Below are 72,089 nucleotides of genomic sequence, written 5' to 3' on the forward strand. Positions count from 1 at the left end.
AAGGTTTGGATTGTAGTCTTATATCTCTGCTTCTATGACCATGAGTAAGATGTTTAATCTCTCTGAGTCTCAGTTTACTCATTTGGAGCAAAAATGGAGATGCTGACACTTGCATGGGCCTCCCTCACAGGGTTTTCAAGAGGAAAGAGCTTTATAAATGGCAAATGGGTAAATACCCATGAGGCAGATGTTTATAGCCTTTGGGGTGCCTTTCTGCTCTGGGGTTCTAGAATTTGCAGAACGAGAGCTTATCATGCATGCCTGCACTGGGTGGATGTTTGAGTTTGCGTAAACGCATGAATCAGCATGGGTGTTCAAATTTGACTGCCATCTGACAGCTGCTTCAGCACCCAGGTTGTTAAGTACTGTGGGTTTGTGTGGGCATGTGTGGTCCAACAGAAAATGAAGTTAATTCACTCTTCAAAATCAGAGAGAGAGACAGAGAGATAAAAGCAAGGAAGGGAGAGAGGGAGGGAGAGAGGACAGAGAGAGAGAAAAGGAAGAAGGAAGGAAGGTAGGAAGAAAAAAGAGAGGGGGGATGGAGGAAGAGAGGAGAGGAGCGGAGAGGAGAGGAGAGGAGCAGAGAGGAGAGGAGAGGAGAGGAGAGAAGACAAGACGAGAGAAGACAAGAGGGAGAGAGAAATGCCGCCTTTCATTCATAACAGTCTCTTCAAAAACCAGAAGGAACTTACTTTAACTTGTTCCTGCCTTGGACCTCAAACTGTTTGTTTGGTTTTTTTTTAATATATGTATTTAACACTTTCCAGAGTCATGTGAAATAGCAAATTTTAAGTACTTCAGGCCTGATTGCCGAGAAATACCCTTCAGGTCTTACACAACCATCCTGTTGGGTCAGTAGCCGAGCTCCAGACAGCCAAGTTCACTGGAAATGCTTATCTAGGATCGCACATGTTCAGAGCCAGGAGCATCCAGACCTGACCTATGGGGAGCTGGGAGGAGACAGAGGAAGGAAGGAGGAGGAGCAGAAGAGATTACAAAGCTATCTGCTTTCTACTTCTTTTCTTTTTTCTGGATGGGAACAGGCAGAGTGAGCCGACACAGCTCATGTCTTCCTCCAATCGGTTGGCTCTCCCCGTGACCTGGCCACAAGGGTTTTGCTCTTGCATTCGAGTCTCGGGCCCTTTTGGTGTCCAATTCCCTCTTAAAAAGCACATGGGGACAGAATGGGTTTACCGGCTCTGAGCACCTTTCCAACATGCCATAATGAGCCGTAAGGGACTAGAGAAAGAATACTCAGAAGATGAACCGCCTGCCGTAAATAAAACCTGGCAGCAAAGGAGTTTCTGTGAAGGCGTGTGCTCAAGACCCTGGGTCAGAGGAGTTCCCAGGAAGGAATGCTCACTGCCCACGATGGGGCTTTTCATGTTAACCTTGGTGGCTGTGGGGAGACTTTTCACTGGGAGACATCTTGATGGTCTTGTGCTCTGTTATCTAATAGACACTGCCCTGAAAGTTGAAGTAGTTAAGAGGTCCAATGAATAGAGTGCTGTACTTGGAATGAAGAGGACCTGAATTCAAATCCTTCCTCAGACATTGTGACCCTGAACAAGTCACTCGACCTCTCTCAGCCTCAGTTTCCTCATCTGTCAAATGGTGATATTAATAGCACCTACTTCACAGGGTTGTTTTGAAGATCAAGAGAGATAAAATGTTTATGTTGGCATGTGTAGCCCAATGGAAAATGAAGTTATTTCACTTTTGAGAAAGAGAGAGTGAGATTTCAAATCTTAAAAGCAACATAAAAAGGCTAGCTAGCCATTACTCTCAGCTCCACTGAAGACTGGAGGCCAATCGGCCTTGCCCAAACTAGTTTGTTTCTCCTGGTTTTTAACCTATAAAATGAGATCTCCTCATCATTCTTTTCACTTCCTTAACCACCAAGGGGAGTGTGGAAGCCATTAAGAGAAGTTTTAGGGGATTGAAAGAGAGATTAGTCTACATCACCCCTTCTCTCATTGATGATTGCTGCCTCTTCTCCTGCCAGGCCTGGTGATGAGAGTACAAGTCAGGAACTATCCTCCAACACCCTAGGACTTTAGAAGAGTGAGCTGAATGATACAGAGAGAAGAGGACTAAATATGAACCCAAATGACATGGATTCAAATCCCAGCTTGGCCAGGAACAATCTGAGTGCCTTTGGACAAGCAACTATATTTCTATGGGCTTCAGTCCCTTGCCTAGGAGATAGGAAGGTTGGGCTAGATAAGCTCTAAGGTTTCTCCCAGGTCTAACTCTATGTTCCTACCAATGCTAAGGACCCAGGTTCTAATGCTGGTTGTAACGTGCCTATGTCACCTTAGGTAATTCATTTCATCTGTATAAGCTCCTTCCATGGGGGTGAGACTAGATGCTATCAAAGATCCGTCAGCAACTGCAAATTCCCAAATCCTTTACAAAGACACTCAGAAAAGTCTGAGCAGGATTCCAGACTGAGAGCTGGCACATTCCAACCAGGCAGAGCCAGGACTAAGGACAGGCAAAGCAGATAGATGCCTAATGGTCACCATGGAGGACAGGAAGTGGAGGGAAGGGAAGGGGGAACAAAGGGAGGGCACACAAGACAAAAGACAATTCTTACAATGATATTTTAATGGTAGAAAGGTCTGTTCTTCTTGACCCATAAGCCAAGGTTCAGAGCCTTCTGGGGCAGTAATTTCCCACTTCCCCCATGCTCCAAGGGGGTGCCATTTTCCCTCCTTTCTCAGGGCCCAGAAGTTCCTGTAGCTACTCAGTTCTGGTTGTGCTTCCTTTCCTGAAAGCTACGGTCCCAAAGTGGCTCTGCAGCCACATGCAGAGTGGCCACAGGGTTCCCTTTCCATCCTGTTCTTTGCACTTTGACAACTCAGCCTTCCCAGAGATAATGTTGAGTCCTTGAGCCATAGCGGCATATCAAGTCCCACAGCAGTGTTCTGGGTTCCCATGGTTTCCATTTCAGGGCACATGGGAAATATGAACAACATGCAAAGAAGGGTTCTGCCTGGGTTCATCACCCTGGCCTATCTAATCTTGTTAGCAATGCCCAAGGTGAGATAGAGATTCTGAAAGAGAATAATCTTTTAGGTTTTGTTTTGTTTTGTTTTGTTTTTTTGTGACCAAGAACTTGGTTTATCTGAACATCATTCCTCAACTATCTACTGACTCCTAATGACGTATACAACATTATTCCAGGCACTAAGCATATGTATATATACATATACATATGTACACACTTGCTTTTGTATGTGTGTATGGGATGCTCAGGAGGCCTGGCATCTCCAGTGTGAGGGCTTTCTGAGCCCATTTCAGGGCTGCTTATCCACCTTTTGGTGTCCATCTTTACCCAACTCTCATCTCTGGCTCCAAGAAGCTATAACATACACAGCAGCCACCCCCAGGTACACTATCTCAGCAGACGGGCAAAACCAGGTTGAGGGTAATCGACAGGCCTCAGACCTGTTGCTGAGTTAAGAGGATGTCTACCCCAAACATGTGAAGACTTCCCCTGGCAGAATGGGCAGGCGAAAACCATTTGTTCCAATGGCCATAAAGGCAGCTGAAGCAGGTGCTGTGGAGTGCTTAGAGCTTGGTCAGGCATCAAAGATGCCAAGTTCATTCACTGCATCCCAGGTTATCACCAGTCATCCTGACTTTAGTCTAGTCACTGGACTTAGATGTCTCTGGAACAGAGAGTGAGGCTGATGACCTTGTGCAACTTTGCCTCATATCCAATTCACACATAAGTCAAGACATCACCCCATGATGTCATTGGTCCTCTTTGAAAACAAAGAATAAACAACAGCAATATCTCAGCAAGCATTTATTAAACATTTACCATGTGCTAGTCACTGTGTTAAGTGCTGGGGACACACACACACAAAAAACCCCACAGTCTCCGCCTTCAAAGAGCTCACATTCTATAGGGAGAAATAACATAAAAGTAACTATTTTCATACAGGATATGTGCAGTGTAACTGGAAAGTTAGTCAATAAACATTTGGTAAATGTATGCCAGGCCTTTTGCATACTAAGGTTGGGAGAGGGAGGGTAAAGAAAAGGGAGAAGTAAATGTCCCATGCAGGAGAGATATGTGGGATGAAAGATAGATAGATAGATAGATAGATAGATAGATAGATAGAAAGACAGAAAGACATATATATGTGTGTATATATTGTGTATGTGTGTGTATATATATACATATATACATATATATACACACACTATATGCACACACACATAAATGTTGTTGTTCAGTTGTTTCTGTCATGTCTGACTCTCCATGACCCCCATTTTGGTGATTTCTTGACAGAGATACTAGAATGTCTTAGCCAGGACTCCAAGGATTTCTCAACTGGTGTATAGATATCTCACCCCCCCCACCACCACCACCAAAAATAATCAAAACTCTCTACAATAAAACCCCAATAAATGAACAGATTGGCAGAAAGCTTGTCCTTCTCTGTCAGTGATTCTGCTATATGCCTATTCATAAATGTTTATCACATGTGTGAATATGGATATATCTGGGTAGTCAGAGTGATTTGTGGTGATTTCAAAATTTTTGCTGGGGAGAGAACAGAATATTGGCAAACAGTGTTTATGACCTTTGTGGATGCTCCAGTATGTTGCTTCAGTTGCCAATAGTTGTGAATCAACACAACTGCTATTCATGGGAGAAATCTCCATGTATGGAAGTCCCAAAAGGCATACCTGGATATGGGGATTATAATTGGAGTGCAAACGTGAGAGAAGAAGGAAAGTAGAATTGCATAAGAAGGTCACTGGACTGAGAGAAGAGTGGAAAAGCAGAGAAGAATTAAATAATATGTGAAAAGCAGAAAGAAAAAAGAACTAACAAGTTCCAAAACTAGAAAGAAAAGTAACAGACAGAAGGGGAGGGACTTGATGGTGAGGAAAAGAGAGCCAGTGGAAACAGAGTTGCCTTAAAGTAAATTAAGCTAAAATGACTAGAGACAATGTATCATTTATAGAAGAAAAAGGCAAGAATCCTAATTCAGAAAAAATTATTAAAGAAAAATGGAAGAAAATATATACCTCTCATGACTAAATGTGAATGGATTAAACAACCCAATAAAATGAAAAAGGGTGAAAGATTGGTTAAGAAAACAACATTCCATAATCTGTTCCTTACCCTCCCCCAAAAAAATGCCTAAAAAGCAAAGACATACACAGAATAAAAATGTGAAGCTAGAAAAATATTTATTATGCATCAAGTGAATCTAAAAAATCAGGACCTACAATCATGCTATCAGAAAAACAGAAGCAAACTTTCACAACTTGAAAAGGAATAAGCAGATACTATATTATGCTGAAAGGAACCACAGACAAATAATTAATATCATTATTAAAATTCCAGGCTCTAAATGCCTGTAATCTAAAATCATAAAGGAAAATTTTAATGAACTACAAGATGACACAGACAGTAATATAATAGTTGTGGAAGATTTTAATATCCCTTCCTCGGTTTTGGATAAGTCTGACAGAAAGATAAACAAAAGGGAAAATATAGAGGTGAACAAATTGCTGGAGAAACTAGAGCTAAAAGACATGTTATCTTCTGAAGAAGACTGCTAAAGAATATACACATATCTTAGTACCATGTGAGACTTTTACAAAAATTGGTCATGTATTAAAGCACAGAAACATTGCAGGTAAATGTAAAAAAGCAAAATAGTAACCATATACTTTAGAGACCATAACATGATAAAAATAGAAATCAGTTGAGGGAGCCACAAACAAAAGACAAAGACCCAAAAGGAGACTTAACAATGAAATCTTAAATAATGAGGTCAATGAACAAATCATAGAAACAATTATGTGAAAGAAAATCCTAATAGTGAAACAGTAAAGTAAAACTTTTGGGATTCAGCTAAAATAGTTCTCAGGGGGGAAAATCATATCCCTACAAACATACATTAACAAAATAGAAAAAAAAGGATTAATGGACTAGATGTGAATTCTTGAAAATTATAATAAATAACAAATTAAAATAAGCACATAAGAAGACACTAAAATTAGAGGAAAAAATGAGAATTAGACAAGATATTGATGAATTGGAAGCCAAAAAACTCTACAGAAATGATAAATAAAACTAAAAGCTGGTTTTTTGAAAACATCAGTAAAATTGATAACCTTTGGTCAATTTGATTAAAAAGCCAGAAAAGCAAATCAACAAAATATAAACAAGGTAAAGTCATAACAAAACCAGAAGATAAGAATGTTCAGAACTTATTTTGCACCATTATATGCCAACAAAACTAAACACAAAAGAAATAGAATACCTCTAAAAATATAAAAATACCCAAAATAACAGAAGACCAAATAGAGATTTAAATAATAAAATATCAAGAAAGGAAATAGGACTAGCTGTAAAGTCACTACCAAAAATAAACTTCCTGGTCCTCACGAATTTATAAATTCTTTGGAACTTTTTTTTTGTTACATTTTAAGTTTCAAACTGTCCCCCTCCCTCCCTCCTCAACCCACACTAGAGAAGGCTACCATTTCTCTGTCTCTGTCTCTGTCTCTCTCTCTCTCTCTCTCTCTGTCTCTCTCTCACACACGCACACACACACGCACACACAACACCATATTATCAGTTCTTTCTTTGGAGGTGTACAGTATCTTCTTTCATGAGTCCTTTGTAGTTGATTTGAATATTTATAATCATCAGAATGATTTTGTTGTTTTTTGTAATATTGCTGTTGCTGTATACTATGTTCTCATGGTTCTGTTCATTTAACTTCATTATTTCATGCTAGTCTTTCCATATTTTTCTAAAATCAACCTGCTCATCATTTCTTATGGCACAGTAGTCTTCTATCACAATCATATACTTGTTTAATCATTCCCCAATTGACAGGCAAACCTTCAATTTCCAGTTCTTTGCCACCACAAAAAATAGATGCTATAAATATTTTAGAATATATAGGTCCTTTTCCTGTGGCATTTCTGAGTCAAAGGGTATAGACAGTTTTTAAAACTCTTTAGGCATAATTCCAGATTGTTCTCCAGAATGGTTGGATCAATTCACAGTTCCACCAACAGTGTATTAGTGTACCAATTTTTCTATATCTCCTCCAACATTTGTCATTTCCCCCTTCTATCATTTTAGCCAATCTCATAGGTGTGAAATAATACCTCAAAGTTGTTTTAATTTACATTTCTCTGATCTACAAGGATTTAGAACATTTTTCAAATGACTATATATAGCTTTTATTTCTTCATCAAAAAATGGCCTGTTCATATCCTTTAACCATTTATCAATTGGGAAATGACTCATACTCTTGTAAATTTGACCAAGTTTTCTATATATTTGAGATATGAGACCTTTACTGGAGAAACTATCTATAAAAAAAACTTGCCCAATTTTCTGCTTTCCTTCTAATCTTGGCTACATTGGTTTTATTTGTATGAAACCTTTTTAATTTAATGTAATCAAAATTATCCATTTTACATTTTGCAATGCTCTCTATCTCCTATCTATTCACAAATTCTTCTCCCATCCATAGATAATATGTTCCACGTTCTAATTTACTTATGATATTTCCCTTTATATCTAGGTCATGTATCTATTTTGACCTTATCTTGGTAAATGGTGTCAGATATTGGTCTATACACAATTTCCGCCAGACGGCTTTCCAGTTCTCTCAGCATCTTTACCAAATAATGAATTCTTATCCCAAAAGCTTATATATTTACATCTATCAAACACAAGGTTACTATACTTATTTAATACTGTGTATTGTATATCTATTCTGTTCCACCAATCCACCTTTCTATTTCTTTGCTAGTACCAGATAGTTTTGATTATTACTGCCTTATAATATACTTTAAGATCAGGTACTGCTAAATCTCCTTCCTTTATATTTTTTTCATTAATTCCTTTGATATCCTTGACCTTTTGTTCTTCCAAATGAATTGTGTTGTTTTTTCTAGCTCAATAGAATAATTTTTGGTAATTTAATAAGGATGGCATTGAATAAATACTTTAAATTCTGTCAGACTTTTAAAGAATAATCAGAACTATGTTTGCATAGTAATACTACATGAATTATTCTCAAAAACTGAGAAAGAAAGTACTCTACCAGATTCCTTTTATAGAATAAATAGAGCAAAAATGCTTATATCAAATTTTTCTGAGCAGGGTTTGGTATCCAAGATATATATTTATATCTATGTCTATCTATCTATCCACACATACAATTAACAGATATATATATATAACATATGTATATACACCTATACGTATATGTATGTATATATGCATATGACCAAAAGCCATTCCCCAATAGAGAAGTGGTCAAAGTATATGAAGGTTCTTAAAAGAATTGCAAATCATTAACCATATGAAATACTGCAAATCATTAATAATATGAGAAATGTAAATCAAAACAACCCTAAGGGTTCACCTCACAACCTGAAAAGTAACAAAAATGACAAAAGTTGGAGGGGCTGTGGGAAGATAGGGACAGTAGTATATGGTTGGTAGAGCTATAAATTAGGACAGGCACTTGGGAAAGCAACTTGGAATCATACAAATAAGATAACTAAAATGTCTACACGCTTTGACACAGAGATTTCAATACTAAGTTTGTATCCTAAGGAGGCCATTGACAAGAAGAAAATCCCCATGCAATACTGAAACTTTTGCAGCAGCATTTTTTGTGATAGCAGAACAGTGGGAACAAAGTAGAATCCCAATGACTGGGAAATGACTAAGCAAATTGTGGCACATGAATGTAATTAAATATTATTGTGCTGTAAGAAATGACAAGTGTTTTGAATGCAGTGTATCTATCTGCCTGAACTGATAAAGAATTAAGTAAGCCAAGAAAACAACATATACAGTGATTACAACAATGTAAACAAAAAGGACCACAAAAAAATCAAGAGTGAATATTGCAAAATTATAAAGTATCAACATGTCTTGAAAAGATATAAGAAGACACCCCACACACACACACTCATGCATTCTTTTGCAAAGGTAGGACCACAAGTGTTGTACATTGCACATATTTTCAGACTTTTTCAGTGTATTAATTATGCTTATTTTTCCTCTTTTATTTTTTTAAGATTATCTTAAAAATATTTGTATGTGGTTTGTCCTTTGTTCTTAAAGAGAACCATAACATCAGGAAGATGATGCCATGACTTGCAAGTGAACTGGATTTCAGTGAGTGAGGGCTGTGCAAAGTCATCAGCCTCTTCTCTTCTGGAGCCATCAGGACCACTGGAGATGACCAGTGAGAGACCTTGGCTTTTTTAAGCTAAGGTCTTTCAGGAATTCTCACTTTGACTAAGGCAACGCCCATTCAGTGATTAGTGCTCTTTAAGAATGAGCCAAGGAATGACCCCTTTAATTAAAAAAAAAAATCAAACTGGAAGGGGAAGACCCTCAGGGTTTCTGGCCAAAAGAAAAACAATTGCTATTGACATTCACTGAGCCATCTGGGCCCAAAAAATAATCATTAAGTGGTACTTGGGCAGGGACCGATTGTTGTCAATCAATGAGAGCCAGAATGAATTGGGTTTAAGGCATGTTCTTTAAGAAAGGAATGTAGGGACAGCTAGGTGGCACAGTAGATAGAGCTCAGGCCTTGGAGCAGGAGGACTCGAGTTCAAATCCAGCCTCAGTGACTTGACACTTACTAGCTGTGTGACCCTGGGCAAATCACTTAACCCCGATTGCCTCACCAAAAAAAAAAAAGAAAGAAAGAAAGGAATGTAACCAGTAAACCTCAAGATATCATGATAGATTTAAGCCATCAAGTAAGGGCATGATACCCCATATGGAGAGAGCAGAGGAGGGGAGAGGAGGAGCTGTGGTGAGTGACTAGAACTGGCTCGTTGGGTCCCCAGTGGGGCAGCTCAGACTACTCACAGGTTGTAGTTTGTCCTTCCTTCTGGAAGAGGACCATGACATTAGGAAGATGATGCCACAACTTGCAAGTGAATTGGATTTAAGTGAGGGAGGGTTGTGCAAAGTCACCAACCTCATTTTCTCCTCCAGTGGCCAGATATAGATCAGGATGACTGGAGATGGCCCCTTTAAAAATACTATTTGTTATATGAGTGGGCTCATTTTTTCATTTTATTGATTTTTAAAAATTATTTTTAAAATGTCATTTGTTATATGGGTGGGTTTTCTCTGGGAGGGAAGTAGGATACTAGGAGAAATTATGGTGGTGTAAAAAAAATCAATAAAAAGCTATTTTTTTAAAAATATGGCTGTAGCACCTGCAAAAAGAGTTTCAAAGCTGCATCTCCACAGGTGTTGCTTCTCAGGATGATGGCTTCAGGTAAGGGGCCAGAAGGACAGCTATTCCAAAGGCTCTTTGGGTTCAGGGTGCTGGGCTGTTCCCATCAGGTTCCAAAATGGTTGTCAAGGTGGTGGCAATGGCCCAACCTGCCTGGAACATGGTGCTTCTTATCTCTCCCTCAGGGTGCTCTGTAGCTTTAGACACTTAAGTGGTCTCAGTGAAGCTAATATAGATGGTTTAATGAAGTTTCAGCTGGGAATCTATAAAATACTGAACTTACTGGGAATCAGGAAGACATGGGTTCAAATCACATCTCTAATACTAGCTGTGTGACCACAGGCAAGTTACTTACCTTCTTTGAACCTCAGTTTCTCCATCCATAAAATGGGGACAAAAAAAAGACACCCTTAGTACTCACCTCATAGGATTTTTGTAAGATTCAAATAATTTCTAGCCTTCTTATACATTACTCTCCATCATGGATTTTATGGTCCAGACAAACTGGCCTTAAGGTTCTTCATACGTGGCATTCAATCTCCTATCTCCATTTGTTTGGACTAACTGTACTCTAGGCCTGTAAAGCACTGCCTCTTGAAATTACTCATTTCCTTCAAGATTCAGGTCAAGTGTGTACTTCAGGAAGCCTTTCCAATTTCCACCCCTCCCCCCCAGCTATTTGTAGACTCCCTCCCATAACTATCTTGTGTTTATTTTCTGAATACATACATATGTGGGATAGTGTCAGCCTGTGCAGCTATCTACATTCATGCTATATCCCCCATTAAAATGTAAGCTTCTTGAGGGCAGGGATTCTGTCACTTTTGTCTTTCTGTGCCTAGCATTTAGCACAATGCCTGTTACATAATGGTTAATAAATACTTGTTGATTTTTTGATAATTAATGTACACTGCAAATATCTTGGATGATGATGGGATGTATATGAATCCACACAGACCACTCTTTAGTTATCTATTTGTGCAATTCTTTGCTTAGAGTCAAGCTCCTGGAATTTCTGAGGAGCCCTATGAGCTAAGGGTATTATCTGGAAGGCCCTAAAATAGGAGCCCAGAGTCACAAGCTCAGCTACTAATCTCTATCAGCCTGGCTCACAGATGATTTTCAAATCTATCAGTCTTTCCTTCCCGAAATTTCTACAGAACCACTCTATTTCATTGGCACTTACTAGAGTCATACTACATGGGTTGAATGATGTCATATCAAGTGGGTCCACATCCTGAAGTACTACATATGACCTCTGGATCATTATTTTTGGTTTGTATTGAAAGTCACACCTGGCCACAGCTTGGTTTCTGCTGGAGGAACATGAGCCTCTGGAACTGGGATTATTTGCATGAGTATATTAGGCGAGATCTGAAAAACCATCAACTTTACTCTTCTCACTCCCCTCCCCCATCGAGTTTCCCTCTCTGTCAAACAAAGGATAATCTCCAGAGAAAGAGAACAATGATCCAGAGCCTGAGAAGGGCTAGAGATACCCTATGAACAGATCACTGCAAGGTTGGACTTTCCCTTTGGGTGCCTGTCCTGGATCCTATCAGAAGTATCCCAAACAAAGGGCTAAGGAAGCCAAGGTAGAGATGTTGAGCCCTGGCACAATCCAATTAGCTTCACAATGGAAAGAGCATAGGATTTGGAGTAAGAAAAATGTGGATTGTATTCTCAGTCCTACAACTTATTAGCAATGTGGTTTGGAGCAATTCACTTAATTTTCTTAGCCTTGGTTTCCTCATCTGTAAAATGATGATAACATGCCTATTACCTATAAAAGGATTGTAGTGAGGACTAAATGAGGAAAACATTTATGAGTACTAAACCATAAAGTCCTATGTAATATGTTATTAATGTTACTATTATTCATATAAAGAAAACCTCCACACCATGACCACAAACTGCAACCCTGAGCACAGTCAGGCCTATTACAAGTGTAGACTGTTGGTTACAAGGGGAGACTAGAAAGAATGTCTAGATCAGTGTATCCTCTTTAACAACAATGCTTAAAAAGCTCAGAGCAAGGGATGGGATCCTCTCTTCTTTCTCCTCTCTCAGCCTAGGGGGAATGAATGGTGACCATGTCAGCTAGAAGGCGCACAGAGTGGCAACAGGGCCAGTTAGTGGTAGTAAAAGGGGAAAAAGAAGAATAAAAAGAAGTGGTGACACCCCTTGAGAGGAAGAGAACTCTTCAGGTCCAGTGGGAAATGGCACTGGAAGAATGGGCAGACTTGTCTTTGCCTTCCCTGGCCTAACAAACCAGGTAGATAAGAGAGGCAGGCAAAGATATGAGAGACTGGAGGAGGAAGAGAGGAAGGGGGGAGAGAGGGAGAGAGAGAAGAAGAAGAAGAAGAAGAAGAAGAAGAAGAAGAAGAAGAAGGAGGAGGAGGAGGAGGAGGAGGAGGAGGAGGAGGAAGAAGAAGAGGAGGAGGAGGAGGAGGAGGAGGAGGAAGAGGAGGAGGAGAAGGAGGAGAGGAGGAAGAAGAAGAAGAAAGAGGGAGGAAAAGGAGGAAAGGAAAGAAGGAAGGAAAGAAGGAAGGAAGGAAGGAAGGAGAAGAGGAGAGGAGAGACAGAGCCGCCCATCTTCATCCCTCAATCCACAGAAAGCAGTGGGCAGAAAGAAAACTTGGTACTTCTCAGCCTATAAAGCCCTCATATTCCAGACTATAAATGACTCTGGGGAGATAGATAGATAGATAGATGATGGATGGATGGATAGATAGATATCTTCTTTATAACAACATTGGCTTCTCTAATATTGTAAACTGTATGCTTTCAAGCAGAGGGTCAGTTCTACCATAATGGAGGAGGGCAATGCCATGTCTAGATTCTCCCCAATTTCCTGGGTATGGGAGCTAAGAACCAAGAGAAGCAGAAAAATCCCAGAAAAATCCCAGACAGTGGCACTAACCATGTCATGTACAAAAGCCAACTCTTCATTGCTCTTCCCTTCATTCTTGTGTGCACACTAACTACTCTCAGGTCTATTACACAGGAGTGTGAACATCTAAAGCATGAAATGTGATTCTTCCAACTCCCACATGGAAGGGGATTAGGATGTTGGAAGTCAGTGGTGCACAACCAGAGGAAAATTGTTGCACTTCCCTGACAATCTCTAGCTCTACCCCACACCCTCATACACCAGCAAGGCAGCTCTGTACACAAGAATACCCTGCTCTATCCTCTATTTCCAAGGTAGGGGGGTATAGAGTTTGAGAAGTAAATGTGGTGTCCCCCCCTCCCCTAGCACTCCCTACCAGGAGCTACGTTAAACCAGCTAACAAACTACCAGACCCAACTTCTCTGCTGGCAGCTTCTGCCTGGCTGAAACCGGTCTGACATGAAACCACTCTGTTTGCACGTCATTGTCCCCTTACCCAGGGAACACCCAGAGCTGGCACTATGCCCTGTGAGAATCACAAGAGATATACACTGTGTGGTTTGGCTCCATCATCCCTCCCCTGGCTGTATCACTTTCAAAGTTTACATGTGCAAGTGGGCCACTGTGGTCATCTCTCTTCTACCCTCCAGTAAACCAAGGGACAATGCCTTGACCCCTGTTCCTTCCCTCCCAGAGCCACCTTCAGGTCCCTGGCTGTACTCCCAGAAGAGAGTGTTTCAATCAATAGGAGTTTGTTTTAATTCTGGATTTCTTCTTACTTCCTTGCTTGGTTACCCACGGTTTCCCAGCTTCTGCTCTCTCTTTTCCTGCCTGTCCCCAAGTAAGTGGGTTTCTTTCTAGCAACCTAGGAGTTGGGGCAGCTGACTTTGGCTCCAGAACAGTTTGGACCCTATTCCCCAATACTAGTTCTATAGCAAGCCAAAGGATTTGACCTTCCAAATCTGAAGTGGTTCCGGAACCAGTAAGAAATCTAGGCAGCACAGTGGATAGAGCACTGGCTCTGGAGTTGGGAAGACCTGAGTTCAAATCCGGCCTCAGACACTTGATCACTTGATCACTTGATACTTACTAGCTGTGTGACTCTGGGCAAGTCACTTAACTCCAACTGCCTCGCAAAAAAAAAAAAAAAAAATACAGAGGGCCAGGGATGGCATAGGGTTAGAGGATCTGAGAGTTGGAAGGGACCATAGGGGCTGATCTTGTCCAATTCTCAATTTTTATGGTTGAGGAAATTGATGCACAGAGATAAGATGAATTCTACCCGCTGACATGGCTAGTAAGCAGCTGAATTGGGATGTCAAATCAGTTCCTCTGACTTTAAATCTAGTGCTTTTTTTTTCAACTTCTAACATAAGTATCCACCGCAGGGCTCAGGGGGCTGGCACCTCTCCCTACTCCGCCCCCAGGCAAGTGCTTCACACTGGGTGGGGTGGGGGGGAACCTAGCCTAATTCCTTGAAAGGTCTCTTGTCTTGAACTTTTTAGCTTGGTGTGTCTCCTACCAATACACCCTGGGAAAAAATGCTACAGAGTAGGTTTTGCCTTATACTTAGGTCTCCCCAAAGAGGAGAACCAAAAGGTACTCAGTGTACAATATGAATCAGATATGGTGCAGATATTATTTCCCACACACAAAAGAAATGCTAATAAATTAAAAAGACTCACATGAGTCCTTAAAACAGGAGTTGGTAACAACGTATATCCATTACTAGCCTGTCTCAGGTGGTGGATGCTTAAACCTCACTGGGACATAAAGCAATCTGCAGGACTACTGAATAAGCATTTTACATTTCCCCTCTGCTCTGCACTGTTCAAACAACTCCTAGTCTATATCTTATAAAACGGGACAGGCTTGAGCCAATCTTGGTGGTTATCTTCTCCAAGAGCACTGGAGAGTTTAGGCACTCTCCCCTTGCTTACAATCAGCTCTGACTGGATCCAGGAACTCTGGGATCCTCAAACTCACAGGAACATCTCCAAGCCGGAGCGTATCCACCACAGGAATCACGTTCAATCACCTACTTGGGAAATGAAACACAAAGTGGTAAAGGCACACAAAGGGTCATTCACAAGCTTGGCTAGTCAAGTCCATCCTCCATTTGGAAAAGACAGTGAGTTGGAAAGTGGGGGAAGGAATGTAGCCCATTTCCCTCCCTAATTGTAAGGTACTCAGCATAGTACTTGACACCTAGAAAGTGCTATACAAATATTAGCTGTTGTTGTTGTTGTTTTTGGTATTGTTACTTCCCTCCCTGGGAGTCTAGAGACGAAACACACTATTTGTTCCATAAGAGACCCAAAGCAAGTGACTGAGCCAGATGAAGATCCACTGAGTGATCAATTCTTCTTCCCCAGAAGCAAACAAGAGCCTTACACCACCATTTCAAAGCACACATGTACTTCAGTGGTGAGCCACCTCATGGCTCTCAGCAGCCAAGGAGTTCCCATCTCCCAATGTAGCCAATCAGTAAAGCTAGCACAAGGGGTCACTAGAACCAGAAAGGGCAGCTCTGAGCATGCTCCCTAGGATGGCTCTTATCAATCATACTTTCCCTAAAATGGCTCTTATCAATTATATTTTCCCTAGAATGGCTCTTGTCAATCATTCTTTCCCTAGAATAGCTCTTATCAATATATAAGAATATAGAATATAAGTGGCATTATTTATATTCACTTGGAAAATGCAATAAAACCTCATCATAAAAAGAACTGGACTGAAAAAAAAACACCTGTTGTAATTCAAATACAGTATAATGATTCCAAGTAAAAAGATGTAAGTGAATAATAGTTGTGACTGTTGTTTATGGTGCATTGTGCAAAAGACTCATTGTGAAATGCCCTTTTTGCCTCATTTCTTATATTATTCATTAAAAAAAAATTTTTTGGTCCAAACCTTTAAATTCATTGGTCTAGGGGTTTTCCAGTGAAGAAATCCTCTCTCCCATGGAGAGCATTAACTGTCCTGCAACTTACTGTCTTTGAGTTCCTTGGGCAACTGAAATAATCTCTCTGTGACTTACTTGGAATCCCACAGAGGCACTGACAGAACCTGCTGGCACCAAGGAGGACTGTGTCATGTAAATCTTAATTAGAGTATGCATGACAACTTGAAAGTTATAAAACTACATTTATTTTAAAATATTCTCTAATTTGGACTATTCATTAAGCCAGACATAAATTCCCTCTACCTTTTAACTTCACAAAACCCATTTCACTTCCATTCCTTACAGCAGAATCTCAGAGAGAGGAACCTTGGAGACCACCTGGTCCAATTCTCACCCGGACAAGAATCTGCTCTCCCCCATCCCTAACACAAGTGATCACCCAGCCAAGGCTGGCTAAGCTTTGAGCCAAGCTCAAAGACCCACAGAGAAGGAGAGGGCACCATGCCCAGAGACAGCTCAAGATTGTGAGTGCCTTGAGAGCAGAGACTTGTCACTTGCCTTTCTTTGTATCCTCAGAACTTAGCATAGTGCCTGGAACACAGTAGGTGCTTAATAAATACTTAATAATAATAATAACTTAATAAATAACTGACCAGTCACTGAATTTCACCCTCTGTTTTACAGAAAAGGGATAAAGACAGAATGGAACAAGTACTATGTACCAGGAAGTGTGCTAAGCATTTTACAATTTTACAATATTTCATCTGATCCCTGCAACAACCCTGAAAATTAAGTGCTGTTATTATCCCCATTTTACAATTTAGGAAATTGAGGCAGAGAGTGGTTAAGTGACTTGCCCAGGGTCACACACATAGTAAGTGTCTGAGGCTGAATTTGAACCCAGGTTTTCCATACTCCAGGGCTAGGACTCTATCCATTATGCTCCCTAGCTGCCCAAATACTATCTCCTTTGATCCTTACAGTAACTCTGCAATATAGGTGCTATTATCATTCCCATTTTAAAGTTAAAGAAATATATCATGAGGTTTTTGTAAAGCTCCAGAACTCTAAGATGCTATAACTGTAATAAAGTTCTGATTTCAACTGAAAAAAATGGAGTTGAGGAAACTGAGGCAGGCAGTGGCTAAGTGACTGCCCAGGATCACACAATAAATATCTGTGGTAGAATTTGAACCAATGAATTTCTGACTCAATCATCAATCAGTGAGATTTATTATATGCAAGGCACTATGCTAAGCATTAGGGATACAAAGGAAAGGCAAAAACCACCCCTGCCTGTCCTCAAGCAGATTACATTCTGACAGGAGAGACAGCATATACAGCCAAGATTCCAAGTCTAGGATCTCATCCAACTATCCATTCCTTCAACTGAGTTTCGTCTGACCAGTCTCAAGGCTCTTCACCATCCCCATTGCCTTTCTTTGGATGCTCTGCAGCTTAGTTAAGTCCTTCCTATAACAGGCAGCATCCAGAGCTGAACATAATGCTTGACATGTGGTCTGGCCAGGTCACAGTACACCAAAACCATCACCTCCTTTGTTCTGGACACCCTGTCTTCTCAATGCAGGTTAAGTCACCTGAGATTGGGGTGGAAGGGGGCGCCTTTCAGATCTCATTTTTGGCTCATATTAAATTTGGTTCACCAACCCCTCCATCTCTTTCAGATAAACTATTGTCTTGTCATGCCTTCCCCAGCTCATATGTAAGAAGTTGAATTTATGAACCCAAACCTTTATACACTTGTCTCTATTAAATTGCATCTTAATAAATTAAGCCCACATGCTAACTTATTGAGATTTTTTTACATCTTCTCTCTGAGTCATCCAATGGATTAGCTACTCCCTCCTAAGTTTGTGTCATCTGGAAATCTGATAAGCATTCCATCTGTGTTTTTATCCAAATCATTAATAAAAATGTGAAACAACATAAGAGCAAGTACAGAGGTAGGGACTTCCAAGAAGTGGATTTGGTCAATGCCATCTTTGTGTCAAACTAGGCAAAGAATTTGGGGACCAGTTACAGACATGGCTCTTTTCCCTCTACCTCCTTTGCCCACTCACCTTGTCTACTGCAATAGCTTGCTAATTGGTCTCCCTGCCTCAATCTCTCCCTACTCCTATTTATCCCCTACCCCCAACACACCCACACACCTGCCATTTTCCCAAAAGGATAGGTCTGACCATGTCACTCCTCTGATCAATAAACTTCAGGCATTCCTTGTTACCTCAAGTGACTGTTTGGAATTTCAAGTCCTTCACCATCTGGACCCTACCTAGCTTTCCAGAATTATTATACATTACATCCCTTCATGTATTCTATTGTCCAGGCAAACTGGACTTCTTCATGTTGCTCACACATAGCATTCGATCTGTGGTACCTGTGCCTTTGCTGTGGCCATCCCTTGTGCCTGGAACACACTTCCTCACTTCCATCACTTAAGATCCTTAGAATCCCCTAGGATTTAACTTAAGTACTATCTTCTACATGAAGCAGCTAGTTAGCAAAGAGTGTTTAACCTGGAATTGGGAAAAACTGAGTTCAAATCCTGTCTCAGATTCTTACTAGCTTATGACCCTAGGTAAATCACTTAACCTCTCTCAGACTGTTTTCTCATCTATAAAATGGGAACAATAATAGTATCTACCTCATGGTGTTGTTAAGATCAAGTGAGAAAATAGGTAAAGCTCTTTGTAAACCTTAAAGCATTATATGAACACTAGCTATTATTTTGAACTCTTTCCTGAACCCTACAACTACTAGTGAAAAAGTAATGATGATAATAACTAATGATTATGTAGGGCTTTGAGTCCCTGGAGGTGATAGGGAGCCACTGGGGTTGATTGAGTAGGGGGATAACATAGACCTTACTCAATCAACTGTGGTAGCTCCTAGTGGAGTTGAAAATAGATTGTAGTGGAGACCCTTGAGGCAGGGAGACCAACACACAGGCTGTTCCAGTAGTCCAAGTATGAGGTGATGAGGGCCAACACCAGGGAAGTCGCCGTGTCACAGAAGAGAGAGAGAAGAAATATTGCTAAGGTAACTGGACAGACCTTGGTAATACATGATCTTTTTCTTGTGGAAGGCACCACTATTCTTCCGGTCACTGTTGGAATCATCCTCAGCTTTGTACATTCCCTCACTTCCATATCCAATCAATTACTTTCTCATCATTTCCACCTCCTCAATATCAGTCCCATTCCTCTTCACTTTTCTCCTCAAACAACTGCTCTAGTTAAAATCTGATCACTTTTTGTCTGGATCTGTGCAACAGCCTCCTAATTGATCTTCTTCTTCCTCTCTCCAGTCCCTTCTTTATTCAACTGCTGATCTGATTGTCCTAATGTGAGGGTCTGACTGGATCAGAAGCTTCAGAGTGTGTCCCCTTATGCCAAATGAGAATGAATCACATCTTGCCTCTCTGTCTGGTTGAGTTCTTATAGGGTCCCAAAGGGTGGGTTACCCACTTATCTGTGCTTCCAGAGATGAAGGAGAAACTGGCAGACTTAGCCGAAGGCTTCGTATAGCCTTATCACAAATACCAGGCCTTCTGCAAAAGTTCACTAATGTGATGGCAAGCCCAAATCTATTAGTTCCTTAGTCATGTTTGACCAATTTGGTTTACATATTCCTTATTTTTCTACAATTCTCCCAATGATCATAGGGTTCCAAATCTTAGGATGGCTCTATCTTTAAAAAAATATTCATTGTTATTGGGTCATTGCTCCAATTGACATCTTTGGGTCCTTGCTACATCCTATCCACCTCCTTTACAGGTACAAAGCTAAAATAAGACAAACTATATTCAAAAAATGTACAGTCTAATTGGGGGTTGGCTCATTCATCTGCAGGTTGGCCAAGAGGTGACTCATTATATTTGGTCATAGTAACTCCTCTGAGCCATCTCATCCACTAAACCATAGAGAGGTTGTAATCTATGTTGGTGGATAGGGTACTGACATACATCCTGGAAGTAGTAAGTATTTATAAGGAAAAAGGAAATACAATATATATGAAGGAAAGAAATACAAATATATGAAGAAGTCAGAGGATAAATCATCTTCCAGTGCTTTCTAGTGACATGGATATGTGAATAATGGCATAGAAGTAGAAATTATAAGCAAACAAACCAATGTCCTCAGTCTAGATTGGGTATTTGCCATCTACACTATTGTATCTAGCTCTAATTCCACAGGCTTAGAATGACTCATGATTTCTTCACAATCTTAGAAGTCCATTCCTTCATGGCCTAGAAGAGGACACCCAATGCCAAACCAGGATTTGTTCCTATGTCCCTCAACAATCCAGATCAGCCCATCAGAAAGTTTCTTCATTATAGACCAGTTTTAGGGTATTGGGCCCAGATTCTTTTTATAATCACTGAGTTAATTTCTACTTTTCTTCCTTGGTATGAGGTTTGAGTTGAGGGAGAGGGGTCAGTTTGTACTGCCTTCAAGGTGCAAACAAGGAAATACAATTAAGGAAATTAGATAACATTCCTAGCACTCCTCAAATCATAACAATTCAACCTAATACTCAGCTGGCACCTACAAAGGACAGAGACTTTCTTTACATAGAGTTGAGATGATTGAAGAGGAAGGAAAATATGTTAGCAATTAATACATTAATTAATAACAAGTATTGATAATTAATACATTAATAAATCACTAATTTTATTTGTCTTTTGATGATTCAAAGGAGCAGCTGTTACATTCCAGTGATTCTATAACACAGAATATATTTTTATTTCTCAGTCTTCGTTTCCTCAACTGTAAGATGGGGACAATAATAGTACCAACCACACAGATTTGTTCTGAGGACCAAATGAGATAATAGGTGCAAAGTGCTTTTATAAACCTTGAAACACTATATAAATGCTAGCTGTTGTTATTATTGATATCTTTCCTGCCTTATAATTGGTGAGGATTCATGATCAACACTCCAATGGACCTGCTATGGAGTTGACTAAGCTATCCAAAGCTATTCCAGTGGAATACAAGCTCTGGAAGGTTCTACCATCAGCCAATCAACATTTATTTAGCACCTACTATGTGCCAGGCACCATGTCGGTGCTAAGGATACAGACAAAAATGAAACTAGTACTTGTTCTAAAGGAGTTTACATTAAATTGTTCAGGAAAGACATCCAGGAAGAGACTAGGGATGGATTGTTGGTCAAGCAATAGTCTGTTGTCCAAGCACCAACCCTAGATAGATTCAGGAAGGCCCCTCTCTAGATGGTGGCATGCCAAGTGATCTTTTTCTTTTTCAGTCACAGCAACTTAGAAAACATGCAAAGGTTTCAGTCTGTCTCTATGGAAGGAGTGAGTACCCATTAGTATGATGAAATCAAGGTTCTTTCAAAGTCTCAGGGACAGTATACTAATGGGGGGATCAAATGAGACTGAGGGGCATGTGTGTGTGTGAAGATAATGGAGGTGAGGGGAAAGGGGGAATTTCTTGGGCTATAATCTCCTATGTCAAGGTCCATGAGTCACAAAGATCACTATGGCATTGCACAGGGTCACCTGGGCAACAGTGGTCAGCTAAGCACCAAGATATCTCAAACCATGGATGATTAGCTCTGGGGAGGGATCTTAGGGAACATTTCAGTCCAAGAAACAACATCTCAGTAAGGCCATGTGACTTGTCCAAGGTCTCCTGACCCCTAGCCTAGTTGGTGCTCATTCAACTTTCAGATGATATGAAATGGGACCCATGAAAACAGGTGGCTTTTTTTTTCCAACGAAGTGAGCACTTACTTTCCCACTATAATCCATTCTATTTCCCCTTTCCATAATTTCACTTCTACTCTTTCTTCTGCTCCATCCCAGATGTGCTCCCAGATGCTGCACTTCTCTTCTCCTCTCCTCTCTTCTCTTCATCCATCATAGCTTCAATCCTGTGATTCTCTGGTTGGGGATCTAGCCAATCACGAGTAAATAGCACCCTTGTTTAGGTTGGCCTCTCTTTTGACACAAGAAATGTCCTTTCAGGTTGACCATGTATTGCTAGAGACCAGATTTCTCACGTTAATATAAACCTCTTGAGTTGTAGGCCTTTTTTTTTTTTTATCTGCTTCATGGGTTGCTGTGGTTACACAACATTTCTCAAAGTTGACCTGTGTGCCAGGAACGGTATAAAAGTCACCACGCTGCACAAGTAGAAAGGGAATTGGGCTGGTCATGTAGTAAGAAACAAAAGTGACAATGGCTAGCCCCAGTGGCACCCAGGTACTTCTGAGATGTTAAAAGAACAAAAAAGACCTCCAAAGCATTAAGTGGATCCCCTATGGAGGATTAATGGGAAAACATGGATAAGAATTAACATAGGATGGGAAGCTACAGAAGTTATGATCTGAATTAGTGGGGTGGACTTACCACAAGGATTCACCAAGATGACAAAGAACCAGAACCAAGGGGTAAAACGTCTCCCATTGATATTTTAAGAAAAAATCATGAAGCTAGATTGGCATCTATTTTCCTGGAGTTCCCAGTTCTTGCATAATTAATCTCAAGAAGAAGACAAGGGGAATAGAATATACTGTGTGATAAGTAGGGAACTAAGATACACTACCCTAAATTTAAGCTTGAAATCCCAGGGATTAAGACAATCCTAAATTGTCCAGTCTCGCCAGTCACATTAATGACAACGCTTTGAAGGCATAAATACTGTTCCACACTTTAGGCAACCATAAAATCTTCAAAATGAAAGGGACCTCAGAGGTCTTCTTGTGCACCTTCCTACCTTGAACAAGAATTCCTCCTACAAAATTCTAATAAGATACTTATCCAGTCCCTATTTGAATATTTCCTGGAATGGAGAGCTCCCTACTAACCAAGAAAGCCCATTTCATTTATGAACACCACTAATTATTAACAAGTACTTCCTCATCATCAGGCCAAAATCTAACCCATGGTCCTAGTTCTGATCTTTTAAGGGGCAAGAGTTTTGAAAGGCAGTATCATATGAGTGAGAGCATGGTGGACTTGGAGACAGGAAGCCCTGGGTTGGAATCCCCTTGAACACGTACTACCTATGTGACTGAGGGGGAGTCCCTCCACATCTCTAGGACTCAATTTCCTTATCACTAAAATGAGAAGGTTGGACTTTGGACCTCTTAGGTCTCTTCTACCTCTAAAGCTACATTTCCATCATCCTCCAAAGAGTGATATCATGGGAAAACCATGGAATTTGAAGTCAGAAGACTTATATTCAGCCTTGGTTAAGTTACTTCATCTAAGGCTCCATTTGCTCTTCAGTACAATAGGAATGACAATACTTCCATTATCAACTTTAAGGGGAGGGAGAAGTATTGTATGGAGGATCAAGTGAGATATTGTAGGTAAAGAGCTTTGTGCCTGTATAAAGCTGTATAAAGGTGAATTATTACACAGAATTGGCTTACCATCTCTTTTTTCCTTGACAGCTCTTCACATATTTTGATGACGTATAATCATGTTCCTCTCAAGCTAAATATCCTCAGTTCCTGCAATCATTCCCAATATGACATGGTTTACAGGCATACCTACAGTGGAACTAATAACACCTTCCTTCCTTGATCTATCCACACTATGTTTATTCGTACAGCTTTTTTATAGCAGTCACGGTGCTTTTTTTTTTAAATATGGAGCTGATAGTCACCTAAACCAATCACTTATGTCTTTTTCACATATACTCCTGCTAATCTACACCTTCTTCATCCTGTACTTGCATAATTGATTTTTAAAAAACTAAATGAAGGACTATTTACATATCGTAGTAATGTATAATTACCATATAATTAGTGTAATGGTATACTATATAATTTTATCCATTTATGCATGGGATGTGGTGTTAAGCACTAGAGATACAAAAATGAAACGTTAGTTTCTAGCCTTAAGCGGCTACCATTCTATGAGGAAGTGGAAAGGGGTAAAGAGGGACAACGTGTACCCAGGAAGTCAATACAAAATACATACAGAGTAAATTCTAGGAGGGCAGGCATAGCAATGAAGATTTATGTACAGCTGGAACTTGAGCCTCTGAACCCTGAAGGAAGCTAAGGATTCTATGAAATGGTTGTGAGGAGAGTACATTTGGGCAGCCTGTACAAACATGTAGAGTTAGGAAATGGAATACCATGTATGGGAATGAGCAAACCAGCCAATTAGGCTGGGCCATTAAATTCATTGTATAGCCTGGAGAGGGTGAGAAAAGTTAATTAGACCCAGAGAGGAGACCCTATTTTATTCTGGATGCAATAAGGAGACATTGATGACTGCTGATGAGTGGACCGATAGCTTTAAGAATATCAGGTTGGAGGGTATGGGTAAGGTGATTTGGAGACGGGGAAGCAAGGAGGCCAATTAGGAAATGATTGTCATAGTCTTGGCAGGAGATGATGAAGACATGAACTAGGGTCGTGATCGTGTTAGGGGACAGGAGGAAGCAGATATGAGAGACAGAATCTGATGTGGAGGTAGAATCCCCAAAATTTGGCAACTGATTGGATAGGAGAGGTAACAGAGTGAAGAGTTGGATAGGATCCTTTGGTCGTGTATCTGGGTAACTAGAAGGACAATAGTGCCCTGGGAAGAAATAGGACAGTAAGGAAGATGGGAGAGTTTAATCTTGTTTGCTTCAGTTTAGTCAGTTTAGTTAGTTTAGTTAGGGTATGAAATTCTTGAATCTTGATTGTCATTTCCTCTTTCAGCTGTTTCTCCCAACTTTGTGCCATCTACAAATTTGGTAAAAATATTTTCTTCACCTTCCTCCAAATCATTTTCAAAAATGCTTAATAGAAGAGGGACAAATATCGAGCACTTTAGGGCTCAAAAATGTTTCTGACATTAATCCATTTAATCATCAATCATTGGGTACTAGTAACTACTAGTATTCATAATCATAAGAGTTAGCATTTATGTAGTGCCTACTATGTGCCAGGCACTTCATAAATATTATTTCATTTGATCCTGACAACAACCCTGGGAGGTAAGTGCTATTATTATCCCCATTTAACAGTTGAGAAACTGAGGCCAGCAGTGGTTAAGTGACTTGCCCAGGGTCATACATCTAGCAAGTGTCTGAGGCTAGATTTGAACTTTTCTTCCTGAGGTGTGGCCCAGTGCTCTATCTACTGTATCACCTACTTGTTCTACCTGAGGGTGATGCCAGAAAGAGGAAGTAAGCTCCTCAGGACCCTGATTCCACCAGTTCCATCCCTTCCCCCCTCAATTCACTTCCTTCAGGAGTTGAAACTTGGTAAGTATGCCTGTGTTTAATGGGTCTGTGGAGGACTCTAAGATGAAAAGGGGAGTGGGTGGGGGGAAGGGGAAGAGAAGAAGTTTGTAAGTTTGTGCATGATCAGAGGCAGAGCAGACGAGTATGGTTCAGTGGTAGAATTCTCACTAATAAGGCTTAAGTTCAATTCCCGGCCAATGTGCACATACTTTTATTATACAACCTAGTCTACTTCTCTCCACCTTGTCCACGAGGATTTTTTGAAAAGATTTAGCTAAGTGCCTCTCTAAAGTCCAGATATCCTCTTAATGAATTACTCCAATTTATTAATGTAGGAAACTTATCAAAAAAGGAAACAAGGCTAGTTTGGGATAATGAGTTCTTAGAGAACCCAACCGGTGCCTAGCAATCAGGGTTCTCTTTTCTAAGTGTTCACAAACCATTCATTTAATAATTCATCTTATAATTTTGTCCAGAGATCAACATAAAGCTTCGTAGCCTTCCTTAAAAAAAAAAATTGGGATATTTTAATCTTTTCAAATCTTCTACTTCTCCATTCTCCATGATTTCTTCAAGATTTCTGTCAAAGGTTTTTAAATTTCTTCCACAAGGTCTCTGAGTACTTTGGGATGTATTTGTCTGGGACTAGAGATGTGAACATATTAAAAGCTGCTAAATGCTTTTACTATTATTTCCCCAACTTTGATTTCAATTACTTTTTTTTAAAATGTATTCTATTTTTAATTTACAGAATAAAATAAGAATTTCTATAACATGGTATGATTTTAAAAAAAAGATGATTGCACATGAAACTGCAGATCTATTATGTACAATTTAACATCTCTTTCATATATATATATATATATATATATATATATATGGTTATCATGTAAATTTCTTTTCTTTTTCTTTTTCCTTTTTTTGCTTCTTAATTGTGTTTTTTCTAACCTCCCAAGTTTGAAGATTGGTTTTCCTGATAGAGAAGTCTTAAAACAAGACAGAAACTTAGTAAGTACTTCTGCTTTTTGTTATCTATTAATACAGCACCCAAGCAAAGGGCCCATACCTTCCTTATTTTTCTTGTTCTGGACATAGTTAATAAAATTTTTTTGTCATCTTTACTGTGTTTCAAAAGACCCAGTTTGTCCTGGGCCTCGGGTTTCATGATATTCTTCTTAGAAATCTGTGTCCCTATTTTATATTCATCCTTAACTACATGTTTCTACTTCCATCAGTTGCACATAAACCCTTTTAAAATATAAATTTACATACACACATGCATATATGTGTATATAACTCCATGTGCATGTATATATTCAGAGGGCTGGCTCTCCATGTTTCTACACATTAGTCTCTTTAGATGCCTACCCTTTTCTCTTTCATCACGATTATATGTCATTGTGATGCAGAAATTTCATTTTTAAGAATCACCAATTCCTCTTACTCTCTCTTCCTTTTTGAAAGCCGTAATAGTAATATAATTTCTAGATTTTTTTTGAAAATCGCTTTGCCTAAAGTCAAAGATTTATACCACACCATGCCCCATGTTCTCTCTTCTTTGATCTCAGGATGATATGTCCATTTTTTCCCCTAAGGTTCCCATTGCTTCTATATTCAATTCAAGTTATATGTATTAATTTCCTATAATGTGCAAAGTAGTTACTTGTATACCCAAAGGTTCTTAACTTTTTTGTGAGTCATAGACCCTTTTGGCAATCTGCAGAAGTCTTTGGACCTCTTATCTCTTCTCAGTTTTTAAACATATAAAATAAAGTACATAAGGTTACAAAGAAATCAATTATATTAAAATATAATTATTGACATTTCTTAAAAAATAAGCTCACAGACCCTAGGTTAAGGATCCCTGCTCTAATGCCTCCATATAGCAGAATCTCAAAAAATGTGTATTGTTGATTATGATAATTAAAAGGGGAATTTTGATTGAGATAATTATATTATTTACAATTATAATTAAGATAATTAAAGGAGGAAAATACAGTCCTATGTAGAACAGCTGGGTTTTTTCCTCCGCAGGCTCCTTCACATTTGTGAGGTAGGAGATTGTCCAAAGAAAGTCTCTCTGCTGTCTCTCTAGAAGCCACTGGAAGAAATCTCAATAAGGTATGGCCTTGATCTTCCATGCACTACCCTGCTAGATATTTCCAGGGGCAGGAGAGAGGAGGTAAGAGACTCAAGAAAGAAATGAAACAGTTGCTGTTCTCAAATGGTTTATAGTCTGGGGTTGAGGACATCAATGAATTGCATAGATGGTTCAGTATCATTCTCTCAGAGCAGAACATCCCTTCCCATTCTCCTTTTCACCACTGATCAGTGACCTGATTTTCATTTCAAAGTAATAAACTGAGAAGGAATGGGTGGCAAGGGCATCCTGGTAAATGTTTAACAACTCAATCTCCAGGAAAAAAAAGGAGCATCACACAATTTGAAGTTTAATCTTGCATTATTCACATTTTCTCCATCACTTTCTTAACATAATTAATCAAGGTCTGATCTGTTGCAATTGTCAATTCTATTCAGTGTAAATGCTGATACTGAAAATTTAACAGTTTTCTCTAACTAGTGCTGGCTCCAACTCAGTACTGATGGGAGGGTAAAAGGAGAAACAGCACTTTCCAAAAACCTCCCTCCAGTTCTGGAAAATGACCCTGATCTGAGACTGCAAGATCTTCCCACCCGAATCTGGGATTTCTGAGTGTTCCAACTGCTCGTTACCTTTGCCCCTCTGATAGTCAGCTACATTGGTGAGCTAAAAGGCTAACTTCTGGCTCCAAAGCAGGCAGTTCTGGACCAGTGCTCTGATATTTGACTTGAGACTGCAAGGAGGAAGGAGATACTGAACATTGAATTTTGAGAAGGAAATAAGTCTTTCCTAATGCAAAGTGGTGGTTGTTTATTGTTGTCATTACTAGAAATATGCACTTGAAAGCAAAGTCAGCTGGTCTCAGAACCACAGAGGAGCCCATCACACAAATCAGTAGAGTGGTTTTTGCAATACGTCCATTGTAATTCTTGGCAAAAGAAAGTTGCTCCACAAAAGAAAAATAAATAAATGATTCTAGTGTATTTGGTCTATCATTGTCCTGAACAAGATCTTCCATTTGACTTACGTTGCACAGCCACTGCAGCCCACCCATCCAAACCACTGGGGAACAACAGGCAGCACAGATTGGCAACACCTCCCCAGGGGTGCCGATTGGCTATCGGTGGCCATAATGCTGTCACAGTTCCACTGACCAATGGGGAGTGTTGCATGCTGCCAGTAACAGAACTTGAACCCTCAGACAGCTCTGATGCATGTGGCTTTCAGCCCCAACAAGGACAAGCCTCGTCTGCACCCCCGACCCAGATCATTGCTCCAGGTTTGATAGTGGCTAACCTCAAGTGGGTCTCCTCTTTTGCTGATCTACCGTAGTGTTTCAGAGACTGAACAATATAATTTAGGGCTTACCTATTTGTTGTCTTATATACATACCAGTGTCATAGTGAGGCAATGGGGTATAGTGGCTGCAAGTTTTGGACTTGGAGTTTCAGAGACCTGGGTTCAAACTCCTACCTCAGACATTAGCTGGGTGACCAAGGACAAATTACTTCTCTGAAGCCTCGAGGTGGGAGAGTAACACGTAAAATGGTAATGATAACTCTGTCAACAAAGGGTTGTTGAGAGGATCAAATAATAATAACAATAACTAGTATTGGATAGCACTTTTAAGGTTACAGGTTTTCGCATTTACATACATTATCTCAAAGGAGATGATATCAATATGCTTTACAAACTTTATATGAAGTATGAGGTTTCATGCATAGATGGGTATGTTTCCCACCCAGACTTGGGGCAACTGAAGGGCACAGACTAGGTTCTCTCTGATCTTCAAATCCATGCTAGGATTGGGCAGGTGCCCAGATCTCCAGATCTACGAGATCTCAAATGAAAAGTTTGCTGTAATGGCATCCAAGCAATGAACACTTCCCAAGCACTTACTATTTCTAAGTCCAAGTGACACCAGGGGTTTTGGGAAAGCTGTGCCACCATAACACAAGTTCTTGCTAGAAGGGCCCAGAAAACAAATCTAGTGGCCAACTAGACCGGGTCTGTGGACCTACTAGACCTATGGAAGTAGAAGCTCCTCCTGAGCTTTGTATATAATTGTTTACATGTTGTCTCTCCCTTTAGAGTATAAGCTCCTTGAAGGGTATATGGGGCATTCAGGGAGGACTAGCCAGCACCTCTGGTTCGAGGGCTTGCCAAGCCTTTTTCAGGGCTGCTCATCCATCTTTGGCATCTAACTGGCACTCAACTCTCATCTGTGGCTCCAAGAAGCTGTAGCATGCGTAGTGACAATACCTTGGTAAAACTCTCCACAGAAGGGCTAAATTAGGTTGAGGGTAACTGATGGGCCCCAAACCCAGAGGTGAGTTTAGGGGGTTATCTACCCCAAACATGTGAGGGCTTCCCTGGGTGGAATGGACGGATGAGAACAGTCTGTTCCAATGGCCACGAAGGTGGCGGCTGACTGTGGGGCACTTAGAGCTTGATCAGACATCAAAGGTCATCCGCTGCATCCCAAGCCATTGCCAGTGTCTTGAGTTTTGTCCTCCCACTAGACTTGGACGACTAAGAACAGAGTGATGCTGACAACTCTGTGCAACTCGTTTAAATCCAATTCACACGCAAGTCAAGACATCACTCCATCCTTTGCTAAAATGAAGGCCAAATAAGCTCCTGAGAGGGCAGGGATTGTGTTTCACCTCTTTTTGTATCCCCAGCACTTAGCACAGTGCCAGAAATGTAGTATGTGCTGAATAAATGTTTTTTGAATGAATATTGAAAGAGTTGGCCCCAAATTGTTGCCTTTTTTTTTTTGTAAGAGTGGAACTCATTAGCAACTCATTAAACCATCTATTAAGGACTGGAAGGGTTTCAGTTTGCATAGGAGAAAGCAGTATTCACGCTAATGAAATCAAGAATCCTATAATGAATGTATAGGGTTGTTCGTAAGTCTTTAACTGATAGGGAAATGGGACCTCACCGTGCTGCTTCCTAGTTCATCATTCATATAGCATACCTACTACAGCATTATTACCAAACGCTGTTTATTCCACTCTACATTTGTTGAAATAAGACCACTAGATCATGGATTTAGAGCTGGCAAGGACTTCCAGCCTATTTTGCCCAACACTCTCATTCTACAGATTGAAAAATTGAGGCCCAAAGAAATTAAGTGACTTGCCCAGGGTCACATGTATCACAGTTGTGACAGTTCCAGGAACAGCAAAAATTCCAGAGGTGAAGTCAAAGATGGAATAACTTTTTTGGAAATGGTAAAATTATAATGTAAGAAAAGTCATCTAGAAAATAAGGAGACCAATAGAAACTGTAAGAGAAAGAGGACGTTGTCCTGTCCATGTTTAAATCATGTGAAGGCCAAAAAAAAAACCTGATACTTCACAAGGAGGGAAGGAAGGAAAGCCCAAGAACAATGAGCTCTCTGCATGGACCAAATCCAAGGCAGACTTTTCACAACACATCAGGGTGGAAGTTTTGAATGGGAACTTTAAACAGATGAGGAGTCAGTTAGGTGGCAGAAGCAAGAGGGCATGCATGTCACAGTGGAGCAAACAATTGCTGACCAAAGGACGCTTCTTCTCGCTCAGTCTCTTTGGTAACGTCAGCAGGCCTGAGCGTGTGTCAGGACATGGAAAGAATTGTTCTTCTAAAGGCATCTGTCCTGAACACTATTTAAGGATAAGATGATTGAGATCAGTTTGCTAGATTAGCGCATCAAAAATCCTAGCTGTTTACTACTTGAACTGCTAAGGACATTGTTACTGGGTCAGGTGCTAAGCTCCCTCCCTTCTCGATCTCATTGTTTTACAGTTGAGTCTAAGCTGGGTTACCAGGCTTCTGGTAAATTGACTGATGCCTCATCTCCTCACATTCTTCGTGCTGCCAACATTGTTTTGGAGGAAGGGTGGTTCCAGGAAAAAGTACTGTACTTCTCACAAGGTAAGCTGTTAAGTATTATATAAATTTACATTATTTTTTTTTAATTATCATTTTTAGCAATTGAAGAGGGGATCAGTTTGGATGTATCTTAGCACTTGCCCTTCATAGTCTTTAAACACTGGGCTCTGCTACTGACACATGTGAGATGTCTTTGCTCTGTTTAAACCTTCTTGCAGAAGGAGTGAAGGTACTCACTGGGTTCTTCCTTCCCATTGCAGCCTATGGAGATGGATAGAGAATCCCAAAAGTCACAGTTGTTTGAGGAGACTGCTGGTCTGTGGAAATTCTTGTAGAATGTTTAACATGAGTTAGTAACGATTTCATTCTCTCCTCAAGCAGCCCATGTGGACCATAAATTACCCTGAGAATGGACAAAAGTCTGGGAGATTCAACTTTTTGTACATTACAATTTTATCATTTCCAAAAAACTTATTCCATCTTTGACATCACCTCTGGAATTTTTGCTGTTCTTGGATCTGTCACAACTCTGATACATGTGGCGGGGAAGGTTTTGGAAAGGATGTGCTGGTAGATATGAAATATACATATACATGTGTATGTATATATAAATATGTGCATGCATACACACATACATATACATATATGTGTGTGTGTATATACATATCACAACTAGCAGGATGCTAGCCTGAATGACTAATACAATATGAGCATTTAGAACAGGCAGGTGATACCTGCTCCATTTTAGGGCATTCTGAACCACCCAGGTTTGGATGATAAAAGGCAGCAGCCATCATACTGTCAAAACTGTCAGGCAATAGCTGGCCTTCATCTGCCTTTTATTTTTCACTGAAGTGCAGAGAAAGGAACACCATAATTTGGGTTTGAATAAGTTTGTTAAAGTCTCCCCATTTCAGTTTATCTGTAAAATAGAGATAATGGCTATACAAGGTTGTAGGAGCACCAAACAAATGAAAAGGGACAGGAAAATCACTCTGCTTTCAAAAGTATTATAGAAAAAATCATAATAACAGCGTTTACATAGTGCTCTAAGGTAAGCAAAGTTAGTGAGTGTCCTTGGGCCCATCAACTCATTTAATCAAAGAAAGGTATTATGCTACCTTAAAAACAGGCTCATGCCTGTTTTTCCTAAAAAAAGGATTTGGAGGCATGTTATCAGGTCAACATCAGAAAGATAAGAACGAACCAAGCTCCAGACCGATTTCTCCTGCTATCGTTAGCAAGTCAGTTTGAAGGTGATAAGAGGACATAATAATACCCGTATCCTCATATTAGTTTGGGATGATTTGAAATAATGGCTTCTGGAAGTATGATCTGGAAGTTTTCAAGTGGCCTGAACTGCTAACATTGGGAAGAGCATAAGAATCTGTTCTCCCTTTTCGTCTCATGTCAATGAGAGACTTTAGGAAACTTTTAACTCCCCAATATCAATACAAGGTAAATTGGCTGTTGGGTAGAGGTTGCTGACCAACACAGTAAGAGCAAGTCAATAGGCTATCACCACATTCTACACAATGGTTAAGAAAAGGGCCAACAAAAAAGTCAGAGAATTGGCCAGCTTGAATTCTCTGGAGAGGTCACACAAGATGCACATAAAAGCTTTTGTTAGTGGCAGCAAGCTGTTAAATCTCCTGCCAGAACATAACCGCAGGTTTGCCAGCAACACTTAGGTACCAGTACATAGCAGTTATTACTAGTTAACTAACAGTGCTAATTAACATAGTACTAGTTAACTAGTTAACAGGGAAGGGATTTATTTCTGAAATTCTGCTGGCCAAAGTATGCCGCCTTCGAGATAAAATATCTAGGATTCAACTACACCAGCCCTGTGCCTTACTAGCAACATGATCCATGAAGTACAGCATTGGTGATTTAGAATGACCTGAATGTGAAAATTTGATTTAGCCACAATAAAAATGCATATTAGTACTGTCCATGGTATTCACAACAGTAAAAACACAATAGACAAAGGTCTTTAAAATATATCTTTATTTCTCAAACTCAAAGCTTTTTTCTTATAAAGTTTTAACACATTTTGCATTGACAAAAGAAAGTGATTTCATCCATATGGACTGAGAAGGCTAGTGACCATTAACAAAGAAGTAATCCCACACATCTTGACTTGCTAACAAATCAAGAATTCCAGTGGCTAGTTGCTATGCAAATTTAGAAAACTGAAAAGAATTTCCTATTTTGCCTAATAGACTAAAGGTGGGTTTTTTCTTAGCTATATATTACTTTGGAAACAAAATTTAAAAAAAACAACTACTTTTTAAAAAGTTAGGAGTTTCTTTATCTTTAAATAAAATAAGGTTCAGACAAAAAGAAAACCCACACAAACCCACATCATTTAATTTATCCACTTCATTAGTGAATGGTCTTTTAACCTTCCCATACATACATAGGAGTAGATGACTGCTCTGTACCTTTGTTTGTTCCAACTACATTTGTTTGGTTTTTGTTTTTTTTTTTACACTACACTTAAATTATTAGAAAAATAAGTGATAAGATTTAGGCACTTGAAATATCTGGTTTCAGTAATATTGGCCTTTCCTTTTCTTAATTTGCTCCATTACACCCCTCTAAAAAGTTTCCTAATATCTTCCCAGGCCTCCTTTGGTCCTCTGAATGTTAATTAGGAGAATTGAAATTTGTTCCAAAGCCAGCTATGACCAGAGTAGATACAATGTTCTGGTCTCTGCCAGCGTAAGGATATCTGGCTCTAAGCTTAGAAATCTGAGTGTTTCTTCTCTCAACTTCTAAGAAAAGAAGATTTGTACCTAAATTGATACATACACACACCAATAGATTCTCTCTGGTTCAGAGCTGATAATCAGATAACCACTGTGAATGGTAATGGCTCATAGTAATATATGCTTTCTCCCACCCTGTGGTAACGTTTTAATTATGTCACCATCACCCTATGGAAGAAAAGGTTTGAAGAATCTAACTTGGGCCCCAAAGATTAGTCCATGGGGGGGAAAGGCACTACCCAAAAGGGAATTATTGTTCTTAAAAGAAAAAGAATACCTGATACCTTGAGTGGCACTTCTAGCTAAGAACACAGTGATACTACTGAAAATCCTATCCAACTATTACTACAACTACTACCACCATCACCATCACCACCACTAGTGCTACTACTATTACTACTATTTCTGCTATTACTACAAAGGTAAAGACTAGATGCGTGAATGAGAGGGCTACCACAATGGAGAAGGATGAATTCAATTCAGGTCTTTGGCCATTGGATGCCAGATAACCATAAAAAGCAAACAATTCAGAAGAAAGCCAAGTTTGAAATTTCATGCCCCAACAGTAAGCTGCCCAATTGCTTCTGTACCACAATCCAAGAAGCATTTCTTCCTTTCCTCACCCCTAAATGGAAATTTACCTCTTACAGGCTGTGAACCATACCCAGTTTCCCCACATATGCCTAATTAATTTGAGCTACACTGATTGAGAGGGTGTTCGTGTGGAATGTTTTATTCTAAATGTTTGCCAGTGAATTTGAATGTGAGATAATATCTGCCAAATAAGATCATAAAATCTGAAAACTTGAAGCCCAGGAATTTAGTGCAGATACCTCTGCCAACATGAAGACCACTCAAAGCCGATTCAGAGGAAGAAGTTAAGAGTACACTGCATGTTTGCAAAAGGCCAAAAAAAAGAAAGAAAAAGAAAAAAAGGACATCTTAGGGACCCAACATAAATGAGGTACTATTTAAATTTAGATTAGAATTTATACTTGAACTTTTAATTCCCCTTGGTGACTACCAAAGTTTCCTTTTACTCAACACTAGAAAGACAAAAAAAAAGGAACCCCTGGATTGGATATAAATGCAGACTACAGAGACCACTCTTATGGCCCCCAAAGGCACATTTTTAAGTAGAATGTCCAGACGCTTGAATTTAGAGGTGACTTGGCACATCGTGAAGCTGGTTAAGAGCTACCTTAGCTGGTAAACTACATACCTGAGAGCCAGGGATTAGGTTTTAGTGACCCAGTTCTGCGCTTCACCATCCACACAGTCTGTGCCACTCGGCACACTTAACTTGGAGTGGAGGAGCTGCAGCTTAGGCAGCTATGCTAGCTCCTGCATAGGCATCTACTTGCAAACTTAAAAAAGAGTTGGATCAGAATAATCTCAGGTAAGAAGGTAATTGCACAAAGGGGGTGCCCAAGGTGTGTGGAGGTGGGGGAGGGTCGAGGAACAAAGAGAAGCCAAAAGCTCCAGAAATGTTATCTGGGCCCCTGGCTTGGCTACTTTTCTGTCCCCTGTGGCCTCTCCAAGACACTTACTATTTTGAGACAAAATAGAGCCCAATAGTTAACTTTAAGTAAACTCCTACATGTTCTACATTATCTAAAGTGGTACACTGCACACGTTCTAAATGACCTAAAATACAAATCTAAAGGTGTTGGTATTCCTTCAAGGGGGTGGAGTAAAGAGAGACTTTTGCAGGTGGAAGTAGTCATCCTATCTCCTCCTCACTCCCTCCTCCCCTCCAACCACCCTGACGTCAGGACACTAATAAACAGAGAAACAAGAAGTTATAATAAGCAGGATGAGTTTTCAAAAAGGCCAAACTGGGAATTTAATTATTTTTAAACTAAGGGTGTAGTCCTGAGCTCCCCCCAACACCCTCACCCCCAAACTTATCTGGCAAGCAAATAGAAACCAGCCACTGCAAAAGCTTTGGCTAACATTCTGCCACAAATGAATAATTTTAGTGCGGATGTATTGCCATTACCCTCCAAAGACAGCTTATCATAAATCACAGATAATCAAGTGGTTTGATAAATTCACTTTCAGTCTGTGTCACACCTGAAATACTACCAAGAGATCTCAAACCAATTCCATTCACACCTGAGTATAAGTTAGCTTTGATTTAAAGGCAAGGAGTTCAGCATAATTTTCCAAGGTCTTCTAAAGAAGCAAATGCAAGTTCTACTGCTAAGGTGACTTTTTATTCACCTTGCTAAAGCTAATACATTATGAGTGACACCCAAGGAGGAAAACAAAACCAAGCTCACCCATCTGTTTCACTTGAAAAAGGGGCCAAAATATCACATTCCAGACAGAGCACACCAAACATCTCTTAGCTTTCTCTTAGATAGAGAAGTCATTGATCTTCAAGTGTTCTTTCATTAACTGAGCTTTGTCATGGCCCAGGATTTCTATGGCCATAGCAGTGTCAAATTCAGGATCTTGGATTTGAATAAATTCTTTTGAAATCTGCGAACTGGGCTATCATTTTCCTAGTCAACTAAAATTGTTTCTCTGAAGTGGGAGGCCCTATAAGAAACTGCAACATGAAATTCCTTCTCTGTAGGGAAGAATCTGCAGTGGTCTCTACACCTAGATGACCCTGGAACTCTTAACCAAGTTGAGCAACAGAACACTCACTAAAATTAACACAGTCTTTCCCTAAAGTGCAGAATACAATATAAGTACAGTGGGTCAGGTCAACGGAACGGCTAAGTTATCATTCACTAAGCCAGTCCTTAGCTAGAAGGGAGAATTGGGAACTTCCTTTACAAAATATTACCCAAATTAAGAGCTTTGACCACTCCCATGACAGACTTTTTATTAACCCAAGCCTTCATCCAAACATGAGAAAGATTCAGAATAGCAGTCTGTATTCTAATGCAGTTCCTTGAAACCATAAGCATTAGCTCAAGCAGCCTGCTCCATTCAAGGGGATCTTTCCACAAATCATTTAAAATTACAAAAGAAGCTATCCTACTAGCCCAAATTCCTAACCAAGTAAGCATCATGAACTCATTTGCTGTGAATAGAAAGTTAGGGGAGTAGTTACACTACTGACAATTTTTTTTAGGGGGGAAAAAACATTAGCACTCAACATATTGCAAATAAATTAAGTTGTCATATTTGGCATGTGATCAAAAGGGGCATCTCATCCTACTACAACACAGACACGGGGGAAGTCCTGAATGGGTCATCATAGGAACAAAATGAAACAAGACCGCCCAACTTAAATCGTAAGAACAGGACAACAAAACAGGTCAGCCATGAAAAAGACTGAACGGGGGAAACAACCAAAAGTTCCATTCATTAAAAATGCCTTAAAGAAAGTGTCATTTGAACATTAAGTCTCTAGTCACAACCATCACCCACCACCACCAATTGTTTTTTTCTACTTTAACATTGTCTTACATTTTATTTTGTTTTTGAGTTACATTTCCAAGAAACCTTTTAGGTCATGCTTTAGCAGTAACCTCTCACAATTCTTTGGGATAGCACAGCATCTAAGCCACATATGCCACTTCTAACCAGAGCTCAATTCTGAAGGCTGTTGGCTTTGGTTTAATTGTTGAAGGAAACCTTCAGCTCTGCTGAAAGGGGATAAGTCAGCAAACACAAGCAATTTGGCCTTTACTCAAAATCCCCTTGGAACAAAAACAAAAGCACCCAAGAAGACCCTCACCTTTGTCATGCCGCATGGATTCAAGAAAACAGTTTTGCCCAAGCGTTAGCTGCTAAGGACTCAGGACAAGGGCTAAAACACAGCCTAGTTTAGATGCAAGATTGATGTGAGAAGACAGTTGGCTTAAGGCTTCTCAAACACTGCCCAAGTTATTTTCCATTCTAAGTAACTGCACTGCAACGGGGCTCAAATCCACAAGTGCGGAAGGCTCGGGACCATGAAGTGGTAAGTGTGTTTCGGACAGGTCAGCTTCCACAGTGGCACTGTAATAAGGGTCCCTTTTAAAGTTTTCTCATGCTAGACTGTAGACCCATTCGATGGGTACACAAAGAAAATAAGCAGAATCAGAGCTGAGTTCCCCTTTAAAAGCCAAACACCTGCATCTAGAAAGGCTCCCCTATCTCCTGAAAGCCCTTGCCCTTTTGAGGTTTCCTTTTCAGAAATCCTCAAGTCAAGAGATTAGTTAGTTACAGGGCAGCCAGGTGGGATATGGTTGACTGTAGGGCATTGGAGTGTTAGCAACATAATAGTTGTTGAAGTTGCCATCACTGACGTAGGGAGCGGGCTGGTAGTAACAAGTGACGTTGGTGGCGTTTGGGATGATGTTCTGCTCTGCCAGCACACGCAGGGCCAGGAGGGAGATGAGGTTGAGGGTCTGCCTCCGTTCGTGTCCCATAAGACACACAGTGCTCTCGTTCACGACCCGGCGAAGGATCATGAGGTAGTCATACTTGCTTCTCTCCTCTTCAGCAAAGTGGTTCTGGAGGTAGGTCTCCAACTTCCTCTGTTGCTCCAGAATGTCTGGAAAGTCGATGAAGAACCTGGAACACATGTAACGCTCCAGGGTTTTGATTTCTTCTTGGTCTGTGGGTCTGAAATCCCGCACCAGAAGGTTACTATACTTCAGGAGTCCTCCGCCCCTGATTTCCTCTGGGTTCTTGGTAGCAATCAGTCTGTTCTGGAGGTGGTCAAAGGCTGCCTCAAAGTCGCCATACACACTCTCCCCAATCACAGTGGGGTGGAAGTGTTCAGACATGGGATTGCTTGAACAGTCATAGTACAAAAGCAAAGAGTCCAGAATGATTTGGAAGGAGTCCACGCTAAACTCAAACTGACGGCGAATGGAATCTACAAACTTGAGTTCCACATTCCTTCCATTCTTGTTGGAGAGGGAGATCAGGCTCCAACGGTCAGTATCGGTGCAGACCTTTACCAGCTTCTGGACATAGGCCTCCTTAAGAGTCACTGGACTGATTTTTAGCTTGTTGACTCCCTCTGGCAAGAAGTTCAGAAGAGAACACAGAACAACATCTCGAACAAGCTGAAACTCTGCCTCTGTTGGAAGAGCCACATGAAAAATTAGGTCCAGGTCTTTACAACCCAAGCCATTGTCTTTGACCAAGACGTGACCAGCCGCAGAGCCATTCAGTCGAACATCCTGCACCTTGATTCCTGCCTCCTCCAGCCTGTTGCGGACAGTCTGAACAATATCCTTCAGTGTGATCTTCAGGGTGGGGAAGTTGCCCCGTCCATGGATTGGTACAACCTCAGTCAAAACTTCATTCAGCCGACTGACCTGATCCCAGTTCAGCACACTGAAGGACATGCAATCCCTGGTGTTTGTCTCATCTGCCATCTTGGGGTTTAGTCTTTCCAGGGAAACTGAAAGGAGCGGTAAGAAATGAAAGTTAGCATTTACTTCCATGCAACAAAAAAAGCTCAAATGCACTTGCAATAGCTGCTTGTGACACATTCACCTTCTTCTAATGCAACCTTAAATTAAGACTATTTCCTCAAGGAGAGAGGAAGATCAATGGATGGGTGGTGATAACATAAGAGGAGGAGAAAAAACACCTAAAACTACACATACATTATAACCAGTTAAAAGCTCAGAACTCAGCAAATGAAATAGCTTATTGTCATTCCTTTCTTTTCTCAGGGAATAAAAAAGTTCCCAAGAGTGGCCCTGCACCTCTCCCACTAAAAGATCAATCCTATACCACTATAGTTCTGGACCATCAGATCCTTATGTTCTTGTGTTACATTTTGAAATAGTAGGTAACTTGGCTATAACCTCTACAGGTTATTTTAGAATAATACTTCTACCTTCATTTGGGTACGAGACAGCATTAGATTTTGAGTCCGAGGCCTGGCTCTGCCATACTGCATGATTGAGCTATAAGTGCATGCAAGTGCCACCTCCGATATCTTTCCCTATAATCCTCCCTTCTAATAGGTCTATAAATGCCGATGGGGGTAACCGTGCTTGTTAAAGAGTGTTGACTCTGGAGTCAGAAGACCTGGGGTCATATCCCACCTGTGACCTTGTCCTTGAACAAGTCACAACCTCCCTGGATCCTAGTTTCCGCAATCTACTAAAAAAAAAAAAGAGAGAGAGAGAGAGAGAGCTGGACTAAACTGAGATTCCATCCAGAAACTAGATCTATGATCCAGCATAGTCTGGTAATGGTGATCTGCTCAACCAAATATTCATGTTAACTATTGCTCATCAATCCATGTATGAAGTTAAACTTCCATATAAGAATCTCCACTATAAAGGAAGGGATTTTTTTGGTAACCACTGAAGTATGGTGGTCCCCAAATGGTTTTCTGTTTGATCTTCCAACTATTATTTTAAGAAATGGTAAAAATAAAAGTTAAGGTTGTCTCTAGGATTTAAGTATAATGGATCTAGAAAGAAAATGAAGGTTATTCCACCCCAAAGCTTTGTGTAGAAAATTCTATTAGTCAATAAAAAATAAGTTATCTAACAAATAAAGTAATTAGAAAATAAGAAGCTAGAAATGGTTCTGAACAGCAATAGGGTACTATAAAGTACTTGGTTAAATAGTATTAAATTAGTGATTAAGAAAAAACCCAGTAAATTTCATATTGCCTCTATATCTCCTGAATAAACCTGGACTATTGAATCTACAGAGGTAAGAAAACAGAAATGAGAAAGAAATAGGTTAAAGTAGAGTGTATGTAGTTAATCTGACCTGCAAATACCTTACAATGATTTTACTGTACTTGCTGTGAACATCAGATAGTAGGTTTCCCACCCTGCTCAGTCTAATTCAGGGCTCAACTGATATATGTAGAACTTTTCCAAGGTTTCAAAAGCATTTTTCTTTTGTTGGAAATCTACAGCTTTTAAATAACAATCTTTGGGCTAAGGTCATCTCAGACTTTTTACCCTGACCATAGTGCCAGTAATTTTGATTTTGAAAATGGATATGAAGTGAATAAAATGATGATTTCCATTCATTTCACAAATTTTTATTGAGCAGATTCTATGTGAAACATTGTTTTAGAAGTCCTGTGGATAGAAAGTCTTCCAAAGAGGGGGCTTCTGCCTCAAAGAACCTACCATGTAACAGGGCAGAGGGCATGTGCTTATCAGCAATACGAAACTATATGATAAATGCCATGAGTAGTACAAAGTTCTTGAAAAAGAAAACTATTTCCAGCTCGGCTGGTCAGGAAAAGCATTGTGGAAGTGGTACCAGTTGTGATTGGCCTGGAAAGCTGAGAGTAAAGGAAGCATTCAGTGGTATGTAAGTGCAGCAAATGTTTGTGGAAAGGCAGTAGTCTGGACTGGAGAGTCCAAACTGAGGAGGAGTAGAAGATAAAGCTGGAAAGCCTGCAAATGCCAGCCTAAATCATTTGGACTTTATTTCAGTAAGCAAGGAGGGAGAGCTGATGAAAATTTCTGAACAAGGGAGTTCCATGATCATAATCATGCTTCAAGATCAGCCTGATAGCAAAGGAGTTTTTAAAGAAGAATTTCTCTAGAAAGGCTTTTTTTAAATTTTTAATGAGACCTGGATCTTCCAAACAAGCAGTATTCTATCCCTCCCCCCAATTATAAATTAAATGTTTAGCTATTGACCAGGACAAACTGGTAAGCTGTATTTTTTATTTATGATAGGTACAATAAAAACAGGACAATCATATAATGTTCCAGTTTCTGTTTTTGACTGGTCATATCTCAGATTTGATGGCAAGTGACTAGTGAGGAATCCAATGGCATCATTCCTATCTTCCCATTTCACACCAATGTCCAGGACTGCCATGCTTCCTACCCCGATTCCTTGAGATGGTTGTGCAAAGGACCAACGAAGAAGTAAAAACACATCTTTTACCTCTGCCCAACAGACTTCATAAAGAATTTCACATAGGCATTGGGTTATTTGTATGGTCATATATCCCCCATAAATCGCATTAGGGCAGGAAACTTGGGCTTACTTAATCTGTGCTTTACACCCCAGCACTCTGCTCAAGGTAGGCACTTTTTTAATGCCATCTGAAAGAGTAGTACATACCACAGAAACTTAGAAGGAACCAAAGAACGGATCAAGCTCAAATCTCCCAAGGCCCAAACATCGAGATTTTTTTCCAGGATCATATGATTTAGCTCCAGAGCCTTAATAAAACCTCCATCTTTCTAAAAACCATAAATTTTTTCCATCAGACCATACTGCCTTCTCTCTAAAGACATGGCATCATGGTCACATCATGGAAGGAGGGATGCCTTCACCCAATGTACAACCCACTTCAACATTCTAAAGTAGCAAGGTAAGGAGATTACACTGGAAAAAGCACTTGAGTAACAACTTCAGTGCAGAAATTCTCTGAAGTTGTTTAAGAAAAGACTTAAGTATAAGCAGTAACTTCAATGCTTAGATTCAAGGCCTCCCCTTCCCCTAAACTCCTTCTGAAAGATCTTCTTTTAACTTTTCTGTAGTGTTGATACTATTGGACAGCCTTCCCTTCTTACTCTCCACCTTAATTTCCACAACAGTTATCATATCAGCCCAGAAGGTGAGATTAGGAGGAACAAGGAATGGGAAGTCCCCAAGGCTCTCACATCAGTCTTCTCCATATACTCTCCCCATTAAGGGATATAATATATATAAATAATATTTAATATATAACTGCTTGCTTGACATCTCTTTTTTCAAATATACTTTATTTTAGCATTAATTTTTTTTATTTGAGTTCCAAATTCTTTTCTTCCCTCCAGTCCCTCCCCCACCCATTTAGTGAGAAAGTTAGCTTGACCTCTCTAATGGGATGTTCCACCACAACCTCACACTCAATGTGTCAAATTAAACTTTTTTCCCAACTTGTTTGATGATGGCATGTATGTATCCATTTCCTAAGTCATCCAGGCTTGAAACCTCAGGTCCCACATCTAACTCCAGAACACCTTTCATCTGCTCCATCCTTTCATTCACTACCGCCACCAACTACCCCAGATTCAGTCTAGTGTAATGTTTTCTTAATTGGTCCCTGCCTTCTCCCATCCATCCTTCACAGAATTGCCAAACTAATCTGCCTAATACAAAGATCTCACTTTGTCAATGCCCTGAATAAAAGTCTTCAGTGCCTTCCTTTTGTCTATAGGATAAAATACCCTACTCCTCAACCTGGCACTTCAAGTCTGCTATCATATGGCACCAACCTACTCTTCCAGCCAAACTGGACTACTAGCTATTTCCTTGTCTCATTCTGTACAAGATTAGCCTTCTTCTCCCCTGCCCCACCTCCATATCTGGGATGTGTGCTTTCTGCATCTCTACCGGCTTCATTTCAAACCAATATAAGCATTTAATAAATGCCAACAACATGCACAGAGCAGTGCTGGGTCTAAAGACGCAAAGACAACATTTTAAATACAATCTGTTCCCCCTCAAAATGCTCCTTGAAAGGCCCTACTAATACAACCCCCGCAAAGCCTTTCTAACCCTCCTCCACATCAGCCCAAAGTGCTGGTTTCAAATTCCTATAGCGCTTTACGAGCCCCTCCTCCCTGTGTCCTCATATGCTCCCTTATATCACTCTGGGTCGGTGTATCCCCTTCACCATCTAGCTGATAGTCTGGAAAGGACTGTAACCAGCAATGCCTAAATATTTTGCACTGAAATGTTAACTTTGAAGAAAGAGACCATTGATCTTTGCACCCCTAATATGGGTCCTAACACACAGCTTGGGACATAATGTAGGAGAGGCCGAATTTCCTACTTCCACACTTCAAGACAAATAGATTGCCTGACTTTCACACTGACAGCCCCACCACCAAATATTAAGTGTTTTCAATGTCACTCTAGGTATGTTTGGGGTCAAAATTCCTTTATACCCAGAATGGTCTTTGGTCAAGCTTCCATTTGTATATTTTAACAGCAAGATGCCTACTTACAAAAATGAATAAAATAAAATAAATTTGGAAAAAAACTCTTTAAACTACAGTCTACCCATCATTATCATAGTTCCAGTATATATATATTACATATATGTACATATATATATATATATATTTCTAAATACTCTGTATTCCTGAGAAGCCCTTGAAGTTTTACCTGGTTGCTATTTCTCATTCTAAGATGTTCAAGAACTGGATACATACCAATTCTTGAATATTTACCCCATCCCCAGTTTTTTTTAAGCTATGTTCAAAAGCATTGACCTGTCTCTGACATACGCTATCTTTGTGACCTTGGAGCAAGTCATTTTAACTGAGGACTCCAGGCAACTAAGTCTGTTAGAGGAAAAGTGCCCAACAACACTGGTAGAAAAAACTTCCTTATTTGAGAAATCACAGGTCTACTCTCTGTCCCTGTCTCTACCTTGTTAGTTAGAGGATGATTTGGGGACAGCAACACACAGAACAATCCTAGGGGAACCTCCTCAATACCCACCCTAGGAGGTAATCATTTATGCTTATATTTATAATAATTATAATTACATTATATGCTTATCATGAAATTTTCAAAGAGCTCTTTCTTGCAGGCACTAATAAACAATATTATTATTAAGCTAAGCACTACAGTGGATAGGGCACTGAGCCTCAGGTAGACCCGAGTTCAAATCCAGCCTCAGATACTTACTAGCTGTGTGACCTTTCAAGTCACTTAAACCTATTTGTCATGGTTTCCTCAACTATAAAAAGGGTGATGATAATAGCACCCACATCCCAGGGTTGTTGTGAATATTAAATGAGCTAACTTGTAAAATGCTCAGTATAGTGCCTGGCACAGAACAGGCACTATATAAATATATTAATATTGTTATTAACTATACTATTCAAATGAAATGCTACTTATTAGAGGCGAAAAGGTTCTAGGATAGCGTCTTTCACCTCCCAAAGAGGGATTTTCCAGGTTGTCTAGCCTTTCACAACTCTATTCCTACAAGAATATGAGTAACTTCTAACCACTGCCAAGTTGTATTTCACAGTTTTCTCATCATTTTCACCATGAAGTATTTAAAGCACAAAAGCTGCTCAAGAATTAAGGTTGACATCACACTAAGCCATTAACTTGTTATTACTATTACTACTATTGTTGCTACTGATAATACAATGAACAATTACTAACTGGTCCTTGTTAGGTGAAAAATGATTTCTCTAATATCTCTCCTCCCTCCCTCACCACCATGGCAACATCGTTAACATATTTAAAGTTAGGTCAACAACTGAATTCAGCTAATAGTTGTGGTTCTAACTACTTTGGGTCAACACTAAGATAATCCCCACATAAACGAGTCATGTGAAGCACTCCAATATTCCTAGCTCATAAACAGCTCTGTTCACTAATAGGGGAATTCCAATTAACAGGATTAATATTTGAAGTAGTGACCAGATTAAAAGCCTGAAGTCAAGTAAATTCACATGAACTAAAATGTCCACTGCTATTTCCATACCGCTTGAAGAACTCCTATAATCAAGTTAAATGTTCAGTCACAGTGAGGTGGGAAGAAGGAGCCAATTATCTGATTCAACTCACTGATCCTTATTAGACATAACATTTTTCTTTATTATAAAGTCAGGGAGTCACCAAGCTGTAGCTCAGGGGCCAAGCAATCATAGATCCTATTACAGATGATACAGCTCTGGGTGAAATTGTTCAGCCAGGAGCCAAAAGGACCCAAGTTCAAATCCAGCCTCAGACACTTACCATCTGTGTAACCCAGGGAAAGTCATTAGCCTCTCTCTGCCTCCTCAACTGTAACAACAAGTAAGCACCTACCTCCAAGGGTTGGGCAGATTAAATAACACATAGTAGGTACTTAATAAATGATTATTTCCTTCCTTTCTTTCTGACCTCTTGCATATTTGTACCCTCCCTTCCCCTCACCCCTACTTACTACTCGCCATGTTACAGTGGCAAGGGAAATTATCACACATAAAAGACTGAGCCACAAAAAAGTAGGTTCTGGCTCTAAAATGAGCATTTTCAAGGGGGTACTAACTAAAACATTTCCCCCCACTTCTACCTCCTAGGCTAACCCCTTGTCTGCCCTCAAAATCTGAATAAAACACTTTGGAAGTTTTAAGGGGATGACCTGAGGACAGAGATAAAATATGGCACGTGTAAGGATGGATAAATCCTTCAATCAGGAGATTGGGTCCAGTCAAAAAATATTTGAGTAGCATCTACTATCAACCCAGTACTTTAGGTGATTTTTTTTTTAAAGTTAAGAGATATGGTCTTTGCAGCCAAAGAGCCTACAATGCAAAGGGAGAGAAGATCCACCCGTGTACATGAAATCAAAAAGAGTATATAAACTAAACACTTGATTTCATGGATTATAAATATATGCTACAGGAATTTGGTCTGTGATTATAGCTCTTGGATGATGACAAGTTTATACTGGTGGGTAAAAATGTTTCAGAGTATTCAGTTCCATCAGCAACTAAAGGGTTCAATAAATCTTTTACTCTTTTTATATTTTTAACCAATGAAAACAAGCACAAAATAAATATCCACCATATGTTCAACACTGTATCAGATGCTTCATGGGATGTAGAGGAAAGAGATGGACCTTACCAGAAGGAACTTACAGTCTAATAGAGAAGACTAAGCATGAGTGTAGAATATGTAAGACAGAAATACAAGCACCAGTTTCTCCAGAGAGACGCTTAAAAGGCAAGACCACGATATCAAGGAGAGCGCTATTGAAGAGAAAAGGGTTATGAATGAAGTGGGACTTGGGGCAAAGTCAGTGAAGGTTTGGAGAGGCAGAGGGCATTCTAGGTCCAAGTGGGAACCAGTAAGAATGGAGCCTGGAATAAAATAGGATGTAAGGATGAGAACATGTTTTCTAAGCTTTAAAGAAATCTACACATAAATTGATAATAAGGAGGATAACAGTATTAATAGTAAAATGACGAGACAACCTTAACTGTAGGAGAAGGTCTGTAGATGGAAAGAATGGGGAAAACTGTTAAATAAAGATACTGAAGTCACACTATGGAATGCTTTAAAAACTAGATAGAGCAGCTGAGATTTGATACTGTAGGTAACAAGAAGCTATTCAAAGTTTCAAAGAGCTCCTTCCCCATGTAGTTTTAAAAAAAAAAATTCCCTCTTAAGAACAAAACAAAACACTAGATTTGGGAGCATATCTAGCCTAGCTGGAGCCAGAAAGGTCAACTATAATTAGAAATAGAGATGCGTTTCTATTTTTTGTTTAAAGAGACCACAGCTAAGAGAGGAGGTCTGAAAACCTGAGTTCCTTTAAGAGGGCATATGACAAGCCCTAACAAAAGCACCAAATCATTCAGGGAGGAAAAGCTGAAGGACTTCAGGGCTCTTTTGAGCAAGAATCCAGGATTACCAGACAATAAATAAAGGGACCAGAGAGAAAATGACCCCAAGTTTGAAGCAAGAGGAAAGGGTTCTGAACCTGAGCATTATTCAACCTGAATCATTAAGAAAGAACAGTAACCCCAAAAGATCACAGCTAATGGATAACTGACTGAAGAATGAAAATAAAGACAGCTTGGAGTAGACTATAGAGTACTTTAAACCTGTACAAAGTTAAGCAAATGTGAGATTATGTGGGTAACTTGCATCACACATTATTATATAGTTTAACATAAACTACATCAGAAGACCTCATTGGACAGTAAAATTAGATGTATATTTGAATACAGGCAGTACAATGCAGTAGAAAAGATGGGAAATGGTAGATTTACTTTATAGGAGAAATGGGCCAGACTAGATTCAGTCCCTAGACTAAGTTCTCTCTTTTTCAGGATCATGTACAGTGATTGCCAAAAACTATCCATGGGGAATGGAGAGCAGGAAGGAGTGGACCTCCTTTTGGAGGCTGTCCTGGGAGTCATCCCACCCTGATGGCCTTAGCACCATATCAAATCAACTCCCCCACCATGCCCCCCCTCAAAAAAAAAAAGTCTTGCTTTTTCGCATAGGCTATATATAATTGTCCTCTTAGTACTGGACAGGTTAAGGCTCATCTACTATTTTATTCAACTTCTTATTCCTGCCTATCCCAGGTGGTTAAGTTCAGCATTTTTTTTTTAATTTAAAAAAACAAAAAAGTTTAGCCATTAGCTGGCCAAACACACTTAGAGAAACACCCTTGCAAGACAAAGAGAAGAATCTCTCCCATTTTCAGGTTTCCAGTCACTGCTCCCAGAGATCTCATTTGCAAAGGCCGTTAATTTTCCCTCCCTTTCCTAATCCTTTTTAAATCTAAAAAGGCCCATTCAGCCACCCCTTGCAGCTGCAGAAGTCCATGGAGCCTAATGAAACAGGGAGGTAGAGGGGCAGCTAGATGGCTCAGTGGATAGAGCACCAGTCCTGGAGTCAAGAGGACCCGAGTTCAAATGTGGTCTCAGATACGTGACACTCACTAGCTGTGTGACTCTGGGCAAGTCACTTAACCCCAACTGCCTCACCATTAAAAAAAAAAAAAAAAAAAAACCTCTCAAAAAATTAAAAAAAAGAAACAGGGGAGCAGAAAGGAATCTGGGAATGGAAGCAGGATGGGATATCCCATGGAGTAGTGGGTTTCCAAGGGAATGGTAAGGCAGAGAAGGTATAGGAAAGCAAGTGATAGTGACCCAAGGGTTAAATTAGCCCCCAAAGTCCAAAAGCCTGACATCTAAGTATTCAATCTGGAAAATAGGGTAGCTGGAGTTAGTGCTTTAAATTAGCACAAGCTGAGGGCAAGTGTAGGCAGAACACAAGTAGCAAATTTGCTACTTGGGCTGAAGTCTACCCAGCCTGTGGTAGTGATAGCAAGATGATCTTTGCAAAACAGTGTGAGAATGCTGTCACTAGGAGAGGAAGTAAGGAAAAAAGAAGAGGATGGAGAATCTATTTCCCTATTCTGTTTGTGTGTGGGGAGGGTGGGAATTTAAAGGGAAGGGAGAGTTAACAAAACATTTTTTCCAAAGCCTGTCTCCTTCTCCAATCCCCAGCAGTTCCATATAGAACATATTTTTTACACTTCAAATACCCAATTTATCTGACTTTTCTTTATATGTGTGTTGCCTGTTTCTGTGGCAGAAGTTAATAACAATAACTAAGATTTGTATAGCGCTTTTAAGTGTCTGGCACTGCACTAAATGCTTTACAATGATCTCATTTAAGATTATTTACCTTTAGTAAAAGAGTAAATTTCTTCCCAATAGTTTAATTTCTTAAGTACTGCAATTGTATTTAAATTGCTTTCAGTCTGTAAGTTTAATGTCTTTTTTTTTTCCTTTCAGAGAACTAATTTTAGGAAGTGTAGTCTACTAGTCATACCAATTCGGTATCTGACCAATACTCCCCACCCAAGTATTCACCTATATGCTTCAATAAAGTTTTGGTGACTCCTATGAACACTAAATTTCTAGTATAAGTGACTTGAGGCATATAATGCTCATTTTTTTATATTATAGGACAAATTATTTTGATTATCAGGATCGAAGTAGCAAAAAGACACATCCCCTCCACACTCCCTCTTTAAAAATTAAGTGATTTGAGCCATTCTGACTGCATGTTCCTCACCACTGTTTTCCAGGAAGCTCATATTCCACAGTTACCCACCTAAATGCCTCAAACTCATGTCCCACATCCACAGGAAGTAGTTCCCCATATTGCAAAGCAATGCTTGTGGAAAAAAAAAGGTCTGCCTAAGTGGCAATCGACAGATGGTCCTTTCTCACTCAAACCTTTTATGGAATTCAGTCATCAGTGAATTTTCTCAGACTTATCAGTATCTACTCCACCATTTAACATCAATATGTACTTAAGAGTCAAAAAATTCAGTTACATTCCCATAGCAATTGAGATACTTCCTGATATAATGGAGGATACTACTTCAGAATGAAACCCAGCCAGCTAGACCTAAAAGAGGTACAATTTTATGAGTTCAAAGTTAAAGAAGTTGCCTGAGCAATGTCAAATACAGTGAATTTAACAGGTTTCATTCCACACATGCTAGTACAAACTTAAGCGTTCTAACAAATTGGTTTTTTTTCTAAACTATGTTGGAAGCCACACCCCACACAGAGATACTGTCTTCCCTAGGAGACCTCTAGTCAATCTAGAGATGTGTTCCAATAAGTTTTAAAATAGTATCTAGCCAGTCCCTCAAAATATCATGCCCAAAGTAACATGGCTGAAGAGATAAGACTGGAAGAACTTGCACCACCGTTACTGCAGAACATAGATTTGGGGTTGTGAGGAATGAAAACAGAATCAGCAACAAACCAGCAACATGATCAGGGGACACTCCAGAAATTAAGCTGCTCAGATCAGTCTTTCCAGGTAGTTCAAATTAACTGCTAGTCAGTCAGTAAACATTTGATTAGGCATCTACTACATTGTCAGGCACCATGCAAAGGCACTGAGCTTGCAAAAGAAAGGAAAAAGGCAGGAAAGAACAGTCCCTGCCCTCAAGGAGGTCACAGTCTAATGGGGGAGACAATATGCAAACAACTATGTACAAATTAGCAATATGCAGGATAAATTAGAAATAATCAACAGGCACTAGGGATGAAGAAGCATCAGAAAAGCTTCCTGTATAATGTGGGGTATTAGCTGGAAGCCAGGGAAGGCAGGAGGTAGAGATAAGGAGGGAGATTGGTCCAGGCATGAGGGCCAGCCTGAGAAAATACCCAGTTTTGGGAGATGAAGTATCTTGTTCAAAGCCAAAGCATATTAGGTATTTCCATGAGAGGAGATACACCAAGATCTAAAAGATTGTCAAGTAAATTTTAATTATAAGAGTCCTAGAATTAACATAGGCTATTCATTAACATAGTCTATGTTCAGGTGAGTTATTTAGATAAACCAGAAATAATCTTATCACTCACTTAACAGGAAGCTCCTCAAACTTTGGGGTTCACCCAATGTTGGGTAAAATCCTCTACAGATGACAACGATTCTTTCAATCAAACATTTTGTTTTCAAAGGGGTCTTATTTCAAGTACCTCATTAATGTCTCCATTTCTTCACCATAATTTTCTCAAAAATAAAAACATGAATGGTAAAAAAAAAAAAAATTTTTTTTTGAAAGAGAATTTCAGGCACACGAGAGCCCTGATCCATTGCCATCAAATATCCTTGACTGTGCTATAAAATTCCAGGCCTCTGATCCAAGTTTACACTACAATCATTTCTCTGTTTTGTAATTCTTCACTTCTGCTTAGAGCATGACATTGAAGCAAGCAAGGATCTGAGAGACTTGAGAGGAAGATAAGAAAACTTGGTGGAGCACAAGACAGAGCACTGGACCTGGAATCAGAAAGACCTGAATTTAAATCTGGCCTCAGATACCTTACTAGTTGAGTACCCTGGGCAAGTCACAACCTTTGTCTGCCTTAGTTTCCTAACTGTGAAATGAGGATTGCAACTACCTCACAGTTTATTGTACAGATCAAATATGAAAATATGTGCAAAACACTTAACATAGTTCCTAGCACATAGTAGGTATTTTAATAAACATTTACTTGCTTCTCTTTCCCTTCCTGTTGCATTCCTACATTGGACAGATAACAGTATTAATGTAAGTTCAATTCTGGGGTCACATTTTAAAAACAAAGACAGACAACCCAGAAGAAGGCAACCAGGGACAACAAGGAGTCTGGGCCCTTACCATGTGAAAGTGTTTAGCTTAGAAAAGAAAGAACTTGGGAGGGAGTACAATTGGTGTCCTCCAGTATTTGAAGGGTTGTCATGTTGAGAAGGTTCCTCCTAAGCCCCAGCCCAGTGCTTAATATTTAGTAACCACTGAAGTGCATTGAATTGTAATTGTTCAATGGGGTCCCAGAAAGGATACATGCATAGTAGTTAGAAAGGAAAATCTGGGCTCTGCGTAGCTCTACAGCTATCCAATAATGGCCTGAAAAGGCTGATTTTTTAGAAAATACACTCATCACTGTGCAGGTATCCCAGAAAGGGCTGGATGACAACACTGTCATACCACAGAAGGAAGGAACGTCTTAATTTTGTGTTCTAGATGAAGCTAAAATTCTATGGTTTGCAAACAACTGAAAGATGGGAAAGCCCCTCAAGTCATAGATCCACAGGCTGGGGGGTCCCCTGTACCCCAAAGGAAGCAGAAAGGAAGGCAAAGATAAGGGTGAGGAATGAGGCAGATGGGAGCTGCAGAGGTGAATGCTGACTAGCTCCTCCACCCCCACCCTGACCATGGGGCAAGCTGCCAACCACTCCTTTAATAACCCTTTGTCTACCCTAGCAAGACACAAGTATGTTCTGTTTAGAGAAGCCTCTGCTGGCAAACAATTGCTGTTTCAAAGCAGGGGAAAAGTAGTGTGTGGGTGGGAGGATGTCATGTGGAAAAAAGTTCTCCGTTTTCTTCTTAAAATGTTAGGGAGAAGAACCAAATATATGAATGTGGAATCTCTCTTCCTCTTTAGAGTAGGGACAAGAATATATACCTATGGGAAGAACTAGAGAATTATAACGCAAAGAGAACATTAACCAGTTGAGGTTTGGCCATGGAATAAGAAAAGTATTAGGCAAAGACACTTTAAGAAGCCCCTGGGTTTGAGCTAGATTTGAAATAAGACTAAAAGAAGAAAAACAAGAAAAGGGATTATTAGTATGAAACAAGATATATTAGCAAGTATTAGTAAGATGTGTTCAAGGGATAGCAGATGGATTTAAGAAGATACTCACCTGAAATAGGGAGCTGATTGGGATTGATTGGGTTGAGATTAATTAGGCAGTCTTCTATAAAAAAAAAACAGATTAAAAGCAGGCAGCAGTTTAGGGGTGGGAGAGCCTAGGATAGCAGAATGGCAGTAAGAATTGGGAAAGACCAAATATTCAACACGACACAGAAGAGAGTTAGTAATAACAATAGCTAGCATTTGCATACTGCTTTCAAGGTTTGCAAAGTGCCTTACATAATATCTTCTATGGCATTAGATCCTTAAGGCAACCCCACCAGGTAAATGCTTTTATTATCCCCATTTTACAGATGAAGAAAATAAGTCTGAAAATGGACTAGTGACTTGCTCATGGTCAAATAGCTAGTTAATAGGTGTCTGAGACAGGATTTGATCCAGAAGTCAAGTCTTCCAGACTCGAAGTCCATTGCTTTATTCACAGTGCCAACTAGCGAAGGAGTCCAGAAACAAAGAAAGGTTCAGAGATAACTTCAACAATGGAGAAAAGCTGAATGACACTGATAAGAACCTAAGGAGGGGGAAGGAACAGGACCTTTAACAACTGACTATACAAAAGGGACGGTGGCAAGCTTAGCAGTGGAAACCAAGGAAGGAGAGTAACAATAGAAAAATAAATAATGGCTATCAAACTTTCAACAACTCAGACTCCAGGCCAGCCAGAGTAAGTGCATGATCCTCACTATCGTCCTCAGTCTGTCACTTTTGTCTCAATAACCCAGCTTGGTGTTACAATAATAATTACTATCCCAAGAAATAAGTGGTCTATGAAATATGAATGGGCCTGAATCTAGTTCCCAAGGACCACAAATGTAAAGATAAGCTGTGAACAAGAGACAAGACTCCAAAATGCTTTCTTTTACATATATTAACAGGTTATAAAAGTAAACTATTACATCATTAACAGAAAGATCATTACCTGGAATACAAAAGGGCAATTAGCATCTTTGGCCATAATGCTAGGCTGGATTTTGCTTTTAGAGGCTTTTTTTTTTTTTAGATCAGTTCAACTTTAGTCCTTTCTCCACCATGTCTTCTCTCATTTCTACAAAGCTTTATAAATACCTCTAAGTCTAGTACCACTGTTCTACAATAGCTGCTATGTTAAATCGATGGGATTACCTGTATGACACAACCCGGATAAGAAAAATTGGGCTTTTTTTTTTTAAGAGAACCCTCGGGTTTCTTTAAAGTCCTTCCTAAAGATGTTTACTTCATGTTAGCTTATTTAAATTCCAGATATAAGAGCAATCCTATGCGTGCCAGAGTACTTCAGAAGAAATCTGACAAGACTCTAATACTGTTGCCTCATCCAAATGCATGGCAATTTGACATTTCATGGTAGCATACTGATGTGTTTGATTCATCTTAAAAAGGCTTCTCCAAAGTAACATGTCTCCTAGATACAGTGTAACTCTTCTCTAGTATCTTATGAATTATCTTTGTAACACCCCAGACCCTAGACTTTAAATGACTACTGAATTAGTTAATTCAACAAAATTAAGACATTTCTTAAGCACTGTGCCAGGTTTATGAGGATAAAAAAAAAAAAGACAGTCCAGAAACTATTATAACTCTTCCTTATTAGCTTTACACAGAGTTCAGTAAAGACTCAGAAAACAATATAAACATTCCCCTCATTAAATCAAGTAACATTCAAAAATTGGAGTGTTTCATGTACAAACCCATCACAACAACAGGCCCACAGAGCTAGCAGGAAGCAGACAAGTGAGCTTAAGTCTTAATACTGGGTTCTTATAGAACCCAGCCTTACCCGGATACAAAACCACAACATACAATATTTAAATGGACAACTACTGTAACTTATGTGGAAACTGCTCTTTTTGTTAAATATCGCTTTAATTAGAAAATGGTTTTTGACACATTAACAGCTGATCATTTCAAAGTATTTAGGCTATTATTTCACTAGTGTTAATTTCAAGGAAACTTATACCTTAAAAAGAGTGATGAATTTTCCTAGCATGACCTCACTGAATCTGCTTTATTTTGATAGTTATGTGGTAGTTTGTACAACTATAAGTCCAAAATTAAATATAGCACTTCTTAATTTTCCTTGATTGCTATATTGACTTATCTGGGATTTTTGGAAGTACCCAAAGGGATTTTATTGTTAGATCAACATTTGATTCACTACATAATGTGAATGGACATCCAGCTTACACTCCCAGCCTGACATATACCAAAACTACCACTTCCCCCACCCCACACACACATCCCAATCCCACCTACACATGCAGCATACCAGTGTTTCTATAGTTTGGGATAAACTCTGAACGTCGTGTGACCATACGATTGTGCAAAATCATTAAAAAAAATGACAAGATGCTAGTACCCTTGCACACAATACCATAAGCCTCTTTAGATCCTATGCATGATCTAAACACGTCACAAGCTCCTGGAAACCAGAGATTGTCTCACCTTTGTATCCTCAGTACCTAGCTCATAAATTACTCTTAATAAACTTATAATTGCTTCATTAGTGTTCTCAGGTGCTAAATAATTTGATGACAAGAGCAGTGTCTCCCTCATTCTATAGAGACTTAACAGAATTTTATTAGGGTTATAGGTCCTGTACATTAAATCTCAGTCATTCTGAATCATATTTGCAATAATATTTAGGGGCCCTATGAATGGGAAATTAATCAGCATTTTAAAAACTCAAGTGGATATGTATGCCAAAGTATACATATAGTCCAACCCCCTCATTTTACAGGTTAAGAATGTTAAGTGGGGAAGTGAAGTGACTTCTAGGGTCATATAGGTAGTACAAGAGAAGAGGTAAGCTTTGATCATAGGGCTTACTGTAGGCAATCTGGGGCTTGACAGAGAATCAAGTGAAAATAGCATCTGCTTGGGATGTTTGTGTGTCTAAAGCCACAATCTTTTCCTAAAGGAATATTTTTACTACTTAAAATACAGTAATGTTGCTCCTTTCCTTATCACCCCCATCCTCTTCCCCACTTTTCTCCCACACTTCATACTGAAAAAAAGAGATGTTCCCATTCTGGCAACTGAACAAAGTAACTAAGATATACTAAAACCACATTATTTAAGAAATGTTCATAATCCAGTGCTAATTTCATGCCAGCAGGCAGGATGGGTTTCAGGGTCATTTCTCCCATTCCCCAAATTTTATCTGGTGTCAATCTGTGATAATGCAAAACAATCCCACAGAAAATTAGACTTTACTAAAAACGAACACCTTTATAAGATTCTTGTCTATTATATTTGAGTAAAAATGGATCAGTGCCCTAACCTGGAAGATCTAGTTCTCAGCCCTTGTACTCATTTGAAAGAGTGAGGAGGTTGAGAAGATTGATCTCTAGATTAGTTCCTTTCAGCTCTAACCCTCCATGGTTCTATGAAAGTAGGGTCAGACACTACCTTTTAAGAAAAAAGGACTCTTCCTAGAAGGTTAAATAACATGGTTATTTACAGTGTTAAACCCTTTTGTTTCTTCATATAGAACCATAAGTCAAAAATGTTCCTTCAGGTGACTTAGGGGTTTTGATCTGTTGTTTGGTGTTTGTTTTTACTAAATGTTATTTTTCTCACTCTCCCTCTTTTATGACTAATGATGCTATACACCTCTCCGTTCCCCCAACTGCTAAACCTAGATCTCTAAATGAGAAAATATACACTGAACAACTAATATCTAACTCCATAAACGTGGAAACTGCGATTTAAGAAAAAATTATTCTAATGGATTCATTCCAACAGGTTGCTAAGCAAGTTTGGTTTGCGCTGTATTTGATGAGCCTACGGCAGCTACAGCTGACAGCGCAGTATTCACGAAACAAAAAAGTCTATGTCAAAGGGGAAAAAAAATTAGGGAGGTCTCCTTTCTCCCTCTGGTTTCCACAGAAACTGAAGACCATCATCAGGTAGGTAAATGGCGCTATTCTATCGCAGTGTTGTTTCTACATCTTTGAGCCCCGCACAGTACCGAGCCCAGAACCAACTACTGTCTGTAGTGGTTTCTTTCTTTTTTTCTCTTATTTTTTTTCCTTTTATGGTCCCGACCTGCAATTTCGGTATAGGGGACTCTCGGTGAAATTCCATCCACCAACGCAGAAAGATAACTGCTCAACAGCTAGTAATCTTAAATTGCCTGGAAGTCCTGAAAAGTTAGGTCACTTGCTCACAAGTCCCCCAGCCAGCCAGTGCTGGAGGCGAGGATGTGAAAACCCAGGTCTTCCTGATTCGAGGCCGGCTGGATTCAATTCTCTCATCTGTCAGTCGGGGAAGGAAGGTGACCATGCTGCTCCCGGCTGCCTAGGAGCGGGATGTCTCCGAACTAGGGAAGGTCAGGGTAGGAAGGCCGGGGGAGGGAAGGGTAGCAAGAGCAGCCTGGCTTTAAGGGAGGGCAGCAGTGAAATCCCAGGAAAATTGGAGCCGCTCACATCTCGAAAGCCCAGAAAGACGTTTCAAAGCGCTTTCCCTCTAAGCGCCCTAAGGAGGCAGTTAATAACCCCCCTCCCCCAAGCGCCTAGCCCAGTGCGGAGCGCTTAGGTGCCTGGTGGTTTAAAAGTTTGCCAGCTCAGAGGCGCAGCTCCGTCTCGGTTTCGGAGTAGCGGAGAGTCTCAGTTTCGTAGAGATGCAGCCAGCCCCCCAAAAAAGAGGGGGAAGAGGGTGGAGGCCCCCCCTCCCGGGGGGTCTCACCACCCCCACAAGCACTGCCCTTCCCCCGGGCTCTGCACCTGCCCCCTCCCCCAGTCTCCCTCCACCCCGGGGCGCGTAGCAGCCAGCCTCGGCGCCCAGGTGCCCGCAGACCCCTCCAGCCTCTCTCGCTGCCCCAACCCTGCCAGGGGATTAAGGGGAGGGGAGGGGGCAATAAGAGTGGGAAGCACCTGACAATCCGGGACTCGCTCACCTGGGCGGTGGGTGGAGTTGTTGTTAGGAGGAGGACTAGGAGGTGACGGCGATGATGGTATTAGCACGTCTTAGCCGTCGGTAGCCCCGGCGGGAGGGGCTCGGTCACTACAAACCCCGGGCACCGGCACCGAGTGAGCCGCTCCGCCGCCGCCCCCTCCGCTCTTATACCGGTCTCAGTACGCCCCGCCCCACCTCCGCTGCCTCCGCCCCAAACTCGGCCTTCTGAAGATAGCCAGAGGCGGGACTAGGGCGGAGCTGCCCAAAAAGGGATCCTTCCGCAGGGGAGCTGACGGAGTCGGGGCGCAGAGATAATACTCTTTCTGATTGGCTGCACGAGATCAATGGTTGCCCAGAAACGAGTAAATTATCGGGGCGGGGGGGCGGGACAGGAGAAATGGAGTTGCGCAGGCGTGGGGGTAACTGAAAGTGTTCTTGGGGATCTCAGTTGAGGAAGGCGGTGTCCCAAGTTGTAGAGCTAATCTACAACCCTTTCCCCTCATTTAGCTCCAGTGCCGTCTATTACACGCTAACTCCTCTATACTAGAGTTTAGTTTTATCCCTTTCTATTCTTCCCCTCCCTTTGCCCCTACCCTCTAACTCTAATCTTCCTCTCCCTCCCAGTCCAAATTCACTCTGTCCCTCAAATCATAGTATCATAGAATTAGCAGGACCTCAAGATAACCTAGAGATCATAACGGCTTTAGTATTTTAAAGTTGAAAAGGAAGCGTATAGATCTAGCCTCACTCCCTCTTTTTTTTTCAATTAAAAAGTACTAGAAGCTGCCTCTAAGTATCTATTGAATGAGGAAATGTATAATAAAAAGATACTATAAATTCAAGAACTTTTAAAGGTTTTTGTTGTTGTTGATAAATTGTGATTGAACACAGCTGATAAATATAATCACAAAAGCCACAGCCCAAAGGTACTTGCCCCAAAACCCCTAACACAAAAGACAGTTCCTTGGAATTTACAGTTTGTTGTAAAGAGATTGCACCTTGACTTAATTTTTAATACTAATACTTGGGTTGTTTTTTTTTTTAAATAGAACTCTTCTTTAATAAAGCTCTTCAAAACCATCCCCACTCCATCTCACTCTCCTAAAACCCACCCTTATAATAAAGAAAAACAGTTAATGTAAATAGTTTTTTTGTCCTACTAAGAGTATATTCACTGTTTGAAGAAAGCATAGCTTTTCTTCATTCTTCATCAATTCTTACAAATCTTCACATAAATCTTAGAATTTTTATATTCAATTTTCTTCATACCAAAATAATATTTCATTATCCTTGTATATTGTGATTTGTTCAGGTCTTACCCTACTAAATTCACTATACGGTGTGTTTCCAAATTTCCCCTAGAACAAATTTGCTAAGTGTACTTTTGTAAAGCTAAACATTTTCTTCATGGTGGAAGGTGGTTAACAAGGTAGTTAGTTACCTTGATTTTATCTTATAAATGAGGAACTGGGCCCAGAGAAGTTGAAGACCTGAGTTAGGGAGAATGCACCTTCTAAGGCACTTCTTTTGGGTAGATGTAATTGCTGTGAAGTTTTCCCCTAAATCCAACCTAAATTAAGCTTTCTGAAACTTCCATCTACTCTGCCAGTTCTGTCCTCTGAAGCCAGGTTTGTATAATAAGATTATTTTCTCTTCCACATGACAATCCTTCAAATGCTTGAAGATACTTAACATGTCCTTCCTATGTCTTCTCTTCATAGATTTTTTTAGGGGAGGCAATCCAGTTAAGTGACTTGCCCACGGTCACACAGCTAGTTAAGTGTCCTGAGGCTGGATTTGAACTCAAGTCCTCCCCACTCCACAGCCCATACTCTTTCCATAGATCTTTCAAACATCTTATTTGTCATCATTTTGAAGACTCATTCTTGTCATAGAAGCATATATCCAGTGGTATGCTGGTAAATGTTTAACAACCTGCTAAGGGGACGGGGATATTAGCAAGACACTTTAAAGTTTAATTTGCATTATTAACACTTAACTAAGTCTAGACAGGGTAGCTAGGTGGCCCACTGGATAGAGCATCAGGCCTTGGTCAGGAAAATCTGAGTTCAAATTCAGTGTCAGATACTTACTAGCTATGTGATCCTGGGCAAGTCACTTAACCCTGTTTGCCTCAATTTCCTCATCTGTCAAATGAGCTAGAAAAGGAAATGGCAAACCTCTCCAGTATCTTTGCCAAGCAAACCCAAAAAAGGGGATCACAAAGAGTCAGGCATGACTGAACAACAACAAAAAAGTCTCAAGAACCAACAAAACAATACATCAAGGCTTGATCTACAGCGTTGGCAGATTTCTAAGGTGTGAATGCTCACATTGAAAATTTAACCACTGAAGAGTGAAATGAGCAGAACCAAGAGAATGTTGTATATAGTAACCGCAATATTGTTTGAAGAATAACTGTTAATGACTAAGTTATTCTAAGTATTATAAATACTCAAATCAACTACAAGGACCCGTGAAGGAAGATGCTAGCCACCTCCAGAGAAAGAATCGATAAATGGAAGTTATGCATAGCATGGTGTTTTTATGTGTGTCTATGTGTGTACATGTATGTGTGTATATATATATGTATGTGTATATATGTATATATAATTCACACATGCACACATGACACACATATATCTGTGTCAAATGATGGGGAGAAGGGAAGAAGACAGTTCAAACTTAAAATGTAACAAAAATATATTAATTTTTAAAAAAGAAAATCTAATAATTGGCTTTTTGGAGCCTGTTTGGGCTGGCTCCAGCACATCCCTGAATTCATCTTCTCCCTCCCTCCTCTGCTCTCCAGTCAGTGGAGAGTCTAAAACATGGTGCCTAAAACTGAACACAATACTCCAAGGTGGTCTGACCAGCGCAGAGTATGATGGGACTATTCTTTCTCTTGCCCAAGACACTATAATGTACCTAATAATAATCACAGCCTAAAATCACATTTGCCTTTTTGGCTACTATATTACATTGTTTACTTACTCATTTTTAACTTACAAACCATTAAAATCTCCAGATTTCTTTCAAAATAGCATGTTTCCTCCATCTTATTCTTCTGAAGTTGATACCATGATCCTTTAGGTTGAGTGAACCCAAGACTGACTTTAATCTCTATTAAATTTCATCTTATTAGATTTGGCCCAGCATTTTAGCCCGTCGAGATCTTTCTGGATCCAGATTGTTACCCAATGTACTAACTGTTCCTCTTAGCTTTGTGCCATTTACAAATTTAATAAGCATGAAATCTGTGTCTTTTTTCCAAGTCATTGATACAAATGTTTAACAGCACTACTAATCCTTAGCAATCCTATCCCATCTGGTAGTATCATGTCTTCAGCAGAATCACCTTAGTGGGTAGTAGTTATTTAGGCTTTTTAGGATTTCTCAGGATTTCTCCCTTCTATCCAGGAAGTCTAGATGGGTATATTGTTATTGTATGTATACATGTATACATATATGTAATATGTATTATTGGGTATATTTGTAGAGGGGATTCTTGTTCATATATGGGGTGGACTAGATCTCTGGAATCAAACTCACATAGAAACAGATCCCTATAGGCTGCATATTGACTTAAGAAAACCACAAATTAACATTATCTGTGTTGAATTGCATTTTTATTTATTTTATTAAACATTTCCCAATTACATTTTAATCTGGTCCAGGCCACACCCAGAAATTTGACTTATCTGATGGCCTCTAAGGTCTCCTCCAGCTGTGAGATTCCATCATTCTGAAGGTTAAATGATTCATCTAAGATCATAGAGCTAGTCTGTGGCAGGTGCAAGGATTCATATCTAAGTTATCCCAGGTCTTTTGACACCAAATCTAGACCTCTTTCCATTATACATCACAGTTGTCCCAGGGAAGGGAAATGACTTTCCCCAAAACAGTAGTTATTCACTAGATGAATTAATCTTAGCCAGACTTTATGTCATTGTCTAGACCAGGGGTGGGGAACCTGCAGCCTCAAGGCCACACATGTGGCCTTCTAGGTCCTTGAGTGAATATCCTTTTGACTGAGTACAAGTTTTACAGAACAAATCCTTTTATTAAGAAGACTTGTTTTATGAAGTTTGGATTCAGTCAAAGGGCCGCACTCTAGCCCAAACGTAGACCAATAGTTATTCAAAATACTTTTTTTATTAATTCAGCAAAAGGAAGAGAGAATAGAATGTGTGCTTCATTTTATAACAAAGGTACAAGTTGAGGGCAAATTGATTCCTACCTCAATGGACTTGGAAAAATAGTTTTTGATATGTCAAACAAAGAATTATTCCCAAGTTTTGTTTTTTTTTTAAAGCTTGGATTTTTTTTTTTTAGATTGGATTGTTTTAATGCTGGTATCCCCATGTAATAAAACCTCTCCTGAAATATGTCTTAGTCTTCTTAAAAATCATGAAACCTTCCCCAAAGAGTTCCTTGTCTTTTTGTAAATAGCATGCTGGCATCATAAAATTGCTGCAAAGCTGCCTTTCATTATCCCCATTTTATAGGTGGAACACAGGAAGTGCAGAGACTCACCCAAGCATGCCAGGGAGTCATTGGCAATGGCTGGGCTGGACCCTGGGCCTTCTGATTCCTACCCAGACAGAAGGCTCAGGTGCACCATGCTGCTGCCCACCATGCCTCTTCAGGGAAGGACCTACCTCATCTCCTTATTCTCTCACACACCTCTAAGGATGCACAAACATCTGTATGCCGAATTCACAACAAAAACCAACATTTACCGAGCATGGTACAGGGCACTTGCTCAATGCTGGTGATACAATGGACATATGACATGGGTCCCTGCCCTAAAGGACTTAGAGTATACTTGGGGAAACAAGACATAAACGTAGATGAATCAATAACAACGTAGGACCACATAGGTTTAGTGGTAGGTAAATAGTGTTGTTGTTTGGTCCTATCATGACACTGTGGACCATATCGTCTGTAGGGTTTTCTTGGCGAAGATACTAGAGTGGTTGGCCATTTCCTTCTCTGGCAGATTAAAGCAAACAGAGGTTAAATGATTTGCTGAGGGTCAATGGTTAGTAAGGGTCTGAGCCTGGATTTGAACTCAGATCTTCCTGACTCCGAGTCTAGCACTCCTACACACTGAACTATCTTGTTGACCCAGGTAAATGAAGAAGCTATAAATATTGCAGAAGCCTGGAGAAAGGAAGGCATAGCCATTGGAGTCTGGGGAAGTCAGAGCAGGCTTTATGAAGGAGTAGTGACTTCATTGAACTGGAAAAAGCCCAATTTTGGTAGCAATTCCAGGGGTCCATCTAGTCCAGCCAGTACCAGAATTAGACAACATACCCCCACAGTGGTTAGAGGTGGTGAGATGGCTCAATGGATAGAGCACCAAGCTTGGAGAGTCAGGAAGACCTGAGTTCAAATCCAGCCCCTGACACTTACTACCTGTGTGACTCCGGGCAAGTCACTTAACCTATGATTGCCTCAGTTTCCTCATCTCTAAAATGGGGACAATAATAGCACCTACTTTCCAAAGTTGTTGTGAGCCTCGAATGAGAAAATTTGTAAAACACTTAGGGCAATGCCTGGCACATAATAAGCAGTATGTGAATCTTAGCTACTATTTTTGTTCAATATTATTATGAAATATCATTATTAACTATTAATATTATTAAAGTCTTCTTGAAGACTTTCATTAAGGGCAAACTCATAATCACAGCAAGCAATACATTCTACTTTGGGATAGGTCTAAATCAGAGGTCTAAGACCAACCTTTTTTTGTGTTATGGACTCCTGTTAAAGTCTGGTAAAGCTTATGGACCCATTCTCAGAATAAAAGTGTGGATCAGGGAAACAATTACATATCTTTTATCTGCCCTACCCAGAATACCTGGGATCTAATTCCAGATCTATGTGGTCTAGGGCCCATCATTTCTCTTTACTTTTCTAGGCCTCAGTTTACCCATTGATAAAATGAAAGTGTTAGACTGGATATGATGTTTCATCTCTAACATCTTATGATTGATCTCCTCCATAAACCTAGCATGATAAATCCTCTTCATTATTATTTCTTTGGTAATTTATCAAATTATCTTCAAAAGACCCCAGATACCAGAGCCTTAACTAGGAATTCCACCACCTGGTTCAAAGGGAGGAAGAACTGGTGAAAAAAACACAAGGTCAGCCTGTGACCCCCAGGCCTCCTCCAATCCCTGGGAACAGGAGGGGTTATAGTAGTGGGCGAAGATGATTCCTAGGAAAGGAGTGGGACCTTTAGAGGTAATGCTGCATGGCACATTGCTGATGGAGGATTACTATATAGATGAAGCACATCTCCTGGATGTTGGTGCTGTGTGGCAAAGCTCAAATAGCCCTGAGACCTTTGCAGCTCTGAACTGGTATCCTTGAAGCCTCTGACCTTCAAAACCTATACCTAGGATAGGGGAGCCATGGAAGTCTTTTTTGACCCTGGGATTACTCCAAGAACATGTGGCAAAAAGCAGGCTCACCAAGAGCTTTTCTAGGACTTATTAGCCACTAAGGCAGAAATACTTTATACTGTCAAAAGAAATGACAAGCAAGATGATTTCAGAAAAACTTGGAAAGACTTACATGAACTGATGCAAAGTGAAGTGAGCAGAACCAGGAGAATGCTGCACATGCAAATAGCAATATTGTATGATGAAGAACTGTGTATAGCTCTTCTCAGCAATACAATGATCCAAGACAATCCCAAAGGACTAATGATGAAGCATACTATCCGTCTCTAGAGAAAGAACTGATATCGTTTGAATACAGACTGAAGCATACTATTTTTCACTTTCTTTCATTCTTTTTCCTTGATTCGAATCTTCTTGTATAAAATGACTAATATGGAAATATTTTACATGATTGCATACATATAATCTATACCTAATTGCTTTCTATCTCAGGGAGGGGAGAGGAGAGGGAGGGAGGAATAAAATTTGGAACTCAAAACTTTACAAAAATGTTTAAAAATTATTTTAACAAAAGTGGGGCAGCTAGGTGGTACAGTGGATAGAGCTCTGGCCTTAGAGTCAGGAGGACCTGAGTTCAAATCTTGCCTCAGACACTTGACACTTACTAGCTGTGTGCCCCTGGGCAAGTTAGTTAACCCTGACTGCCTCACCAAAAAGCAAAAAAAAAAAATTGTTTTAACATGTAATTGGGGGGAAATAAAATATATTAAATTAAAAAAAAAAGAAATGCTTAACACTGATAATGATTTTTGAACCCTAGATGGTTCCCTAGTTTAGCCTAGCTGATATGATGAATGGGGCTGTAAACTTTGGAGAAAAATCTTTAGGCAACTTAATTAGCAAGGCTGAATTGACCAATAAGGGACAATTCAGGTAGCATGCTTCCAAAGATCCTCTAGAAACTTCTGGGGACTCTCAGTACATTGTGTCATCACTTGAGCCTTTGGGGAATGACAAACTTCCTGGCAATTTTAGGCCATGTGGTGGCCTAGTGCTGAAAAAACTTGGCCTTTTAGATTGACATGGCAAATGATCATGGACTAAGGTCCACCCTTCCCTGAAAGGCGACAGCAATGGGGAATTGGGGAAGAGGGGGAAAGGATTTTCCAATTGTTCAAAGAAAAGAAAGCTTTCTGCTCAATGCCTTTGTTTTGTTTTTTTGGTGAGGCAATTGGGGTTAAGTGACTTGCCCAGAGTCACACAGCTAGTGAGTGTTATGTGTCCGAAGTCAAATTTGAACTCAGGTCCTCCTGACTCCAGGACCTGTGGTGTATCCACTGTGCCACCTAGCTGCCTTTTTATGTAAGGAATCAAGAGAACAATCTGAAGAAGGGAGTAATGGAACAAGATTGGAGAAGTATATTGGGACCAGGTTGTGAATAACTTTATAAGTCAAACAGAGAAGTCTATGTTTAATCTTAAAGTCAATCAGAGCCATGGGAGTTTAATGAGTAAGGGAGTGTCATGGTCAGATCTGCATATTAGGAAAAATTTTGTAACTTAAGTTTGCTGAGGTTTTGACTCCAAAAAGCTTAGAATGAGAGTTGTATGTAAATGACATTAAAAAAAAAAACAACAAAACTGTGAGGGCAGCTAGATTGTGCAGTGGAGGAGAGTGCCTAGCCTGGAGTTAGGAAGACCTGATTTTAAATCTGGCCTCAGACACTGACTAGTATGACCCTGTCTCTTAACCCTGTTTGCCTCAGTTTCCTCATCTGTCAAATGAGCTGGAGAAGCAAATGGCAAACCACTCTAATATCTTTGCCAAGAAAACCCCAAATGGGGTCATGAAGGGTCCAACACGACTGAACAGCAATAACAACAGCCAGGCACTGTTCTAAGCACTGTGTTTGCAAATACAAGAGAGGAAAACAGTCCCTGCCCTCAAGGAGCTTACAGTCTAATGGGGAATTAGTACAGACTACATTGTCCAGTGCTATCAGAGTTCAGAGAAGAGAGAAACCATGCTGGCTGGGGTGGCTGAGGAAGGAAGACTTCACCAAGGAGGGGGAATGAATGGTTATGTCTTAAAGGACAGTTTTAATAAAGGGCGGAAGGGAGGGAGGTCATTCCAGGAGAGAAGCAGAGTTAGTGAAGGAACGGAAATGGGATATTCATGGAAGAGGAAGACGTGACCTTTGGAAGGCTGAGGGTAGAGGAGCGTGCTGTGGATTAGTTATCTCCACGGGTAGACTGAGAGGCTGAAGTCAGCTCAGACCCTTCCCGGTCTCATTCCAACCTAACGTTCGAGATGATTTCACATGACTCCTATGCTCCAACTCTCCATGCAAGCCAGACCAGCCTCCCAGTTGTTCCCCAGTCTACAATCTTCCATTTCTCATCTCCATGTCTTTGTACAGGCTATTTCCCAGGTCTGGAATTTACTCCATTCTCATCTTCTCTTGAGGAATCCTTAACTCCCTCACGATTCAGTGAAAGTGCCACCCCCCACCATCTCCCCTCGCCTCCCCTTGCCTGATTTCCTCACCTCCTTGCCAATGGGCTCTACCCTCAAGTGTAAAATGGGAATAAGAACAGCACCTATCCACAGGGATCATAGTGAGGATCAAATGGGATCACATTTGTAAAGTGCCTTGCACAGTTCTTGGTACACACTAGGTGCTTAGTAAATGCTTGTTACCTTCCTTCCTCTCTTTCTTCTTTCTTTTTTTCCTTCCTTCCTATCTTCTTTCTTCTTTTCCTCATCTTCCTCCTTCCCTCTCTCCCCCCTTCCTTCATTCCTCCCTTTCTTCTTTCCTTCCTCCCTTGCTTCCTTCCTCCCTCCCTTCCTCCTCTCCCTCCCTTTCTCCTTCCCTTCCTTCCTTCCACCCTGACCCCACCTGAAATTACTTTGTATATATACAAAAAAGTGGAGGGGTTTTTTTGTCTTTACCTATACTTCTACCTATTTTATCCTATGGTAGAAAGTAAACTTCTTGAAGGCAGAGACAGTTCCATTTTAGTTTTTTTTTTTATTACCAAGCACTTAAATAAATGTTCATTAAATTGAATCAAATTTAATATTGAGGAGAAATCCAGGAAGAATTTGGACTTGGTATGGTAGGCAATAAGGACACCCACCACACATTGGCATAGATTAGTTCATGAAGCATTTACCAAGGATTTTGTGCCTTACAATAACCCAGTGAGATAGGCAATATATGTATGATTATTCCTATTTTACAGAGGAAGAAACTGGATCTAAGGGAGATCAAGTGACTTACCCAAGGTCACACAGCAGGTAAATGAAACAGAATTAGCTAAATCTGAACATCCTTGGGGCAGCTAGGGTGGCACAGTGGATAGAGCAACAGCCCTGGAGTCAGGAGGACCTGAGTTCAAATCCAGCCTCAGACATATAACATTCACTAGCTGTGTGACTCTGGGCAAGTCACTTAACCCTAATTGCCTCACCAAAAAGACAAAAAAATCAGAAGATCCACCAGTCTTCAGGCTTACAGCGCAGGAGTCATCCTGGACTCCTCACTCTCTCTGATCCCCGCGTCCAAGCTGTTGCCAAGGCCTAATGATCTCACCTCGAAACATCTCTGGAATATACCCATTTCTCTCCTCTGACAGCACCACCAGTCTAGTGCAGGCCTTCATTACCTCACACCTGGATTATTGCTATAGTGTGCTGCTGGGTCTGCCAAGTCTTTCCTCACTCCAATTCATCCTTCACACAGCCAATAAAGTGATTTTCCTCAAACCTAAGTCTGATCATCAACCCCTCTCCCCCCAAACTCCAGGGGCTCCCTATTGCCTTTGGGAGCAAACACCTAAGGCTCTGTTTAGCATTTAAAGCCCTTCATAACCTAGCCCCATCCTACCTTTCCAGGTTTTTATACCTTCCTCCCTGCCTCGTACTCCTCAATCCAGTGACCCTGGCCTCCGGGCTGTTATAGGAACAAGATATTCGTCTTTCAGCTGCTGACACATTCTCTGGATGTGTTCGTTGACACTGTCCGCCCTGCCTGGACTGCTCTCCCTCCTCTGCTCTGACTACTGACCTCCCTGGCTTCCTTTTAAGTCCCAACTAAAATCCCACCTTCTACAGGAAGCCTTCCCCAACCCCTCTTAATACCAGTGCCTTCTCTCTGTTACTTATTTCCTATTTATCCTGTATATAGCTCACCTTTGTATCCATTGGCATGTTGTCTCCCCCATTAGATTGTAAGCTCCTTGAGGGCAGGGATTGTCTTTTTCCTTTTTCCTCCTCCCTAGCCCTTAGCTCAGTGCCTGGCACATAGTAGGTGCTTAATAATGTTTATTGATGGATTGATTGAATATCCAGACTCCAAATGCTCTTCCATGTTGCCACAAATTGCCTCATTACAAATTGGCCAGCCATGACACAGCACAGAGCAAGGTCAGGTGGAGGTGAGGCAAAGGTCAGCTTTAATGAGGGTAAGGAAGGACTGAGTGGAGTTGATTCATATTCATTCATTCATTTAACAAACCTATTAACTAATGAGAGCACCTAGGGGAGATATAAGTTGCCCATTCTTATGAGGCTTGTACTTTTGTGGCAGTGGTAAGGGATGTAAATAAATAAAATATGTAAATAAAAAAATGGGATATAAATTCTATTGTAAATGACACTTGTTATTGTAGAACCACAGGCAGATTATTCCCCCTTTCACCCTCAGTTTCCTTATCTGTAAAAGAATATTTGCTCTGCCTTTTTTCAGGAGCTGTTTTATAAAACTTAAGGTACTGATCCACATCCAGAGAAAGAACTATGGAGTTTGAATGCAGATCGAAGCATACTTTTTGCTCTTTTTTTTTCTTCTGTTTTGTTTTGTTTCCTCTTTCTTGTGGTTCCTCCTATTGGTTCTAATTCTTCTTTACAACATGACTAATGTGAAAATATGTTTAATAGAAATGTATATGTAGAGCCAATTTCAGATTGCACACCATCTGGGGCAGGGAGGTGGGAAAAGGGGAGAGAAAATTTAAAACTCAAAATCTTATGAAAGTGAGTGTTGAAAACTAAAAATAAATTTTAAAAAACTTAGCAATATGAAAAAAGAAATGCTAGCATTTCCAGAAATAAAACTAAAAATAAAAATATTTTTCAATCTTTTAAAAAAAAAAGCTTAAGATACTGACTGAATTGATTCTTGTTTAATGGAAGAATATAGTGATGTGAGCCCAGATAAGGAAGGGCGAAATCACTTTTAGGGAGGAGGATAGAGAAAGCTCACATAATGGACAGGCAGTATGAAAGTATGGAACATTTTTTTCCCCAAAGACAAAGTGAGTCAGCACTGTCTTGTACTTAATAATTGCCCAATAAATATCTGTTTAATTGACAACATCTGAAATGGCACCAGTAGGGAAAGAGGGATACCCAAAGTCTCAATACTTAATTTATCCAACCCCAAGTCCCCGGCAACTTTCTCTCTAACCCCCAACAATGTGGTATGTGAAGAGCAGGGCTCCTCCTACCAATTCCCCTTACCTTTCTTCCCCTCACTTCCAGTAAGTAAAGAGCTGGGGAAAGTAAGCTTTTATCACCGGTTTTGGCTGACTTAACTCCTTTGATCCTCAGGTTCCCTATCTGAGGATTAATGGTTTTAAATCCTCCTTCTGGGAAGGGAGATGCCATGGCAGTATAAGCTACAAGGTATGATTATTGTTGTTTGTTCACTTCGTATATCATGAGTGACAGCTGGGGCCATTCAGGAAGGGCCTGACATCTATCCGGCACCTAGTACAGTGCTTAGCACACAGGAGGCAGTGAATAAAGGTTTGTTAAATTGAATTACCTTCAGATCCCTGAATGGCTCTCCAACTAGCCTTTCACAGAGCCTGGAATTCCTACCATCCCTAATGTTAAGAAAGTTGTCCCATAGGAGTACCCTGTTTCAATGCTAATGCCCCATAGAAAAGAGAAAATATGAAATCCCTAAGACCTTAGAATGTCACGATTCAAGTTCCTGTAAGGGACATCTAAGTCTCAGGCCTCATTTTGCAGAGCAAGAAGCTGAGGCTTAAAGATTTGGCAGGCACTTGGCCAGAGTCATACAGATAGATAGGAGCCAAACTGGACACTGGAATTCGGGTCTGGGGAGGCAATGTGGCATAGTATAAAGAGTACTACCTCTGGATGTGTGTCAGAGAACCTGGGTTCAAATCCTGCCTCTAATGATTATTTAGCTATCACACTTTGGGCAAGTCCCTTAATCTCCCTGGTCCTCAATTTCCTCATTTATAAAACGAGGGAGTTGGATTAGATCTGATCATGGCTCCCAGTCTAGTACTTTTCCCCATTATGCCAGGATACTCTAGCGTACAGGCAGCTAGCTGATGCAGTGGGTATAGTGCCAAACCTGGAGTCAAGAAGACTCACCTTCCTAAGTTCAAAGCTGGCCTCAGACACTTCCCAGCTGTGTGACCCTGGGCAGGTCACTTAAACCTGTTGGCCTCAGTTTCCTCACCTGTCAAATGAGCTGGAGAAGGAAACGCCAAACCACTCCAGAATCTTTGCCAAGAAAACCCCAAAAGGGATCATGAAGAGTCAGGCTAATCTGAAAATGACTGAACAACGAAACTCTAGCATGCTAGCTATAATTTCATTGATCAGATTCGAGCTAACCAGGCCATCTTGTAAGGCTGTGAGAGAAGGGACATAAGCCTGTAAGTGTTGATAGAAGATTGGAAAAGGTCTTGAGGTTGAGAGGCTCACTGTAGTCAGATCATGTGGACACGAGGGTAGGAAGGAGGGCTTTGCTACGTCAAGGGCTAATGTGATGACACTGAGTGGCTGCATTTATATAGTACTGTAATGTTCACAGAATGCTTTATATTAACATTCTGATTACAGTCTCACAATGACCCTGTGAGGTAGGTACTGATTGTTATTATTGCATCCATTTTATAGATGAGAAAAACGACTCTCAGAGAGGTTAGGTAGCTTGCCGGTAGACAGGCAGCTAATTAATGTCCGAGACAGAATTCACATCTTTATCCTACTCAAGCTTAACAGTCATCCATTTGAGGTGTCCATTTCCATGCCTCTCTTAGCGGCCCTAGATTGGAGCTCTGCCTATTTTAAAAATTTTGCTAAGAACTGGCCCTCAGTTTCCTTTGGGTCTCTAGATGGAGAGAGGGATTGGTCCCGTGATTTCACTGGTACTGGGAACTTCTGGACTCTACTAATATAGGTTGATACTTTCTCAGAGCACCGAGAACTTAGTGATTCAACCATGAGTCCCACAGTATGACATTATGACAGACCAGAAGTCCCCATTCTGGTGACTACCCCAACCCAAATTCAGGATGCCCCTCAGCCTGAGATCTTTCCCATAGGTGTCCTCTTTCCTTGACACCTCTCGAGATGCCTGGCTAGCTATAATATAATAAACTAAGAGGTAGAAGTCCAGGTCTTCCTAGCTCCGAGGCCAGCTCTCTAACCATTAAGTTCTGCTGCCTCTCCCTGAACTACAAGAAACTGAAAGCTATAATTCTAGTTCTAAACTCATTTGACCATTATTTATATTTCTTTCAACTTTCCAGGTGGCACCCTAGGTTCCCCCAAAGAGATAGAATGTGGAGAGAAATGAGTATCAGACTGAAATCTGGGCTCTGTCCTTTATCAGTCCCCTTTCCTTTGTTGTTGTTGTTCAGTTGTTTTTCAGCCATGTCTGACCCTTAATGACCCCATTTGGGGTTTTCTTGGCAGAGATACTGGAGTGGTTTGCCATTTCCTTCTCTAGCTCATTTTATAGTTGAGGAAACTGAGGTAAACAGGGTTAAGTGACTTGTTCAGGGTCACACAGCTAGTAAGTATCTGAGACCAAAGTTGAACTCAGAAAGATTAGTCTTCCTGACTCTAGACCTGGCACTCTATCCACTTCACCACCTAGCTACTCTCTTTTCTTTAGTGAGTCCCTTAAATGCCCTGTGTTTCTACTTCCTCATTTGTAAAACAAGGCTTGAACCAGATGAACATAATGGACGGAAGGTCCTCGTTTTTCTACTTACT

At 40.3% G+C, this 72,089-nt stretch overlaps 1 protein-coding gene across 3 annotated transcripts; it reads right to left on the bottom strand.

Moving 5' to 3' along the window:
* Positions 1 to 33,293: 33,293 nt before the first annotated feature.
* On the bottom strand, positions 33,294 to 57,748 carry TENT5C (terminal nucleotidyltransferase 5C). Of its 3 annotated transcripts, none has more exons than XM_027866709.1 (2): positions 57,625 to 57,748; positions 33,294 to 39,436 (listed from the first exon to the last, which is right to left on the bottom strand). In XM_027866709.1, exon 2 carries the CDS (start codon positions 39,408 to 39,410, stop codon positions 38,238 to 38,240), a length of 1,173 nt encoding a protein of 390 aa, XP_027722510.1. In that variant the 5' UTR covers positions 39,411 to 39,436; positions 57,625 to 57,748; the 3' UTR covers positions 33,294 to 38,237. The 3 variants fall into 3 exon arrangements, with proteins under 3 accessions (XP_027722510.1, XP_027722512.1, XP_027722511.1); XM_027866711.1 differs by having other exon boundaries at positions 57,602 to 57,748; XM_027866710.1 differs by lacking the exon at positions 57,625 to 57,748 and adding an exon at positions 52,720 to 52,816.
* Between the last annotated feature and the right edge of the window lie 14,341 nt (positions 57,749 to 72,089).

This window comes from Vombatus ursinus, unplaced genomic scaffold (assembly GCF_900497805.2).
Source record: "Vombatus ursinus unplaced genomic scaffold, bare-nosed wombat genome assembly UNPS02014782.1, whole genome shotgun sequence".
NCBI classification, from domain to species: Eukaryota; Metazoa; Chordata; class Mammalia; order Diprotodontia; family Vombatidae; genus Vombatus; species Vombatus ursinus.

Bases quoted from the DNA above. Each gene is read 5' to 3' on its own strand.
- TENT5C (XM_027866709.1), bottom strand. From the start codon at position 39,410: ATGGCAGATGAGACAAACACCAGGGATTGCATGTCCTTCAGTGTGCTG.